The 71,834-nt window shown below is 39.4% G+C and overlaps 4 protein-coding genes, 1 non-coding gene and 2 pseudogenes across 5 annotated transcripts in view; 1 reads left to right on the forward strand and 6 right to left on the reverse strand.

Moving 5' to 3' along the window:
- Positions 1-5,005: 5,005 nt before the first annotated feature.
- LOC133714052 (polyubiquitin 11-like) lies at positions 5,006-14,778 on the reverse strand (annotated as a pseudogene).
- Positions 14,779-27,122: 12,344 nt separating this feature from the next.
- LOC133716764 (polyubiquitin-like) lies at positions 27,123-29,783 on the reverse strand (annotated as a pseudogene).
- Positions 29,784-30,679: 896 nt separating this feature from the next.
- LOC133715600 (histone H3-like centromeric protein cnp1) lies at positions 30,680-34,474 on the reverse strand. Its single transcript, XM_062142142.1, has 8 exons — positions 34,245-34,474; positions 34,123-34,151; positions 33,653-33,695; positions 33,485-33,532; positions 33,233-33,357; positions 32,633-32,707; positions 31,362-31,437; positions 30,680-31,024 (listed from the first exon to the last, which is right to left on the reverse strand). Exons 1-8 carry the CDS (start codon positions 34,306-34,308, stop codon positions 30,969-30,971), a joined length of 516 nt encoding a protein of 171 aa, XP_061998126.1. The 5' UTR covers positions 34,309-34,474; the 3' UTR covers positions 30,680-30,968.
- A 503-nt stretch (positions 34,475-34,977) lies between these two features.
- LOC133714528 (rhodanese-like domain-containing protein 4, chloroplastic) lies at positions 34,978-38,622 on the reverse strand. Its single transcript, XM_062140651.1, has 8 exons — positions 37,836-38,622; positions 37,068-37,170; positions 36,893-36,979; positions 36,405-36,479; positions 36,217-36,291; positions 35,847-35,927; positions 35,450-35,683; positions 34,978-35,325 (listed from the first exon to the last, which is right to left on the reverse strand). Exons 1-8 carry the CDS (start codon positions 38,468-38,470, stop codon positions 35,278-35,280), a joined length of 1,338 nt encoding a protein of 445 aa, XP_061996635.1. The 5' UTR covers positions 38,471-38,622; the 3' UTR covers positions 34,978-35,277.
- Positions 38,623-38,994: 372 nt separating this feature from the next.
- LOC133714529 (uncharacterized) lies at positions 38,995-42,661 on the reverse strand. The gene is made up of 8 exons (XM_062140652.1): positions 42,301-42,661; positions 41,976-42,049; positions 41,334-41,414; positions 41,148-41,232; positions 40,744-40,841; positions 40,473-40,560; positions 39,658-40,006; positions 38,995-39,516 (listed from the first exon to the last, which is right to left on the reverse strand). The coding sequence occupies exons 1-8, from the start codon at positions 42,568-42,570 to the stop codon at positions 39,263-39,265; spliced, it is 1,299 nt and encodes a 432-aa protein (XP_061996636.1). The 5' UTR covers positions 42,571-42,661; the 3' UTR covers positions 38,995-39,262.
- Positions 42,662-63,952: 21,291 nt separating this feature from the next.
- LOC133716765 (uncharacterized) overlaps positions 63,953-71,834 on the reverse strand; it is a 9,191-nt gene continuing 1,309 nt past the window's right edge. Inside the window, exons 3-5 of the mRNA XM_062143424.1 lie at positions 67,616-69,541; positions 65,082-66,646; positions 63,953-64,571 (exon numbers count right to left, since the gene is read on the reverse strand). Coding sequence (XP_061999408.1) covers positions 63,953-64,571; positions 65,082-66,646; positions 67,616-69,541 — 4,110 coding nt within the window. The remainder of the gene's footprint in view (positions 64,572-65,081; positions 66,647-67,615; positions 69,542-71,834) is intronic.
- Positions 68,838-68,944, forward strand: LOC133719102 (small nucleolar RNA R71). The gene has a single exon (XR_009850830.1). It is a non-coding gene; the product is annotated as a small nucleolar RNA R71 (small nucleolar RNA).

Genomic DNA, 71,834 nt, shown 5'->3' on the forward strand with positions numbered 1-71,834 from the left:
ATGATGGGAAATGTCAACTCAGTACCTAACATGACATCATCTACTGGTTATATTTCATCTCCATATGTTGGGCGTATTCAAACACCATCTGGTTTTGTTGCACAAAATGGTGGCAATATAAATGGAATGCAGCAAATATATAGTGGTTCACAGCAACTGCAGAACAACTATCAGAATTACTATGATGGTTACTCAGCACAACAATTTGGAAGTTTTTCTCAAAACAACAATATGCAGACCCAACATTCTGGAGGCTTGACTAGACTTTGCAGTCCAAATGAAGGCGACTACGGGAGTTACTCAGAGAATTACAGCCAAGGCTATCCTCAGTTTTGTAACAACAAAAACTCGAACAACACTTACAGGAACAACAATACCAGTCCAAGATTTACCAATACAAATCAGGGTCCTATCATCCACCAAATTTGTGAAAAACCAGGGCACTGTGCTTCCAAATGCTATTACAGGAATGGTATTGAGTCTTCCACCTCTATTGTTGAGTGCCAAATTTGCAAGAGGCCTGGACATTCTGCTAAAAGATGCTACTGTAGACAGCCACAAGTTAACTCTCAAGAGAATGGAGACACTACCATGTTTACTGGTTGCCATATAAGAACTGAGGTAGGTAATAATGCTGGCACTTCAAATAATTTTGGTAATTCCGCTCCCTATAATCATGCTAAATTTGGAGGTCATAATGCTTTTGGACTTTCAAATCAATTCAATAGTTACCCTGAAGCTTGTCAAATATGCTGCAACTCTGGTCACACTGCTCAGATTTGTTCTCAGAGATCTTCTCCTAGAATAGTTGTTGCTTCTGGATCGTCTATGCATTGTCAAATTTGCTTTAAAATAGGTCATAGTGCAGCAGAATGTTTGCGCAGGCACCACTATGGTATTCAACAACAAACTTGTGCAGCCCCTAAAGCCTTATCTGCTTCCATCTCCACTCAACCAATGCCATTCTCCGATATTGCTCAACCAAGTATTCGTCTTGCCTTGCAAAGTGATAATGCCTCTCAATCAGAAGTTTTCAAGCCTCTGCCAATTACACCTGCATATCCTTTATCAGTTACTACTCACCCTCATTTGCAGCAAGCTCTCCTCAATAAAATTGAAGCTTTTTCGTCACCAGGCACTTGGCTACTTCCTTCTAACCCGGACAGACATCTAATGAATTGTAGGCAAGCTTGTGAGTCTACTAATTTGTGGCAATCACTTCCTCTCATTCCTCCTGGTCGAGACACATTCTCTACTGCAACCTAGTGCTTGGGGATCCCAGCACTAGTTTGAGGGGGTATGTTAAGAGTACAAGTCAAATGCTGATGGTCAAAGTCAATAGTCAACAGAGATAATAACCATGTTAGCATAAATAGGGAGCTTTTATCTTTTACTGAGAGCTAGCCATTTCTTTGTAACAGTACATCGTCTTCTTCATCCATCCATGTACCTAGATTTCTAGGTTTTTGTTACAGAGTACTCCATAGCCATTTTCTTTGCCTCTCCGTTTCTACCATGATTTCTAACAATTGCAACCCTAATTCACAAGGTCTATATTTGTTAAGTGTTAAACTGAGTACGGTGAAAACTGACTTTATCCCCTGTTAAACATCACCTAGCCTCATCCGCGGAAAGCGGAGTCGTGGCGAAGCACAAGGTGCGGGGCAAGCTCTTTCTGGATGTTACTAGCTCATAATCAGCCACACTGCCCATTCTCCAGTGTCATCCCTCCAGTGAAAAAGTCTTTGCTTGTTAGGACATTCTCTTAACTAGTATAAGGCAGAGAGCTTTAGGAAATTTTCAGAGAATTTGTGGTGAAATATATAAAAATGAAAGAGCTAGAGAATGAAAGAACTTTCAACATTTTTTGGGTTTTCAAAGATAACTTGCTTGATTATTCACGTTTCAGGTGCACATACTTCATACCCATTAGCTTGTTAAACGAATGTTCGCCGATTCGAATTCCCGAATACGGCGTTGTATCGGATGCCTTACATAAGCACGTCGGCGTTCTCGCTGCTGCTTATCTCGAATCCTCTTTCTCTTTTCTATTTCTTATGGTTACCTTCCTGCCTGGAATTTTCCTTCCTGGCATTCTGCTAATGGATTGTGGTTATGTTATGTATGGTTTTGAGATTTGGCTTATGTAGTTCTGGTGTTGGAATCTGGTTTGGTGTTCATGCGCTAGTCAATCAAAGCATTTATGTCTGTATTACTTTTGACATGAAGGGTGAATTATTGTGTACAGTGTACGTACTGATCTATATATGCATGCATACAAATTACAAAGCATTGTACCACTTCAATATATTCAAAGTTTCAAGACAAGGTTTTGAAACAGCAATTGGTCCTTATATATATACCTAGCTATATGATCATTGTGAGTACGTATTTATTAGTTATATCTAACAGCAAGAACTGTAAGATCGATATGGAGCATAACGATCATACATTTATTTCTTTTTGGCGGGAGAGATTTGAACGGATAATCTTACGAAACAAAACAATAATAAGTTGAGCACAGGTCCACAAGCAGGGTTTTCTGAATATCGATCAATTAATACCCTCTGTTGCATCATGCAGAGGTTATCCCAGTTCCAAATTTTTTTATATCGATCGACCAATTAAGAATAACTTCGGTCCCCGAAATGAAGCATCATCTGTTCCATTCTGATCTGTTATACATATACAAAGTCATTTCCAGATTTGCAAAGGCTAATAATCAATACTATCGTGTGATGTTCATAGTCAGAAACTAGTTTTAGACACAAAAATGACCAAAATGACCATACATTCATTTTAGCGTAAGATAAACTTTATATACACATACATATCTTCTTAGGGAAATTCTACAACGTGTTAACGTATGTGAAATATTAACATACCATAGCCTTGCCCATCTTCTTAATACACATGCACTTCTTACATTTTCTTTGTCCAACTTTTTAATAAATTTCTTCTTATGTCCATTATTTGATTTTTTTTTTTTTGATAAACCTCCACAAAGAAATGATACAAAGAGGGGGACCATGATAAAGTAATCTCGGGTTTACATTCAAAACCAATTGGTAATAGATGGAGTGATCCAAACTCTTATAAACCAACAAGCAATGTCTCATTTTTCCCATTTGAGATGTATGTATTCTCAACACGCCCCCCGCATGTGTGGCAAATTTTCAAGCCATACACGTGGACAACTTTAGGTGACGTATAGCCTGTGTGGCCGTGAGGCATGCACACGTGGGATAACCCGCTCTGATACCATGAGAAAGTAATCTGAGGTTCACATCCAAAACCAATTGGCAATGGATGAAGTGGCCCAAACTCTTATAAACCCACAAGCAATGCCCCATTTTCCCCATGTGGGATGTGTATATTCTCAAATCTCAACAGACCAAACCAAACCTATTATGAAATTATGACATCTAATGAATGCAAAAAATTAGCAAAAGCCAACTAATCTCTATTAGAGGAATCAATAATAAAAAGTGGGGTCAAGTTCCACAAAACTAAACCATTTGAAGAACAACCAGAATTAGCAAGAGCATATGCAAACTTAATTATCTTCCTAGAAAATATGTGAAAAACAAAATCTTATTTGAGCTATCTGATGTAAACAATTACCCTATGCAACTTGAACATGCCAAGAAACCAAATGAGGAGAAAGAAAGAAGGTAAACACAAGTGTTGAAACAATGGCAGCAAGAATTTACAGAACCGCAATTTTTTGTATTCAACGCTTCATTTTCTTTCCCTCGTGGAATAGATTTATTGTATGCCAATCGCAACAGTCATGCAGAAAAGTCTTTGATTCTAATATAGCACTTTTTTTTCTAATGAGAACTCTATGATGATTTTTGAATTTACAGTTGGATGATTAGTTCAAATTTTAGTTAAAAAAATATTTCAAATCCACACATGATAACAATATCATAAAGACGTACGGTAGTCTTCCTCTTCCAATCCTAATCTCACTATCATAAAGCTACGTATAAATGGTCAAATTAATAATAGTAACACTTCATCCACCTCTAAATATATGCAGAAGGAGCAGAAAAGCCTCTGCGTGGATGTTATAATTATCAGCTAGAGTATGCCTCAAAACTCCAAACGTCCGTTAAAACGGATAATAGATTGATATAAAAGAGAAATATGATAGATTGATATAACTCCGTTAAAACTCGAGACCACCAAACCTCCGTTAAGACAGATAATAGATTGATGTAAGGTCATCATGGGCCAGGTTAGGGCCGATCCTACCCTCAATTTTAGGGCTTAGGGTCGGGCCGGGCCTAGTCAAAGTCAACAAAATGTATGGCCGAGCTGGGCTTAAATATGCTAACCCTTATCCGCCCGAAAGGCCCGAGCAGTTAGGGTCGAAAGGACCTGGTCAGGCCGGCCTTCCGAATAGGGCCAAATAGAAACAAAAGAAAATACATTATTTTGTTTGATTGGGCCAAATAGGGTCAGGCCGAAATGGGTCAAAGAGAAACATATTTAAAAAATAAAAATAAATTATTAGGCCGGTCTTCCGAATATGGCCAAATAGAAACAAAAGAAAATACATTATTTTGTTTGATTGGGCCAAATAGGGTCAGGCCGAAATGGGCCAAAGAGAAACATATTTAAAAAATAAAATAAAATTATTAAGGCTTAAAAGGCCGAATCGGGCTTCATTTGTATGATCCATATCCTACCCTATTTCATAAATGATTGGACCGGGCCAAAGGGCCAAATGATAACCCATAGAACTGATTGATGTAAAAGGGAAAGAGTATAATGGGAAGAAATGAAGAATCGTGTATGGTCGATCAAGAGCACTACCTTAGTACCTTAGACAACCAAATAGGAAAAGAAAAAGAAAATATGTATGCCAAATGCCCAAATCAAGTGATAATATATGGTTCTCGATTTTAAAATCATAATCCTCGACTCGACTCCATACCATATATCGTTGCCACAAGTTGGTCATAACTGAAACAAATCACAAATAGCTAGTAAAAGTAGTCTGAAGTCAACAGTCCAGAAATCCAGTCCTAGTTTATCAACGATGTTGAAGCACAAGGTACAGGGTAGTATCATTCTGGATGTTATAATGAGCAAGAGTTCGTGCTTCCTCAAGTCGCAGGCCACCAAGAAGAAGCCTCTGGTCATGTGGTGGGATGCCCTCCTTATCATGTATTTTTTCAATGACACTGCCAATTGGATCAGAACTCTGAAGTTCCTCAAGAATGGTTATCTTCCCACTGAGATGTATGACAAGGATACACATTCCCCGAAGAGGAAGCAGAAGGCCGGTCGAGATTAGACTCATTCTGGATGCTACAATCAGCCAGAGTGCTCCCACCCTCCAGTTGCCTCCCAGCAAATATAAGCCTCTGTCTACTTGGTGGGACACCCACTCTCTCTTGGATTTTAGCCTTAACATCATGAATGGTATCAGACCTCTCAACATAAAGAATGATTGATCTCCCCCCATTCTGATATCTCACAACAATCTGCATTCCGAAAACAAGATGTAAAGTAGATCTCTTCCTGATATGATAATCTGCAAAAGTCATGCCATCCTCAAGCTGTTGTCCATGAAACATAAGCAATTTTTGGTCTTGAATCCATGCTTTGACATGTGCTATAGTATCAGAGCTCTCCACCCGAATCCGTGCTTTGACATGTTCTATAGTATCAGAGCTCTCCACCTCAAGGCTTATGGTCTTGCCAGTCAAAGTACTAACGAAAATCTCCACGCCAGTTGGCCACTTTGTAAATGAAAAACAAGATGTGAGGTCGCAAGGAGAGATATATATATAGAGCAGAGGAGATACTATTGGAAGCTGATGGACAGAGAACCTCAATTACCAGATTTCCGAGTTTTAGTCAAATTGGCAAAGGTTTGGAGTGAAAGTATACTTGACTAATCTAAATTCTAAAATATAAATGTAACTTCAAGGAAGCAGCTTTAAGACTAAGATGAAATGTAAATTGTTGTACACCACATCCATAGCTACTGTACTATATAATCAAATGTACAGAAGCACATAATCTTGATTCAAAACTGAAAATACAAGGACAGAATACGTTTTCTGGAAAATAGGGATTGCAGTATACGGATCAATCCCTACTGGGCAGAAATCAGAGATAACGAACCAAACTCCAGATTTTTGGTTATGCAGTGAAAATCTCAAATATGAGATTAAAAACACTGTGGGGCTCTTACTCTTGAGAACCCAAAATAAGAACAATTGAATTATGATGAAGGATATGTTCTTTACAACTTCAAATAGCACTAGCGCGCCTACAATGAATAGACAAAACTAATATGCAGTTTGTCTTCAATCTCGAACTCCTTCTTCACTTGATTGTTCTTCGATTTTTCCTTTTCTTGCTTCACAGCAACTCTTTAGATCACAAGTAACTCCATACGCATGAGCAACTGACCTATAACACTTAACCAAGGAACAAGTGTTTAGGATTTTTATCACGACACAATATCAAGCAAGACTCTCAATTATTCTTGCGTTCCTCTCTTCTCTGCCTGTGCAGTTTGCATCCTCTATATATGTGTAGAAGCAATGCCAACCCTAATAGACTCCTAATAGGAAAGGATCTTGGTGATTGAATATTGACCAAATAAAATATCAAGTCCTAGAAAACTTAGGATTACACTACATCACCTTAAAAGCCACGGGAATACCTTTTTCTAAATAAACATTGAAACCAAAAGATAATTTCCCAACATATCAGTTTGTATAGGAATGCCAATATGACAAAAAAAACTTGTACCTACAATCTCCCCCTTTGGCATTCCTATACAAAACAACTTTACCGTATGAAAACTCCCCCTCAACAGGTACTTGAGAACTTTTCCTTGTGAACACACCTGTCAATCCTGAAACACTTATCACACACACATTGTGAAAATACACAAGATAGAATAATGTTACCACTGATTAAACAAAGCATGTAAATCCAATAGATCACACAACACATTTAACATCATATTTCTCCCCCTTTTTGAATAGGAATGACAAAGACAACTTATGTAGCGGAAGCTATGTAAAAAGAGAATCACAAAGAGATGTTGCTTAGTAGACACGAGCCCAAGTCGAATCAATCAGAGGAAGATAGTCCAAGTATTAATACTCCCCCTAAGTGTGATCATGTGATGAGAGATGCAAGAATGAAATGCAAATTACACAATAAGTGGGTTGTATCCAAATGCTAAGAACAGATTTAATTCGCATAGCTTTTCCAACAAGAGCAATACCACTTAACCATAAACAAGAGTGCAACAAAATAAGTTCACACGAGTGAATGGATTTCGACAATCACAAGGTAAGATAGAGGGTGATCGAGTATTCTATACCTCTTGTTGTGAATAGTGAACATATCTCAAGATGGGGTGTGTAATATTTGTGGAAACCTGAAAAGCAAGGCTCACATACAAAACACATTTAAGCACATAAACTTTATTCCCCCTTATAACACCGTGTGGGCATGATTTTGAATTTTTCTTTTGGCCTTTCACACAAAGTAACATTTTTGCTCAAGAAGAATACGACTCTTGTAACGAGTATTATGCTAGCAGCTCCCAAGTCAGATGACTTTAGGGTACTAGATGTAACAAGGACATCCCAAAGAGGACATCTACTCGAGTCAATAGTTTCACAATCCACCGGGGTGACCAAACCATTCCCGTTTCTTCCCAATCCTCATATCGTTCGTCACGACCGAGGCTTGTTTACTTTGGGAATAGCCTGGCCATGCTCCATTAACCGACTACATTTTTTATTTATTATTATTATTTTTTTTTTTTATATCAAGGAGCAACCAACAAGAGTAATTTCGTACATGAGCAATGAGAACAAGCCAACCATCAATTAAGACTTACCACCATTTAGAGTATGTGTGCATGTGAGGTTTCAAGATTGTAGAGAATATATTGTTCAAGCTCACAATTACAGAGTGATGTAAGTACAAGTTCAAAACATGCTAGGCACCTTATTGCACACAGATTTAAAGAAAAGAGTATGGCCCTTGTCAATCTAAGTTCAAAATAATCTGTCAGACACTCGGGGATACAAACCACTATTTTTCAATCCTAAATTTCCACAAACTGAACCTAACAATGCAGAAACATAAAGAAAATGCACCTATACTATCATGAAGACATACACCATGAATGAATGCAAAATGGATCAAGCGAAGTGAGAGTATCAATACTTAGAGCATCCACCAACGGTGCTTCTAACTGATTCAAATTGAGTTATGTATAAAGGCCTAGTAAACGAATTAGCCAATTTGTGATCAGTAGGAACAAAAGCACGCTCAAGCATATTATCAAGATTATCCGTATGAGTAGAAAAACGATTATTTGAACCTTTTTTAATCCAGATTTGCTTCTGCTTCGTTTTTGTTTCCAGATCCACGGGGATTGAAGCCAGCTTTGCAATCCTGGCGATCAGATTCAGACCCTCTTTCAACTCAGCTTGCAACGAGGCAGGTGAGTTAATTCTCAACGTTTTCCTCTGATTTTGAGTAGCCCTGCGAAGCATATTGCACCTAGGACGAATGTGTCCTAATTTTCCACAATAATGACAAGTAGGAACAAAGTTTTCGGAGTTGTGAATATACCTGGGCTGACGCACAAAAGTGTGCATGTCAGAACTTACCGAAAAGCCTTTCTGATGTGATTGAATGGTTTTATGAGGTTCTGGTCTTACATTCAATTCGGTGGCAGACTTGTTGTTACTAGAGCTTTGTGCCTGACTTGAGGAATTCTCACCTCCCACACTTTTTACAAACACCAAGGGTTTGCAGGACTCACCATTATAACCTAATCCTTCTTTATTACCATGAGCTTTGCCAATTCCCATCATCTTAGAGACTTTTTCAGACCCTATAGAGAATTTGCTAAAGCTTTCCTTGACCCTCAATAATTCTTCCTGCAATTTTTCATTTTCAAGGGTTAGGGAATCATTTAAATTAGATTGAGCTTTTATTTCAACCTGCAAAACTTTGATTTTGTTAGTAAGCTCATCATGTTCCTTGTTCCAATCTTGAGACCTGGCATTACCCTGCAAAACTTTGATCTTATCAACAAAGTTAGTACGCTCTTCTTCCCAATCTCTCAAAGAAACTTCAAATTTCTGCTCAATTTTTATCTTTTCCACTCCTAAGGATTCGATTTCTTTTTCAAGTTTATTATTTTTTCGAAGAACAATCCTAGAGGCATTCTACAATTTCTTGCATTTTTCATTTGTTTCTTCATCAAGAGTATCATCTTCAAAGTCAGAATCATCAGATAAATTAATATCAATAAAGGAAGTAAGAGCAAGATTCACCTCTTCACCATCGGATTGAGAGCCTTCATCACTATCACTCCATGTGGATTTTAAAGCCTTGTTCCCATGTGAGTTATACTTCTTGTTGCCACAATTGGCAGCAAGATGTCCAATTCCACCACACTCAAAGCATTTAGGTTTGTTAGGAATTTTTTTTGAAGAGTTTCCAAAAGAGTTTTTGTTTTTCATAAAATTTTTGAACTCTTTTGTCAACAACGATAAATCCACATAATCATCATCTTTCTTTTTAACAGAAGAGAAAGCAATATTTTTTACCTTTTTCTCGGGCTTGATCCTCATCTCAAAGGTTTTGAGATTACCTATCAGTTCGTCAAGAGAATAGGTGTCCAGGTCTTGAGTCTCCTCTATGGCAATTTGCTTGGCTTGAAATTTTGAAGGAAGAGCCCTGAGAAATTTCTTGACTATTCGGTGCTCCTCAAATGGATCATCAAGGCTACGACATTGGTTTGTCATATTGAGAAGTCGAGCGTGAAAATCATCAATTGATTCATCTTCCCCCATGGTCATGTTCTCAAATTCCAATACGAGTCTTTGAAGCTTCTGACCTCTAACCTTCTTGTTTCCCTCATAAGTAACCTGAAGTAGATCCCAAGCTTGTTTGGCTGTGTCACAGTGGCTAATTCTCATCCTCTCCTTCTTGGACAAGGCTGTGAATAGTGAATTCCTTGCCTTAAAGTCACAAGTTCTATCACGAACTTCCTCTTCTGTCCATTCCTTCCTAGGTTTGAGAAACCTTGCAGAGGACCCTTCTACTTTCTTTTATTCTTCTGCCTTGGTTGGGTGTTCCCATCCATTCTCAACTATATTCCACATGTTTTCATCTTGAGAGTAGAGAAAAGCCCTCATTATGATCTTCCATTGTGAGTAATCTTCACCATCAAACAAAGGAGGGCAATTTATCGGACTGGAGGCTCTGTTATATTCATGTTCCATCCTTGACCACGAATCAACTAAAAAGCTTTAAAACCTGCTCTGATGCCAAGTGAAAATACAAGGACAGAATACGTTTTCTGGAAAATGGGGATTGCAGTATACGGATCAATCCCTACTGGGCAGAAATCAGAGATAACGAACCAAACTCCAGATTTTTGCTTATGCAGTGAAAATCTCAAATATGAGATTAAAAACACTGCGAGGCTCTTACTCTTGAGAACCCAAAATAAGAACAATTGAATTATGATGAAGGATATGTTCTTTACAACTTCAAATAGCACTAGCGCGGCTACAATGAATAGACAAAACTAATATGCAGTTTGTCTTCAATCTCGAACTCCTTCTTCACTTGATTGTTCTTCGATTTTTCCTTTTCTTGCTTCACAGCAACTCTTTAGATCACAAGTAACTCCATACGCATGAGCAACTGACCTATAACACTTAACCAAGGAACAAGTGTTTAGGATTTTTATCACGACACAATATCAAGCAAGACTCTCAATTATTCTTGCGTTCCTCTCTTCTCTGCCTGTGCAGTTTGCATCCTCTATATATGTGTAGAAGCAACGCCAACCCTAATAGACTCCTAATAGGAAAGGATCTTGGTGATTGAATATTGACCAAATAAACATTGAAACCAAAAGATAATTTCCCAACATATCAGTTTGTATAGGAATGCCAATATGACAAAAAAAACTTGTACCTGCAAAAACTGCAAAGTTACAATATTGAAACCATTTAAACAAAATAAAAAAGTTAACAAATAAATATACAATGAGAAGCAAATTAGTATTACTGATTACTTTCAGGACCCTTTTCTTCAATTCTTGCATGTTTTTTCTGAGCAGTATTTGAAAGGATTCTTGCACATTTTTTAGAAGAGAGCTTAAAATTTAGATTATATATATATTGAATCACAGCAAGTTAATATTTGTGTCACTAATCTGAATCCTTTATAATGCACTGCAACACAATATTTTTAATCACTCTTTATTTGATGAGACACAATCTCTAAATTCACCAAGTTTCAAGAACCATACACTCATTAGCATCCACAGACTGCACTGAACTTGCCAAAATTTACCCGGAAGACCAAAGCTACTTGATTGGTTCACATTTACAAATGCCTACCATAGAGTCTAGGTGACCCAAAACCAACAAATTAATCACCTCAAGTAAATTCTACAAATGAAAAAAAAAAAGGACCAGAAGGCATTAGAGAACAGCGCGATAGTAGTATTTCTAACAAGAATCTCTAGTTTATTAATCACCTCATATCAGAAACAGAAAAACAAGTAGGATGCGGAAATCTAAATGTAAATGGCTTTCCATTGATCAGAGTTGTTATAACATACAAAAAGAACCAAGTTAGCTTGCTCAATGGATATAAAACTCAATAAAGGTATATAGTTTGGTCTTGCACTTACAATCTAAACCAGTTTATAACAAGGTTAACTTAGTAGTAAGGAGGTTTAGCATGTACTTGAAATATTGATTAAAGCCTGTAATTAACCAAAATTCAATGAAAAGCTAAACCCTACGTCACCAAATAGCTAAGCAAGCCAACTTCGAAGGCACCATTGTGACGATAGTAAGACAATCTTAACGCGAACTAAATTTCTATTTCATCAAACATGCCATATTATTTTCACACATTCTTTGGTAATGTCGACGGCCAGAAATCAAATTAAGAACTTTATACACTTCATTCTAACCCCTATCTGGTGACCTATCTTGCAGTCTTCTTGCCAAGTATGTATAAATAGAGCCAGGTATCAGAAGCTTAACTAGCATATTAAAACCTAAGCAAAAATTCAATTACTCAAGCAGTAACACAAATTACTGTTTACAATGCCCTCATTTCCCAACATTCTTCAAGCCAAGCATAGAGGCATTATTGACTTATTAAGTAATCAAATGATAGCTAGACCAACTTAATGATACATTTCTAGCAGTGAGTAAGGAATCAAATTACATTCAGAGCAAAAAACCTTAAACACAAAGAGAATGGAGATCAGTGTAGCTACAACTATAAATATAACACTCAAAACATAAAATGCAGAGAGATTCAGAAGAAAACCCTTAATGATGGTACCTGATTGACAAGCAGAAGCTTTGAAAGAGGGAAGTGAGTGAGTAAGAGATGGAGGAAAAGTTGAATTTCAAAATGGAAACAGTGAAAGAGATTTCAAGACCTTCAATTATTTTACTTGTCAAAATCCCGGGTAATGTATTGGACCTCTCGGGTTATATCGCTTTTATTTGGGCCTAACCGTTAGCCCAGTAGTTGGAACCTACTAGTTAGATTTTTTTTTTTTTTTTTTAAATCCGACTAGTAGTTAGACTTAGAGCGATGCTATTTAGAAATAAATCAAAACTAGGGGAACAATCAAAATTTGAAATTTCATGTAAGATCAGGAGTTGTTGATATATGAGGGGTAATACTCGTTTTTACTTGCCTTGATCATGCTGGGTTTTAATAAATCTATATAGTTGTAATTGACACAACTTTATTAATGATAACTAGACGTCAAACACACCTTATGGGTGTGGATAACTACATGGACAGTTATAAAATGTGGAGAAAACTTCTCCACATTTTTTTAAATTTTTTTTTTTTATGTTAATTTCTTTTCTTTCGTTTTGTGAATTGGCCTTTTTATCCTTCTTGAATATTTCAATTTAAGGGTTTTTAAATATTTGAGAGATATTTTGGTAAAAAAAAAAAATTGTCAACTCTTCTTTTAATAATACTATAGAATATATATTCTTATTTAATCAAAAGATTTTTTTTTTTTTGAATTTCATGTAATTTTTAAAAACCGAACACTGCAAGTTTACAACCAGCAAACACAACAAAAACGAGAACAACATAGACCAAGTCAAAGACATCAGTTGGTCTATTATCGCAAGCGGTTGGTCAATACTGAATGTATTTGATATATCTTATATAATTAAGCCAATTCTTGAGAGAGTGGTTAAATTTTTGAAATACCATATATGTCCTCACATAAAATAGATATTAATAAAGAAATTATTTCTATATGAGGATAAGATAGTCAATAGACTATGTCATATTTGAAAAAATTGCAATATCTCCCATGAAAAATGGAGAAGCTTCTCCAAAATCAGAAGATAAATTACTGTAACTTTTTTAATCTAAACAAAAAAAAAAAATCAATTGACATGTGCGGAGCACATGTTAAGGGACTAGTAGGTAATAAAGATGATGTCTCCTTTGGAGAATTTGAAGCCTCTAAGATGTGATAATATATATGTATATGAACTGCAAAGCCAAGTGCAAAAATTGCTGATTTAGAAATAATCAAGATTTGTGCTTGCGCGTGCTAGTACGTGTGAATAGAAATAATCAACTAGAACAAACACTAGGCAAGCTGAAATGTAAAACAAGAATATTAAGAAACTCGACATGGCTTCCTTAGATTGGTTTGACCAATAATTAAAGTTCTCATACTTCAAGCATAACTATCATCGATGTCAAGCACTTAATTAAGGCTACCAAGATATATGAGATAACTATGATATCAAACACACAATTAGGATCTTTCTGGAAATACTTGGAAAATTTACTCTCTAGAAATACTTGGTGGTCAAAATTTTTCAAGTATTTCCAAAAAACGGGTAATAGATTGACATAAAAGACAAACTGATAATGGAAGAAGTGAACAACCATACATGGTCGATCAAGCACCACCATAGACAACCAAAAAGGAAAAGAAAAACAACATATGTATGCCAAATATATAACTTCTCGAATTTAAATGCACGATAGTCCACAACTACTCCACACACACACACACACACAGATATATATATATATATATATATTCCCATAAGTTAATCACTTAAATCATAACTGAAACACATCACACATAGCTAGAAAAAGTAGCATGAATGTAATAGTCTAGAAATCCACTCTTAGTTTAATCATTCCTGTCAAGTCCCTCAACAATGATTCTCTTCCCAGTGAGAGTTTTAACAAAGATATGCATTCTCCGATCACGATGAAGCACAAGGTCCAGGGTAGAATTATTCTGGACGCAGCAATCAGCTAGAGTCCGCTCATCTTCTAGTTGCTTCCCAGCAAAGATGAGCCTCTGCATGATTGGGGGAAAACCCTTCTTTTCTTGGATTTTAGCCTTGACATTCTCTATTGTATCACAACTCTCAACCCCAAGAGTGATTATCTTCCCGTCCTGGGTTTTAACAAAAATCTGCAACCCAAGATGGAGACGTATAGTAGATTTCCCCCGGATATGGTAATCTGCCAACCTCTTGCCATCCTCGAGCTGCTCTCCATTAAACGCAAGCAGTTTCTCATCTTGAATCCTGGCTTTTACATCCTGTATAGTATCAGATATCTCCACCTCCAGACTGATGGTCTTACCACTCGAGTTCTCAACAAAAATCTGCATACCTGACAAACGGATGGAGAACAAGATGCAAAAAGATCAAGGGAAGAGATATTAAGAGATAATATTGAGCGAGAGTTGATGATATTATACCAGCCACATGTGAGATATTTATAGCAATTATGGTAATTTGTACGTCCCACTGGCTTCTAGGAACATGAAGAATCCCTTCTACTTGGAATTCATGAGAAATTTATTGACGAATAGTGCTTTTTTTCACAACTGAAATTATAATATCAATATGCATTCAATGGATGGTATTCATTGTACGTTTTCAAGTGGAGAAGCATTTCTTTGCTGTTAAAGAGGCCGACTATCTAAATTCCAAAGGTTAATGAGTAGCTTTGAAACCACAAGAAAGAAAAATTTAGATACAAGTGTATAAGTCTTTAGCGGGTTTAGGAATAGTAAGACAACAAAACATGAGTGAATTATCTATGGTACTCATCGTACTGGATCGCAAAATTCATGGAAGTTGAGAATATGAATGAAACGACGAAACTATACCTTGACCAAGAAAGAATTATGACACGTTTACTTACTTGGAATATAAAATAATCATGAATCGGAGACAAGTGGAATGGGAGAAGAAATGAATCGGTATTGATTCCGGAGGAATGATTCCTAAACCCATCTCCCCCCTTCGTAATCAAATTCCTGAGTATTCAGGAATCGATTCCTGATAAGGAGGTGGGACCTACATCTATTCTGATTCCTTCATGTGTTAGTAAACGCAGGAATTCTTTTACCCGGAATCATTCCGATTGCTTTATGTGTTAGTAAACGCAGGAATGTTTTTACCCCGTAATCATTCCCTTTCCTTCCAAGTAAGTAAACGTGCCCTTAGGGATTCTATGTGATATTCTTGTCCGACGGTTTTTATCAAAATAGCGTGTTGGGCTTGGGCTAGTCATTGGTGGGTGGGTCATAGGTGTGTCCGGTTGAACTTTCTAGATCAAATTATACTAGATTCTTGAAAACAACAATCATGATCACACAGTCGTTTCAGGCACAAGCAAAATTAGAGGTGGATTTTTTTGTGTGCTTGTACATGAATTTAGTCTTTGATGAGGAAAAGTTTAGCGTGTTCCACCCAAAAGTCACATTAGAAAAAAGCTAAAAGAGAAGGAATTTAGAAATAACCCTACCAAGTTAACAAACAAGGTTGTTACCCAATTAGAAAAACGATGCCAGCTGTGAAGCTAAATTTCTAATTTACATGTCTTCCTTTCTAGAGCTTCTGAAAAATCTTAGTATTGTTTTAGGGAAACGATATTTCAGAGAGAATTGTTGTGTGTTCTCATTGATAATAGGGGCTTCTTTATATAAAGGATTACAATGCATAGAATCTGAATTGTACAAGGAAAGGTAATCATACAATGAATGGATATCTCTAAGATATTCACCGAGATTATCTCTAATTAAAATTCTATTACAACTAGATCAAGTAACCTAGAGTTCGGGCCAGACACAATTTGGATTTACTTAAACACTCCCCCTTATGTCGCCCAAACGCGGTGCTTCTCTCGTTGCCTCGTTAAAAACCTTGCCGAGTAACAAAAACCCAGTGGGACAAAAATAACCTTGGTCGAAGGGGAAAAAGAGCACAACACACCCTTCACGTTTCGAGATCAACATGTAGACATCTCCTCCTGATGTCTGCGTCTCCCCCTGATGACTACGATCATGGGAGTTCAGATAATTTCTACAAGCCAATGCTTGCAACATGTTTCTCGAACGTGGATTTGGGCAATGACTTAGTGAACAAGTCTGCCACATTGTCCTCAGATCGAACCTGGTTCACTTTGATCTTGAGGAGCTTCTGTTGTTGTTGATTGTAGAAGAACTTAAGCGATATGTGCTTGGTGTTGTCGCCTTTGATGTAGCCTTTCTCCATTTGCTCAATGCAAGTAGCATTATCCTCATAAATGCTAGTAGGCTCATCTGTGGTGGATTCCAAACCACAATTACTTCAAACATGCGTAACTATGGATCTAAGCCATATACATTTACGAAGGTTCATGAAGAGCAATAATCTTTGCATGGTTCGAAGAAGTTGTTTGGCTCCAGTTTAGGTTCAAACAGAAGTAGCGACTAAGGTCTGTTTAGTAGACCTCCAAGATATCGCGGTCTTACACAGGGTGAATACATAACCAGTTTGGGAACGACCTTTGTGCGGGTCAAAGAGATACCCAGCATCAGCAAAACCTTCCAAAACACTTATGTCGTTCTGGGATGGGGAGAGAGAACGCAGACTACTGTTGGTGGCGTTCTTGACATATGATGGGTCTGAATCCATCGTCTCTCTGTAGGGATAGAACAAGCCCATATCAATCGTACCACTTAGGTATTGAAAGATATCTTTAACACCAGTCCAATGGCGTCGTGTTGGCGCAAAGCTATATCTAGCTAACAAGTTCACAGCAAATGAGATGTCCAGTCTTGTGCATTATGCTAAGTACAATAATGCGCCTATTGCACTTAGATAGGGCACTTCTGCCTCTAACACATCTTCGTCGTCTTCTTTTGGACGGAATGGATCTTTCTTTGGATCAAGACTACGGATGACCATTGGGGTGCTTAAAGGCTTAACTTTGTCAGTATTGAAACACCTAAGCATCTTTTGGGTATAAGCTGATTGATGAATCAGGATATATACCATCTTCACTGTGCTCAAGTTCCAAACCAAGGCAAAACCGTGTTTTCCCAAGATCTTTCATCTCAAACTCGGATTTCAAGTGTTCAGTGGTTTCCCTCAACTCTTTAAGGGTGCCAATTATGTTCATGTCATCGACATAAACCGCTACTATTGCAAATCCGGAACTTGTTCTTTTTATGAACACACATGGGCATAGTTCATTGTTAACATATCCCTTCCCAATCAAGTAGTCACTTAGACGGTTATACCACATCCGTCCGAATTGTTTTAATCTAGGATTAATTTCAGTTTACCCCCCTGAGGTTTGGGGGTGTCATCATTTCACCCCCCCCCCTCCCCCCCCAAACTCTCAATTTCACTTTTTTACCCCCTGAACTTTCCAATTTTTGTCTTCCGTGCCCAATTTCTCTGATTCCGTCCAAATTGGACGTTAACTCTGACTATTTGACCCACTTTGAGGCTAAAATGGTCATTTCAAGGCAAAAAAAAAAAAAAAAAACCTTTCTCCTTCACTTTCGGTTTCTCTTTCATCTCCAAATCTATCTCTCTCTCGACACCTCCCTCACGCTCCTCGCCGCCGCCAACTCCTCCGACCCCTCCCCTTCCTTCGAGTCCACCTCCGCCTTCCTCTCCTGCTTCTCCATCTCCAAGTCCTCCGTCAACTCCCAACTCGCCCAGTGCCGACTCACCGATCCCACTCACCTCAAACCCTTACTCGACCAAATCTCCGCCTCCATCTCCGACCTCGAGAATCTCGTCGCGCGAGAACTCCTACTTCTTCCCCTTGTACAAAGTCCGATCGTCCCTGAAAACGATCTCCGATCTGAGGTGAGTAAAAGTAAAAGAGACCCAAAGTAGGAAGTCTTGGGAGAATCGTATGAATTAGAAGAGTCTAGAGTTGGTTAGTTAAGTTCAGGTCTCTCTCTCTCTCTATTTATCTATGCAGAAAGCCAACAAGTAAAACTAAGAAGCGAGTTTGAGTCGCAGGGAAGCATCACCGATCTTGAATAATGGGGGAGGAGAGAGACAACCCACAGAAGCTGAAGAAGACAGCGGCGGCGGCTTACGACTACAACGACCCGAGATGGGCCGACTACTGGGCCAACATCCTCATCCCTCCTCACATGGCCTCTAGCCGTGACGTCATCAGCCATTTCAAGCAGAAGTTCTATAAGCGCTATATTGTGAGCATCCCGCTCTCTCTCTGTTCTGTTCTTCAATTTCAAATCTTTACTAGGATTGATTGATGATCAGTGTTTTTTGCTTGCCAATTTGGACTCTGGAGCCTGGAATCTCATCTGGGTTTTATCTGTTATTGGGTTTCTGGGGTTTTGTTCTTTGGTGGGTTGTGAATTTGGTTTATTGGGTTTTGATATTGGTTATTTCTGCGCTGAGATTTTCTGTGGATTATAGAAAGGTTGGAACTGGGTTTCCTTGTGTTGTTCGTCAAGAAATTTGATTTTTTGTATTTGTTATCTTCTAATGATTATGATTTTGTTACTACTGCGTTTTCTGTTTTCTATGAATCGAGTGATTGAACCTTTAGGAAATTGTGTGCCTTTAGTTTATGGGATTGTATGCCCTCTTCATAATTGTTCAGTTCTTTTAAGCGTTCACTTATTAGGATTCTGGTGAATGACGTACTGGGAATGTTGCAATTAGCAAATTTGTTGTTTCTGATTCCATTTCTTGAGTATGATGAAAATGACAATCCGTGAGTCTTTGTTTCTGATTCCATTTCTTTTCATTCGCAAATTTACAATTGGAGATTATGATGGGAATGCTGCAAGTTCAGTCTCTGAGCAGTTTTCCCAACTAAAATGAATGTTGAGGCTGGTTCTGGTGGCAATGCTTTATCTTCTGAGCTCATGGATCATGGTCGTTGCCGGCACGGTGGTGGTAAGCGGAGCATGGAGCGCGACGGTGACGGTGGGAGGAGAAATGGTTTTAGGGACAGAGAGGTCGAAACTGTTTTTTTTTTTTTCCTTTTTCTAAATTTTGAATTGACCATTTTAGCCCTCAAAGTGGGCCCCATTATCGGACTTAACGTCCAATTTGGACAGAAAATGAGACATTGGGCACGGAAGACAAAAATTGGAAAGTTCAGGGGGTAAAAAAGTGAAATTGAGAGTTTGGGAAGTGAAATAATGACACCCCCAAACCTCAGGGGGGTAAACTGAAATTAATCCTTTAATCTATATAGTGAGCGTTTCAATCTTATTGAAATCATGCTCCGTGGTTTAGAGCCACTTGATTTGGGTAATTGAAGTCCATCTGGGACCTTCATGTATATCTCTGTATCTAAATCCCCATATAGATACGCAGTAACCACATCCATAAGCTGCATGTTCAGTTTTTCAGAAACTACCAAACTGACAATGTAGCGGAACGTAATAACGTCCATTACGGAAAAGTAGGTCTCCTCGTAGTCGATTCCAGGGCGTTGTGAGAAGCCTTGCGCCACAAGGCGAGCTTTGTACCATACAATTTCGTTTCTCTCATTACGCTTTCAAATGAATACCCATCTATGACCAACTGGTTTGGTGTTGGGTGGTATTGGCACAACAGGCCCGAATACCTTTCTCTTCGCTAGAGAATCAAGTTATGTCTGGATCGCATCTTTCCATTTTGGCCAATCAGCTCTACGTTGGCATTATCAAGGGAGCGTGGTTCGATGTCATCGGTCTCAATAATCTCACGCACTACTGAATACGCGAATACATCATCAATGATGATGGAGTTTCTTTCCCATGTCCCATGTACACTAGTGTAATTTACAGAGATCTCTACATTATTAGGGATAGGTTCTGACATTGAGGCGTCCCCCAATGATGTCTCTTGGACATAACCATAATCCGGAACATTCTCATGGGACGGATTTTGAGTATCGATGATCAAAGGATTTGTTTGTGCCTCATTCGCTCTCTTTCTAGGGCGAGTATCCTTCGAACCAATCAGTCTACCACGCTTCCTCGTGGGACCTGCGGCCATAGACGCCACATCACTACCAATCTGGGCAGTGGCGCTATCTCCTGGTGTCACAGGAGTGGCGTTACGTCCAGTATTTGGGACGTCAATCCTTACAGGCACGTTTCCAGCAGGTATATGTGATCTCGTTATTTTAGCAACATCAGAAAACGCATCAGGCAGAGTGTCTGCTACGTTTTGGAGCTCGATAATTCATCGCACTTCAAGTTCGGACTGTGCGGTACGGGGATCGAGATAAGACATAGTGGGGACAGACCACGACAATTCCTGTCGTTCCTGTTGAACATCTGTGTTCTTATCTCCCCCTAACGATGGGAATACTGTCTCATCAAAGTGACAATATGCAAATCTAGCGGTAAAGAGATCGCCTGTCAAGGGTTCAAGGTAGCGGATGATAGTTGGAGATTCATATCCAACATAGATGCCCATTCGTCTCTGTGGACCCGTCTTAGTACACTGTGGCGGCGTAATAGGCAAACCCAAAAATGCGTAAATGCGAGATATCAGGCTCGTACCCAGTCACTAGCTGTAACGCAAAACAAGGTTGGGTGACAGTGGGTCGTAGACGAATTAGCGTTGCTGCGTGCAATATTGCATATCCCCAAGCGGAAACAGGGAGATTGGTGCGCATAACCAATGTTCGTGCTATCATTTGTAGTCGTTTGATAGCGGCTTCCGCGAGACCATTTTGGGTATGAAAATGGGGAACTAGATGCTCTACATCAATCCCCAGTGACATGCAATAGTCATCGAACGTTTTCGATGTAAACTCCCCAGCATTATTAAGTCGAATTGACTTAATCAGGTGGTCTGGGTAGTGAGCCCGAAGACGGATAATCTGGGCTAGGAGTTTAGTATAAGAAGCATTTCGAGTGGACAACAGCGCGACATGTGACCAGCGTGTCGACGCATCAACCAATACCATAAAGTATTTAAAAGGTCCGCATGATGGTTGAATTGGTCCATAGATATCCCCTTGGATTCTCTGTAAGAATGGAATGAGTATTTTGGGATCCTTTGCGTAGGACAGTCTCAGTCCTAATTTTTCTAAGGAATAGGCTTTGCAAAAAGAGTGAGGGGCCTTAGAAGCAACCAATGAGGATTTTGGTTGGGTCTGAGTGTCTGAATCGCTATTAGAAGCAAAATTTGTGACTACATCACCCATCATGGCGTTAGGACCATGGAAAGTGGCACCCATAGCGCCATTGCCATGAGTGACGCCCTTCTTGGCATTGTCAAGGGGGGGACATGGGTGACCCTAGGCCGTTAGTGGACGGCAGCGGCGCCAGAGGCTGCTGCAGCGGCGGTCACACAAAGTCCGGGAATCAACCTTTGATTCTTGCTTTGTTTCGCTCGAAAGGATGTCCGTGTGAAGTTTTTAGTATACGGATCATCATGTCACGACCAGGATGTCCTAGTCGGTCATGCCAAAGCCAAAATGTGTCGGAATCCAAGAGATCTTCTCTTATGACGTTATTGGATTCAATAGGTCAAATGTTAGTGACATAAAGTCCACTAGATTGACACATAAGCTTATCTAAGATGCGCTTTCGTCCGCAATCATTAGAGGTAATGCAAAGGAACTCTTTTCCGTTCTCATTATGCGTTTCCGCATGGAATCCGTTGGCTCAGATATCTTTAAAGCTCAATAAGGTTCGATTTGCCTTAGGAGCGTAAAGAGCTTCTGCGATATTAATCAAGGTGCCATTTGGCAAAAGGAATTGAGCCATTCCATGTCCTTGAACTAATCCTGATGGCCCAGCCATCGTAGTCACAGAGGAATATGTAGGCAACATCTCCAAGAATAATTGTCTATGGCGGAGAATGGTGTGCGTAGTCGCACTATCCGCAAGACATTGCAGTTCTCCAGAATCCATTCTTAAAAGAAAAAGCTCGTAATTAAAAAGGAGTCATAAAGAAAAGAACTCAACTTTTATTAATAAGCCAACGTAATTACATCATTGTCTCTTTCACTAGAGATAATCTAATCCAAAAACTAGCTAATGCAAAACAATGGTAATCGTCTAACTTCTTTCGGTAGCTCCAAAGCAAATGTGACCAGGTGAGTAGAGAGATGTCGGTGGAGCAAGGCTCGCTTAAGTACCACTTATCTCAAAAACCTTCCTAGACATCACACTTACTTTGGGTGAGCCTACTTTGAAGAAAAACTAAACCATTGGCATTTACTACAAAAATAATATGGCAATTGCCTACATCTCTTGGAAAATAAAAAGACTTAATCAAAATCGCCAGTCTCTGGATCTTGGCCCTTGAAGTCTTCTACCCTTAGATCGAGATCACCATCTTGATCTTCTTGTTCCATGTAATGTGCTTCCCTTGCTTCACGAAACATCTTGTATGCGTTGGCAACATTCTGGGATGCTTTACACGCCCTTGCCCAATGTCTGGGTAGTCCACACCTAAGACAAGTATCTTTATGGTCAGGTTCCCTTGATCGAGGCGCTTTAGAAGCGCTTTGGGGACGGCTTCTGTCCTTGGTGGTGACCGAGGCGCTTTAGAAGCGCTTTGGGGACGGCTTCTGTCCTTGGTGGTGTCACCACCATAGCCGGAGGCTTGGCCTTTCTCTCTTTTCACACGTTTACCTCCACGGTTCCGTGCAAGCCTATCTTGGCAGTTTCCTTCCTCTTTAAGGTGAGAATATGGACCAGAACGTCCAGAATTATCTCTTTCCTTAGGGTTTCGCTCCTTGCGCCCTCCCTTAGGGGCACGACTATAATTAGACTCCGGAATTCGTTTGGCTTCCACGGGTCTAGAGTTATAGTTCTTCACAAGTATGTTGTTGTGCTTTTCAGCTACGTTCATGGCACCAATAAGCTCATGAAATCTTGTGATGCGTCCGACATTGACATCAATCCGATAGTTCTTGGCTATTATCAATGTAGAGACGAGGAAGGTAGAGAGAGTCTTCTCGATGAACATCGTATCAGTGATTTTCTGCCCATAGAATTCCATCAAAGACTTGATACGAAGTGCTTCCGAATTGTAGTCAAGTACAGTCTTGAAATCACAGAAGCGGAGGCTAGGTCATCTTACTTCTAAGTCAGGAAGCAGGGAGTCACGAACGTTGCCAAAACGCTGCTCGAGTTCTACCCACAGTTTTCTTGGGTCTTCCTCATTGAGGTACTCATTCTGGAGCACGTCATTCATGTGCCTTTTCATGAGAATTATGGCTTTTGCTTCATTCACCTCTCTCGTAGCTCTATTCACTTCAAAAGCGGCAGCTTGTTGAGGAGTAAGCACGTTCTGACTTGGCTCTTGGATTGTACTTAGGATTCCATCAACCTTAAGATGCTGATGTGGTCATATTATCCTATATTTCTATGTCTCATAATCTTGGTTTTTATGTTTAATTCTCCTTATTTATGATTCATTTACATCTTTTAGTGTTTTTGTAGGTTTGTTCTATAGAAAGAAGAAAAGAAGCTAAAATGAGCTAACTAGGATTGAAAGACGCCCAGGTCCCAAAATCTGCCTGTGCAGAACTTCCAAATTTCCCGAATTACTGGGAGTTATCCAGATCAAATCAGATAATGAGCCTTATATCATTGGAAAGCTACGGATGTCTACTTTCTGTAGAATTTTACGGATCTTGATTTCGATACCTCTGGAGCAAGTTATGATTATTTGATTGAAGATAGGTCAGAACAGAAAATCTGCTCGGGAGTTCACTAACATTCATGGAGAACTCAAGTTTTGCGGTGCAAGATCGTCAATCCTAATGTTTTAAGGAAGTTATTCAGATGAGGATTCAATGATGAACTTATTCCTACTTCTACAAGAGATATTTCAAGGTTTTCCCATTCCAAATGAAGAAAGGAATCTATTTTCAAGTCTTACATGGAAACATGAAGCCAAAGATGAGCAGAAATCTTCCCTATATAAGGGAGCACGAATTTACATGAGGAGGGGAGTCTCGGGAGCACATTGAAGATGCCTAAGGAGCGGAGACGACTCACCCATCTTCCCCTTCTTTTCCCTTTCCATTCTTTTCATGTTTTTCCTATGTTTTGTTTAGTTTTATTTTTCTAAACCTCTTTTCTAGGGCTAGGATGAGGCCCTAGCATGATTGTTTACATGTTTTGATATTCAATTGATGGATTATTAGTTTCTTTTCAGATGAATTCTTAATCTCTGCTTGAATTGTTGCTTATGTTAAAGTTCTATTGATTCGCGACCTTTAGGGCTTTGCATCTAGTTATCAGAAGATGAATTTGAGGCATAGCTGCAATATAATTCAAATTAGCTTCATCTTTTTATTTTTTACTTTTTTTGATTGCATTAAGGTACCACTCAACAAGATCTAAATGGGCAAACAGATAAGGCAACTAAACCAAAACTTTTTATCCTCACAATATGATCAATCGAGAACAACATCTGAATATATGTATGTTCAGACATCTTAATTAGATATGTATCAAATAAAGGCATCAAAGAGAACCTCTCTCTAGAAACCCTACGCGCTGCACGCATCGAAAGTTTCATTGTGATCTCCAATCTTTGTCCGGCAGCACTGGTGAGGACGGGCATCTATGCGGCGTCAGTCAACGCTAGACTGACTTATTCTAGGCGTTGTACCAGGGAGGTTTAAGGTTCAAGTTCTTTGGTCAATGATGGTGGTCGCGATAGCAGCAGACGGCGAAGTCTGCGTTTTGTTTTCGCTGATTGGTCTGGAGATGGTTGAATGGTCGGACTGGGTTCTGAGTTGGGCAGTGGGGCGGCTCTCCTGTGTTTCATTAGCAGGTCAGATGTAGGGGTTTTGAAGGCGAGGAGGATCTGTTAAGATCGATCATGGTGGAGGTGGCGCTTGGTTTGGATCGATGGAACGACGGTTTTGCAAAAACGCTTTGCTCCGACGACGGCGGTTGTCTGGCAGGGATGGTGCGAAGGTGATGCAAGCGCAGGAGTTATTGGTCTGTTTGTGGGTTGCTGATCCATCTTTGATTGGGCTGGAGTTTGGGCCTTAAATCTATTTTTTCTAGCACCTATTTTTCTGGTGGTTCTAGTGGGTTTCGCCCTAACCTAGTTTTTAATTTTTTTGCCTGCAAATGGTCTTGGGTCTTTGTCGGCTTAATTCTTAGTTTCTCTAGTTGTACACCAATTGAGGTATCTAGACGACTAGATTTACTATTTAAGGGAGTTATGTTGTGAGGGTTTAGGTCCTTTTGATTTTAGGCTCGAATAAGTGAGCTCATTTGTTTGCAATGAGGGTTACCTGTCATACTTGGCGGCTTGTGCCATTTATGATTTTGGTGTGAGACGGCATATATATGATGTACGTGCCTTCTGGCCATAGATAAATTAAGGACAAAATACTGTTTACTCCCTTAGGGAGTCGACGTTTCAGTCCCTGACATTTCAATTTCACCTAAAAAATCCCTAAACTCTCCAATTTCACCAAATTGGTCATTACCGTCAATTTTCCGTCAAAATCTCCGTTAAATTGCTGACGTGGCTTTTCTTACACGCTGAAATGTCTATTATACCCTCATTTTTTTCTTCTTTTATATTTATTTTTTTTCCTCTTTTTTTTTATTTTTTTTATTTTTACCTCTTCTTCTCTCTCTCTCTCTCTCTCTCCTCTTAACCATTGTCAACGACCACCCACCACCATCATCACAACCCTCATTCCTCTCGCCGGTGCTTCTGCCCCACCACCTCCTCCACAACCCCTCCACAATTTTCAGCGCCGGCGAGAGGAATGAGGGTTGTGATGATGGTGGTGGGTGGTCGTTGACAATGGTTAAGAGGAGAGAGAGAGAGAGAGAGAAGAAGAGGTAAAAAAAAAGAAAAAAAGAGGAAAATAAATAAATATAAAAGAAAAAAAAAAGTGAGGGTATAATAGACATTTCAGCGTGTAAGAAAAGCCACGTCAGCAATTTAATGGAGATTTTGACAGAAAATTGACGGCAATGACCAATTTGGTGAAATTGGAGAGTTTAGGGACTTTTTAGGTGAAATTGAAATGTCAGAGACTGAAACGTCGACTCCCTATAAGTATATGGAGTAGACAGTATTTTGTCCATAAATTAATAAAATTATCTATTTTTTTTATAAAAAAAAAAACATATAATCAAATTATAGATTGATCATGATGATCGGTAACTAAAGAACACTGAACACATGTATAGATCAAAATCGGAATACATTTGTAACTTGTAATTAAGTATTCTATCCCTATAAGTATAGGGAGTAAACAGTATTTCACTATTTTGTCCATAAATTAATAAAATTATCTATTTAAAAAAAAAAAAAACATATAATCAAATGATAAATTGATCATGATGATCGGTAACTAAAGAACACTGAACACATGTATAGATCAAAATCGGAATAGCCACCCATCATTATTATAAAGGGCGATTTATTTGTAACTTGTAATTAAGTATTCTATCCCCGGATGTGTCCCCCATAACCGGTCACAACAGGTACGGTTTGATGCAATAACTTTGTTGTGGCTGAAAACACCATGACTCAAAGTTTTATCCAAGAACATAAAATGTAGATTTAGTTATAACTAAATCATCTACTACAGAGACTTATATAGTCAAGAATTATTACTAAAACTGTCTATAACAATGGTATTGTGACTTCTATTACAAATCTGGTAAAACTAAATGTCCATCAGTCTATGACTAACGGGGGAGCGTCAATACTAAAAAGCATGAAAGTCTACGTGATCCCAATAACCAGAGTCATTGGTGACTCTGTCCAGTAGGTCCACCAAATTCATGCACAAGGAAGTGAGGAACACAGTAGTTCCATTCTGGATGTTATTATCAGCAAGAGTACTTCCATCCTCCAATTGCTTATTATGAAAGATAAGCTTCTGTTCATATTCTGGGATACCCTCTTTGGCATAGATTTTATTCTTGAAACTCCAAATTGTATCACAACTCTTAACCTCATAACATGATTTCTTCCCACCGAGTTGTTTAATGAAAACATGTATCGATCCTCGAACACGAAGCTCAAGGGTAGACTCATTCTGGATGCTACAATCAGCCAGAGTTCTCCTCCCGTCCTCAAGTTGCTTCCCAGCAAAAATGAGCCTCTGGTTTATTGGTAGAATGCCCTCAGTTTCTTGGATTTTTTCCTTCACGTTGTGAATTGTATCAGAACTCTCAACCTCAAGAGCGATTGTCCTCCCATTCTGGATTTCGACAAAGATCTGCATTCCGAAGACCAGACGTAAAGTACAGTTCTCCCAGATATTACAGTCTGCCAAAGTCATGTCATCGTCAAGCTGTTTATCAAACAACATGAGCAGTTTCTGGTCTTGAACCCTTGCCTTTACATCCCCTATCGTATCAATCTTCTCCACCTCTAGGGTTATGGTCTTGCCGGACGGGGTCTTCACGAAAATCTCCATACCTAGTGAGAGCTAGCTAAAGATAAAGGCAAACCGGCCAGCCTCTTATTATACAAGAACGATGTTTTCAGAGATCGAAGTTGCTTGATCTTCTGAATTTTTATCGACTTAGTGCATATGAAACATAAGTTGTCCTTATATAAGAAAGTAACACTAATTAGAACCTAACCAGGAATACTAAACTCTTCCAGAAAACAAGACGAAAAGGAAAAGAAATCTGTAGACTTTTAAGAAAAGGACTCAAGTGCAGAAGGTCAGAACCCTAACATATATCCGCATTCTGCCATCTACGAAGCAAAAGGTCAAGGGTAGACTGATTTTCTATGCAGCAATCCTCCAAAAGAATGCCATCCTCCAATTACTTAGTTTGAAAAGTACCCTCCTTATCTTGGATCTTATCCTTCACATTCTCTATTCTATCGGAACTTTCAACCTCAAGATCAATGATTCTCTTTCCCGGTCTAGCTAAAGTTTAACAAAAATCTGCATTCCAAAAGAAATGAATATAGGTAAATATCAATCAGGAGCGGAGCTAAAAGTAAGCTCTCCCAGCTCAACCTGGGTGATATTAAGTTATTAACCAGCTAAATAGCCTAAACAACACATCCATATCTTGAACCAAGGATCTTGGAGAAACGTAAGTAAGAAACTGATTAAGCATAAATCTTCGACCACCACACCACCTTCAAGATTTTTAACATTAGAAAAGATATTGTAGAATGCAACATTGGAATTTTAGCTCGCCCATATAGTTTCTGCTAGCTCCGCCCTTGTGATCAATATTTAAAACAACAAAAGTAGGACGCCTTCAAAATCCACAGAGACGAAGCTAGAGGAACAAGGTACTTCCTCTGATGATGTTATAATCATACAGAGTACGCGAGTTGTCCAGTTGCTTCCCAGCAAAGAAGAGCCTCTGGTGTTGTTTCGGGATGCCCGCTTTATGTTGGATTTTGGCCTTGACATTTTCAACTGTATCAAAAAGCTCCGCGTCGAGAGTGATGATCCTCTCAGTAGCTGTCAGATCAGCTTGAACAAAAATCTGCATCCTCCGAGGAGGATGGGGAAGGAGCACAAGGTCTAGGGTTGATTCATTCTGGATGCTACAATCAGCTAGGGTACTCCAATCCTCCAGTTGCTTCCCAGCAAAGATCAGCCTCTGCACTTCTATTTGGATTCCCAACTCATCTAGGATTCTATCCTTGACCATGTGAACTTTATCAGAGCTCTCAACCGTAAGACGGATTCTCTTCCCGGTCTGAGTTCTAACGAAAATCTGCATTCCCAAGAGGAGATACAAAGTTGAATCCTTTCGGATATCATAATTTGCCAAAGTCTCGCTATCCTTAAGCTGTTTTCCCTCGAAGATCAGCATTTTTTGGTCTTGAATCCTTGCCTTTACATCGTCTATAGTATCAGAGCTTTCCACCTCAAGGGTAATGGTCTTCCCTGTGATCGTCTTCACAATCTGTAGAATATAGTTAACTAGTTAAGTTGGGAGGGGGTCAGAAATAGAAATAGGGTTCAGGGTTTTCTATTCCTAGTTGGATTATGTCCCTAATCCTACTGGGGGTTATACTTACTTCTCCTATTGTATCACGCCTAAAAATACCTCCAAGATTGGAGAAGAATAAAATAATTAAAGCTTATTGAGATTACAGGATTTCCGTTTTCATAATACTAGGCCGACCTTGAGGGAGACTGGCAGCTCAAGATTGGCTCGGGGCGGGCTCCATCAGTGGGTACCTATAAAATTAATGTGGATGGCAGTTTTGATCATGTCTCAAGAAAAGGTAGCGCTGGTTTTGTGGTGCGTGATTGCAATGGCACAATGATAGCAGGAGGAGGGAAACCGCTGAGTGGTTTGCTTTCAGCTGAACATGCAGAAGCATTGGCATGTAAACTAGCTTTTGACTTTGCACTGGATCAGGTTTTGGTACCGGCCATAGTGGAGACTGACTCTCAGCTTGTGCAGCAGCAAGCAGGTCTGGGGGGAGTAATTTCTCACAGTAACTCATAACTTGTTTAGGGTTGTTCAATATAAAAGGCAGCTGAGAATCAACCAAGCAATTGTGGCTTGCACTGGATCAGGTTTTGGTACCGGCCATAGTGGAGACTGACTCTCAGCTTGTGCAGCAGCAAGCAGGTCTGGGGGGAGTAATTTCTCACAGCTTGGTTGGCTTTATGATATATTATACAATTAAATTATTTACGTTAACCCTGAAAATTATTACAGATCAAAATTCGGAATTGATACTTTCGTCTAACAATTACAAGGTTACACAATGGAAAAGCCATAAACCCTAATAGTCCCAATTCTTGTTTACAAAGTTGAGTACAAGACAACAACCAAAGAAAAAACCCTAAGCAATAACAAACCGTAGAGACCAAGTTAATTTGCGGAGTCACTTAGAGAGGGCTCTCCTGCATCCCTAGGTTTTCTCGACCTACACACCAATGCCGGTTCCAGGTACAAGTACCCTTTTGTTGAAGGTCGTTCGAGCTTCTCCCGGGTCTATGGCTTGGGTTACCAACTAACATATAGTTTGATTTGAACATATCAGAGCGCAGTTGAAAATCTTTCTTAGCAATGCCTGATAGCATTTCTATTTTCAAGTTTTAGCTTTATGTTATTTGTGGTAAATATAACTGCGACTGACAGAAGACATGTTCAGCAGGAGAAGAAAAGTAAGAAGCAACAATGTAAACAGAAACAAGAATGAGATTGCCACTATAAATAGACAATGAGATCAAATGAAAAAGAAAAGTAATCAATGGAATATAAAGAAGAGACTCTGCACTAATATACCCTCTTCCTCTTAATCATTTCTCCAGTTCCTTCTGCCCACAGCACTGACAGATATCAGAACCCGGCCCAATGGTAAAGACTGATTTTCCCTCCTACCCAGAAATACATTATAAATCCAGACTTCCATAGAGAACTAAATATTCGAGCATCCCATTGCCCAATGTCAGTTGGGATTCATATACATGAATAATGAGATCAAAATCTAACTGAAAGTATCCATAACATACTATTGTTTAAATCTGATATAGATATCCAAATCAGCATATAGATTAATCTAGCCATTCATTACAATTTATAGCCCTACCATAAAGTACAACATACTGCTACTGTCAGAACAAGTCATTTGATTCTAATGGTGATGATCAGAGTGATTACAGCATTGGTTATGATCCTCTCACCACCGCCTCCCTATCCCTCCAAGACGACGAGCCAGCTCAAAATCCTTCCTCACTGCAAAAACAATGAAACATGTTTGTTATGATATATTACAATACCATGGTCAACTAACTGCAACTTCAAAGTAAATAACTGGTCAGCATGCGAAAATATTTCAGATAAACAACATTTTCGTATTCCTCATCTTCTAACAGATTAACATTTCTTCATTGAACAAAGAAAATTGCAGGTCAATTGAAAGCAGGCATGGATCTTACAGCTTTGAGAGAACATAAGTCTCCCAGTTCAGGTCATATATCGCTACAAGCATTGGCCAAAACTCAAATATAACATAGCAGCAGGGAACTAAAAAATTAGTAAGCAGAGATATTAAATGTCCAGTCTGACTTACTAAGAGTAACACGCTTTGCATGAATTGCACAGAGCATTGAATCTTCAAACAAATGAACTAGATAATCCTCTGCTGCCTACAAGACAAAATAAATAAATAATAGATATGACAAATAATTTATGGTAAGTACTCGATGTGTTAAAGCCAATGGCAACTTCCTAAACCACCCTTAGCTTAGTAGTAGCTAAGTACTCGAATCAACAAAGCAGTTTCAGGCTTTTGTGGTTCCAGCGATTTGTAAGTTTCTGCTTGAGCCCTTTCTGACAAAAAAATGCACTTGCAACATTCTGGTGAAAAAGGCTCTAAGCCTTATTTCACAGAAACTCAGAACTTGTTCAATATAAAAGGCAGCTGAGAATCAACCAAGCAATTGTGGCTTGTATTGTTCCAGTGAGTTGCGAGTTTCTGCTCAAAATTGCTTGAGCGATTTCTAACAGAAAAAAAAAATGCACTTGTAAAGTTATATTTTGGTGAAAAAGGCTCGAGCCTTATTTCACAGTAACTCATAACTTGTTCAATATAAAAGGCAGCTGAGAATCAACCAAGCAAGGTGGCTTGTGTTGTCCCAGCGAGTTGTAAGTTTCTGTTCAAAATTGCTTGAGCAATTTCTAACAGAAAAAAGAAAAATGCACTTGTAAAGTTGTAATATTCTGGTGAAAAAGGCTCGAGCCTTATTTCACAGTAACTCACAATGTGTTTAATCTAAAAGTGGGCTGCTGAATAAATTTCATAAAGTGCACCATTTGCTCATTTCTAATTCTCTCTTGCTTTACATCTTCTCCTTCTATTTAAACTGTTATAGAGTGAGTTGTTTTGAGTGTAGATTGGAGGTGAAATCTTGACAGAATGCAATTAAGCGTTATAGGAAACCCAATCAGATAGTGAAAGGAGTGTTCCTGCAACCAAACCAAAGCAATACGCTGGATAGGCTTTACTTATTTAGCTGAGGGGCTGTAACAAGAAATTGTAGAATCTTGGGTTTGCACAAGAGTTTTATCGTCTGATAAAGCATAAAATAACCTAAAAAATGGAATATTCAGCTCAGAAAGTGTGTGATTTATTTTATACACTGTTCCCAGATACGGCATAGCATCATTCATCCGCACACTTAGACTAGGAAGATTTACTGAAAGTAGAAAGTAGACATCTAAATAAGGGAGTTGAAGAGTACAGCGGAAGAAAAGTAGCATGGCATGGTTGTTCTGTTACATGCAAGTGGACATTCAACCAAGGGTCAATTGCCATTAAATTGAAGAAAAATAGTTATTCACCTCATGAATACACTGTAAAGCTTCAGCAGTCCAACGCGTAACATCATTAGACAAGGTACCGGTGATCTCTCTGACCTACAATGAATGACAAAATTGTTGGCATGGAGCAATCAAACTCACTAGTATAATTAGTGCAGAGAACTTGATAGATAACAGTCTAACCAAATTCTAGCATCACAAGCAAAGCCTAGTTAGTGGCTAGTAAGTTGTAAGCACTAGTTATTAAACTCACTACATACATAGTTCAGTGTAACGAATGCTGGAATCATAAACAAGGGTATTTTACGGTATATTGCAAAGATGTAAAGGTCCACTAATATGCAGGCTATATTGACAACCAAAAGAACATCATAAGAAGAATGCCACCAAAACTGGTTACCATAATGGCAAAACAGATAAGCATTCTGATTTTAAAAAGAAAAATTGCCAAGTAAACAGCTGGTGCAGCATTTAATTTTTATCACTGACACTACCTAACATTTCTTTTCCATCTGTAACATCTTGCTGGATGTGGCTCACTGGCTCATGCATCGTGCAAAAGCACTTACATGTGTGGGTGCAAGTGCTTATATGCATCAATAAGTGAGTTAGTGAACTTACAGCTCTGATGAAAGGTGCACTTGGGATAACCAGCTTCACCGACTTCTGAAAGTGACGAATCTCTCGAAGAGCTACAGTTCCTGGCCTGTTACGTCTCTTCTTCCTCTGTGTTTGTGCTTCTGGACCTATCCATATAGCAACAATAATCATTCAAAATCACCTTATTTCCCATACCACCATTACCACCACCAGTATCAGATTGAAACAAATGAAAGCAAATAACATACAAGTAAACAATGAAAGTCTATTCACCTGTTGTGGCATTCCTCCTAGGTGTCCCCTGCCTCTGTGATCCTGGACCTACAGTTGTAAACACAACAATCATTCAAACTCAACTTAGTCCCATTACCATCCACCACCACTGCCATCAGCAGCAAACAAATACACAATCCGAAAAAAAAGTAGTGAAACCACACTTACTTGTCGGACTTTTCCTCGGCCTTCCAGGCCTTCCAGAAGGTCCCTTCAATTTATCAAAAAATAAAAATAAATAAAAAAGCCAAAGAAATTAGGAACATTAAAATCAACATATTGCATTTTCCTCATTGAAGATAGCTTGATGAGTATTGTTGATCTAAACTACTTCCAAATGCATAAACTTTTAGGAAATGGAGTAACACTCCCCTAGGTCAACTCTAATTCCATGTTCCCAAGGCTAGAAATTAGGTCACCTCCTGGTTCTAATTTTCAATCAGAAACGAAATTACAAAAATATACCAAAATCAACACTATATTCCTCAAAATTTTGACTAGCAGTCAACTCTACTTCATGAACATCCCTCAAAATTTTCCCCCAATTCCAAGTAAAGAAACAAGCATGCTAAAGCAAAATCAGAAATGACTAACGACAAATTTGAAGTATGAGAGAGATAGAGAGGAAAAGAGAGTACCGGTGACGGCGCCGGCGCCGGCGAGCCTCCTGCAGATTCAGAGAGAGAGTTATTAGGGTTTCACACAGAGAAAATATAAAAATCCTCAACAGAAACAGATTCAAGCACACAGAGAGAGAGACCTGGTTGCCGGCGAGCGGTTTTAATCCGGTCTTTCCTGGCAGCTGTGTGCTTGACCCTCGCCATTGATGAGCCTCAAGCAACAGAAACCAAGAGAGAGAGTGATGTTTTCACTTTTTCAGAAAGAGAGGGAAAAGAGATGGATAGAGAGCGCTTCAGATTTTTGGTTTTGATTTTAATTTCAGATTTTCGGGTTTTATATTTGTGCTTTCATTTCCGATCGGACACAGAAAAAAACAAACAGGTTAATTCTTTTTAAATTGGAATTTAAGATAGTGCCCCGAAAAAGAAATAGAATTTCAAATTCCCGCTTAGGCTTTTCGTCCGGAACCGAACGGCGGCGTTTGGGGATTGCTTGGTAACGGTAAAAAAGTGTAGGCTGACGTGTGGGCTGTTTGGCACCGTTGGAAGCCTTCTGAGAATTCTGAGCTGGGTGAGTTTTAAAATTGTTACCGTTATGTGGTAACTTGAGCCGAGATAGAAAGTAATAATGTCTTGAGATAAAAGAGATGTGGTAATTTGAGCTGACTGTTGGGGGTAAATTCAATGCACATCAATAATAGATTATTATTTCGGGACGTTCTTTTCATGGTTATTGTAATTTGAGAATTTAGGCACCATGTCCCATCATGGTAGTCTCATTAACGGTCAAGGTATGAGGAAATAAAAAACATTGTTTTCTAGTTGTTTTAACTAGAATTTAGGTTAGTGGTGGGGCAAAAACACAGAGTTCCATTCCCAGAACCCCAAGGATGTACTGTTTATAGTAAAGCCAAACATAACTAATACATGAATCACATCTACAAAAGATCCACTGGTTACAAATAGGGTATATAAGCAGGGAAAGAAAAGAAATGGAAAATTATTTGCTATCCAACTCATGACAGTGTTTTTATCAGAGAAATATAGCCTAGAAAGTTTCAGGTAACACAGTAACAGGAGCATAGGTTGCACAACTTATAGCGTAGCTTGGAAAAATCTGGACAAACGGCATGCTGTTGTAGAACGACAGTGAGATATAATACAATCGGGCCTTCAGGGTTGGGATGGGCGCGGAGATGTTGGAGGCTTGAAATCTGGATACTGCAATGAGAAAACGAAACAAAACAATGCAAGGCTTGTTCAATTTGTCCACAAAAGAAGCAAACATGAAAATGATGAAGCCAAATATGAGGAATTTAAGTAGCAAGTGAAGTGAGGAATTTACATAGGGGAATGGAGAAAGGGATTTTGAAATCCCAGGAAATGATTCTTTTTTAACTTCTGCTTTGGGAACGGAATTTATCTCAGGGGCAGGTTCTGCAGCTGCTTCTACTTTAGGTTCCGGTGCAGCTTCTGCTTTCACTCCAGTATCAGCAGCACTGGGGGCTGGACTTGCCTCTTCAGGTGCAGGAAGAGCCTTGCTAATCACAGGTACAGGTAGAAGAGCTATTCCGATTTCCTGAAGTTCAAGGCAAACACAAGGAAAAAGACAGTAATATGAGGCAAAATAATAGAATTTGGTGTATGCTAATTGTCAAACAAGAAAAAAAAATTACTTGGATATCATGTGGTTAAGTCAAGAACCAGTTCAAAATGTTGAAACCACATTTGTAATTTTATACCTTTATGTCACCCAAAAGCTCCTTTGGGGCAACCTTGGTGGTTAAGAAACTATCCACTTCTTGTAGAGTTTTATTCCGGTCCTGTCAGAGAAAAGTTACATGTTAATCCTTAGTTTTCAAAATAGAGTATTTAAAAAACAATGGATCCTCTATGATAAAGGAGTTCTGATGAGGTTCACCTCTACAAGAATAACTTAATTTTAAAGACTGAAGCCTGGTATTATAACTAACTAGAGGTATAGCAAGCGATAGAGCAATGGCAGGCAATTAGATAAGGATAGATAGGAGTTACTTCAGAGGAAAGAACTCATCAGCCAAAGAAAACTTTCCATTCAAGTAACTTCTTGAAAGTAAAGGAATGAAGACTTACCTCGGCAAAAAGAAGTTTCTTGCTGGCAAACTGTACTAGTGCAGCTGAGCCCAAAAGTTGCAGGATTGTTTCTAGCTAGAAAGATACAGAGCAAACGTCAGTTTGAAAACTCTTCCTACAACAATCCATGTCACAGAAAAAGGAAAAACAAGAGAATAATCAATATGCTATAGACTGATCAGCCTGACCTCAGTAAAAGCCAATAAACCCAGCCCGGTTGCTGCAGCAATGCCAAGGGAAACAGACAAGACACCTGAGCCCTCCTGCACATAATTGACCACATAGCTATATAAAGATCCTGCTAAAAGCATGAAGCGACGCCAAATATTCTTGCAAACAGTATCAAAACTAAGAAACCATTCACTGAAAAACCAATAATTATGTTCGTCTCAACTCATCTTACTTGACAATGACTCGCTTAGCCCATTTTGATTGAAAGATAAGCTAGGCGAGTATGCACCTTCTAATTCAATTAGATGATCGACTAGCAAGCAATATGATATAGTTCAATTGAAATTATAGTAACCAACCAATGCAAGTGATGTCAATTACTTCAATGCATAACTAGTAGCATATGCTAAATTTCCAAGCTAACGGACTTGGTAATAAATTTTCAATTGTGCATTATATTTGAAAATAAAGTAATCAACCCATGTAAGAAAGTCAAGAGAATTACTCCGACAGCACCACTAATAGTATCCGTTAAACTGCCAAAATCAACGCTCAGTGCTTTTGGTGGTGGTACCCAAGGAAGGCCACTACTCTGCAAAATGATAATCCATGTCAAGTAATACAATTAGATAAGACTTATATAAATATAAAGAGTAACAGCGAAAGGAAATGGGAAATACCACCCATCCTCGGGGTCCTTCTGCACCATCTTTTATGGCATAAGCAGCTTTGAACCCATTTACAGTGACCAACTCAGCAACCAGTTCGGAGTTCCCATCAAACCTGGCTTCCATCAGAAATTTATCAACATAAGCTTCATATATTGGCTTTTGAAATACCAAAAATTCTGTCAGATACTCAGAAAGTAACAGATTTATCGCAAGATCGCAAACCAAGTGCAAAAAGGGAGTCAAACTGAGAACACTATAATCAGAATCCAGTTTATGATGGAACTAAAAATGGAATGTCAACAAAAAGTTTCTTTCCATAGTGTATTTGCTTATATTTATCCAATTCAGCTTGCTTGTCAGAACTCAGAAGGGTTATAGCTAGAACCAAAGGTTGACATTGTTGTGACAGCGGATGACAACTTTTTTAAAATTGTATGAAAACCAAGATCTTAAGTTATGAACCGACTTGTATCGTATGAATGTTCTACTCTATGTTACTAGTTTCTTCTCCAAAAAAGGTGGTTATGCGAATTGCTTTATTCTTTTGCCCTATAAAGAAGATGGGCATAATTCGATTGCAAAATAATGTACTGACTTAGTTATCTCAATACCAGGCATTTCATTCAGTAGCTTTTGAGACTGCTTTGAAAGCCAAACAAAAACAATTTTCTTATTGAAACTCTCTTTTAACTAATCATTATTCACAGCAGTTATTGAGAGACATGATATATAAAGAATGAGAAAAGGTAAACTGTAAAATTGGGTGAAGACACATACTTATCCAGGATGAACAATGTAGTATTCTCTGGTTCCTTGAACTTCAAAGAGAGCTTCTTTAAGAAGCCCGGCTTATCTTCCCCTTTATAAACAATTGGCACTGCCTTCTTCCCCAGACCTCGGATATCCGGACTACCTACTTGCCTTATCTCCCCTGGTGCTCTTATATCAACAAGAAATGCATTTGCATCTTCACCCAATTTTGCATAAGCACTCTTAGCAGATTCAACACCAAATGGCTTAGGATTCTTTAGCACCTGTGACAAAACCAAAGGAACAGCCAAGATGGCAAACCCACCAGCTATAACTGCAGGGTTGTCATTAACAAAGCTAATAACATTGTCAAGAGCTCCACTTGAATCAAAGTCTCCATTTGCTGCACTCACTGACTGCCCCAATGCCTCTTCATATGTCAAAGCCTTGGCAATCCCAGCATTGAAAACAGAAGACAAAAGCAATAGTCCACCATGGAAGCTCTTAGACAAACCCTCTTGTGAAGCTTTAGCACTAAAGCTAGTGGAGCTTGAGAACTTGGGTAGTGAAATGGAGGGCAGTGATGGGAATTTTCTGGGTTCTTTTTTTCTATCACCAAGAACTGATATAGGGGTCAAGCTTGCTGCATTGAGGGCCTCCATAGCATAATTCTACTTGAAAAAACACAGAAAGGCTTTCTGGGGGGTCTCAGAATAGTGATGGAAAAGCCTTAAACACCATGAGAGATGGAGGGTTTACGCAGAATTTTTTTGTTTCTAAGGCTCTACAAGCCTTAGCTTCTTTAGTGGGTGCAACTTGGCTGGTGTCTTTTTGGTCTTTGGGTGGGAGGGTGGTGCTGATGTGTCATGCAAGATGAGAAACTTGGCCATTCGGTGCAGGACACGTAGTGTTAAGGATTGAGAAGTTTGTTGATAAATTATGTTGATTGAAAGCACAAGACTTTGCCTCGTACATTGTGTGGTTGAGAAAAGAAGTCCGCAGAAGTGAAAGTCTCCAGTACATGCTACGCAGCAGTACAGTGGTACTCGCTAGAGATTTCGCGATAATACGAATCCTTAAACCAAGGTAGATTCACCTTAATCATATTTCACCACTCTGTAAAATTATATTCCAACATCTAAACTGGCGCCAAAGGAAATCTCGTTTTAGTTAAAAAAAAATCATCTTTTCATAGAACATAAAGGCATCACCCACATTACTCATTACTCATTACACTAAACTAAGGTCTGTTTTAGATTAGAAATCCAAATGGCTGTCAGTACTTGAAGAGGCATAGAAAGGCCTAGTCCTACTATTAAGAATCTTCTAAGAATTCTTCAAGCTATTGTCACAGACACTCACATCTAACTAGACTTTGTTATCCTACGGCAGAGAATAGGTGAACCAAAGATTATCAAAATATGTTACAAGCAGAAGATCGAATGAGGACTGTTTTACAGAAGATCGTAAAAGTAATCCAGACCTTGCCCAATTTCCCATATCGAGATGCCACAACCCCATTTACGAGCTTCCTCTAGTCGCATGGAAATTGACAGTAACGATGGGTAGAACACAGCGTGATTGTTATGATCATTATCAGTGTACAAGAACAAATGTTCTGCGCTGTTCTTTTCCCATCGAAATGCAGGCTTGTGCTTCTCCAACAAGGAGAGGTAATCTCTTCCGGTGATAGCACCACCACCAGGACCTGCATTGCATTGTCGATAGAAGTTAAGAGTACTGTCTTCATAAACCGAAATCCACTAAGAAATGATAAATCAAATAAGATATTTTCCGAAACCATCAACAAGAGGAATTGAATGTGCAAAGGGAAAGAGAAATAGAATACCTCCTGAGAGGATGTAATCATTTCCATAGAAATTGATGCCAAGAAGTATCTTGCTGGCCAGAGCACTGTTTTTATTGGTACCAAGGAGCAGCTGGAGGGTGGAATCGATCCACTTCAGAGGTGCATTGGGACCTGGATTATGAGGCCCTGAGAAGTCATACGTCATAAGTGAGAATCCATCCACAGCATCACTCAAGCTCTGAAGATCTTTAGGTCCAAAATCATGCACTTGGAGCTTCTCTGAATGTGGTGGGCCTATAACATACACCAACTGCAAGCGGTGCTTATTGTTCCTCTCTGAAGTCACAGCATGCAGTGCATCTCCAAGATCTTTTATAAACTGTAATGCCTAAACTAGCAAAAAAATAAAGATTCCTTTAGATCTTACATATTTGAAACAGCAATAAGAGTTATATGTTTCACATTCTAGCAAACAGTACTGCTGAATAGCAAGACAGATTCTTGTTATCCAGTAATAAACCTTGTAAACAGAGATTTCAAAGGAAGCTAACACCTTTTTGTATGTCTAGTTGTCTACCTGCTTTGTGTCCAGATATGTATAAATTTAGATAGCAAAGCAGATTCTGATTTACAACAATACAACCAGATTGCATTCGATCAAAGTTCTGTTACTTGCAAAACTTGAAATGATTAAAGAAGATGTACGATTGAAATTGTGAAAGGCTTCACTATGGGTGAAAATAATTCAACAAAATGACAGAGTTTTTAAAACATGCCATACATGTCACTCTACTTAATTGATTAACCAAAGGAATTGTAACTACTAAAAGGTGAAGAGAAAAAGTGGCCTTTACCAAATTCCGCATCTTTGGATCATGCAAAACTCGGTAAGCTGCCCACCTTGACCAAGATTCCAGCACAATTCCATCATAGCCCATTTCCCTAGACAGAAAGAAGGCCCCAAATTACATCAATATGAAGGAAACTATACGTTGGTACAGAATACAGACTGCAACATAATTAGATGCCTGTAATGTCCAACACGCTTGGAAGCCAATTATGCCAAGTCAGGGCACGATATCTTGAAAAAATAAAGATGAGAAAATAGTCAGATGGGAGGCTTACTTGCACTCGCTTACTATAAGATCAATAGCCTTATTCCTCTGCTTTTTCTTTGTAAGCAACTCTGCTGGAAAAGCTTCCAGAACAATTCTAGGCAATACCTATACCAGTATAGAGGATTATCAATCAGCAAAATAGGGACAATATGTCATGGAATACAAATTTAAATTTCTTTCTAATCAAAAATCTATGAATGGGCCTGTCCAAGTTTATTACATGCCTGACTGAATTAATTTCTCAATCATTGAAGCTACATCTCAATCATTGAAGCTACAGCTCCACATAAAGCAAATAAGGAGAAAACGACTGATTTCTATTCTATTCTAGTAGTCTTACAGGATATGAAAGCTGATAATATGTCATTGAATGTCTGGGGGGTTGGGGGTTGAATAAGTTATTTTCCATACCCAAGCGTCTCCTGCTATTCTAAGTTCTGAGATCCACCCAATATCAGCATTATGTCTGCCTTCCAGAATTAAGCTGGTCCCTTGACTGGTCATGAAACGGAAGAAATATATTACTCATTATTATAGGTTAGGGAAAAGACCAACTACTCATCTCACTTCATCAAACGAAGAACACTGGAAGCATACCTCTTCAGATCATACCAGACTGGAGATATATGTGTAAATTTGGAGTTAAACCTTTTTGCCAAGTCATAGCCCTTAGAATTCCTGCACAAATTCATATGGAAAAGGAGTTCATACGCTTCAAGCACAGTTTTGCAAATATATCTATCACAAGCAACACAGCTGTACTAACCATATTCCTAGGTTGTCACAGAAAATCAAACTTTCATAACCAAAATACTATGCAAAACAATAAAAGAGTACAATATGGTATCTATACTAGACCAAAAATGACTCTTTGTACACAAGAAATACTAGTGGACCGGTTCAAACTCTACTACATTCTTAACCAGATTAACATCGTGTCTGGAACCAAACGAATCAGTCAATTCAAAATTTTGAATTCCACATCCTTTTACCATCAGGTTTGAAATGTTAAATCTATTTTCACTCATGTTCCCAATTCACAAAACAACTAACATTCAACTCTGCTATTCGATATTTCTGTTCCAAACATGTTAAGTCATTTACAAAATAACGTCTTTTAACCCCGAAAAAGAACATTCCTTCTGTATTTGGTTTGAAACAGTACATTGGAGATAAAAATTTGATTTCCAAGCTTTCAAATAGAAAAGATCAACAGAATCACATAGCTATTAGACATACCATGGAGTAATGTAAGCTAATACAGGATAAGTATAGTGCCTGCCAGTCGTATTTTCCGAAACAACTGCATTTTCCTGAATTTTCAATACGATTCAAGAACAACAACCTAAAATCAATCTCACAATGATACACCAAAACACAGTAATAAATCATTAAATTTTCTATTTGGCTGCTGAGAAATCAGAAAAAGCTACGAACAAAGCCACAAAATTGTTACTAAAACACTAAAATTTCATATCATTCCATGCATTTCCTGATTAACAAAACCTAATTGATACTATAAAACAGCTCGAAATTAAGCTAAAGTAATCAGTGAGGTACTTGCAGTGAGGATCTCTTGGTAGGTCACGTCGGGCTTAACGAGGCCTCGCCGGAACACGTAGGACTCCGTCCGGTCTGTGATCGGAGCATAATTGAGGCGGTACACGAGTACCGAGATTGCTGAAGATACGACGAAGAAGAGGACGAAGGTGATTACGAGCTTCCGATTTGAGGACGATGAGGCTGAGTGGGAGAGTTGGTGCGACAGTTCGACTCGGACTTTGCGGCGATCGGAACTCGGCGCGACGACTCTGCGGTCTTTTTTCTTCGCCATTGGCGTCGTCACTGGACGAACTGAGAAGTATACCGGAATTAAGAGGAGGAGAAGATTTTGGGTCGGGTAGATTTGTCCGACCGGCTAGTAGAACTTAGACACGTGTCTTACTTAAAGGGTTTTTTTTTTTTTTTTTTTTGTAGTATTTAAACATTAATAGGTAGCCTTTGGCAAGTCGACCGGAGAAATTCTTAGGTGCGGGCATGCGGTTGCCTGCGTCACGTGGCACGGTCTGTTGTTAGGACCTGCCCAGTAATCCCACCACTAATCACCAATCTGCAGGCAGCCCAACAGGCCCATAACCAATCATAGTAGCTCCAAGAATGCTGATGTAAGAAGTGGTCCTGAACCACCTGTCGATCAATCCTTTTGTAGCGGTTGGAACCTAGTTCTCCAGCCCTTTATGTATTGTAGCTGAATCCCAGAATGAGGCAATGAAGAATTATGAATGAACTTTAGCTTTCTTTCTTTCCCTTTAATCTCATTTCTGTGTGTGCACCTATCATCTGGTATCAAGCCATGCCTCCTTCTCGGACCGTGCAGACTGCCGCCCCCTCCTCCGCCCCTCCTACCTCCGCTTTGGTTCCGCCACTTCCACCCACCCCACCCAGCTCCACCGTACCATCTGCGTCCTACCAAGCCGGAGCTGATTCACATCTTCACAGAGAGGAATTCCACCACTCTCTTGAGCTGCTCCGAGACGAGTTCCATCATTCCATCGACAGTTTTCAACTGAACCACTCTTCCTTCCAAAATCACATAACAGCTCAGATGGCAGCCCTACAGAGCACCATAGTGCATGCCCTTACCCATCGACACCAACCGATCCATTCCTCTACCACAAACTCAACACACTCACAGGTACCATCTTTTTCACTCCCTCCACCACCCCAGACACCCTCAACCTTGCCTCAAATCACTTTCGGCTCCTTACCGTCCCCGCCACCACCAGACTCCTCCCCACACACCCCACCGCCCTTTTCCTCGGTACCGCCTCAGTTTTCCACCATCACCTCTTTTCCCCAACTCCATATACTCTCCAGCACCTCTGCCCCTCAACCACATCTCTCACTACCCGAATTCTCAGCTCCACTTTCCACTACCACCACATATCTCCGAGGCCCTCCACCACAGCACCATGACTTTTACTTCTCCAGACCACCTAAAATGACCCTCCCCCTTTTCACAGGAGATGATGTCGTCGGCTGGCTTACAATGGTCGAAAGGTACCTCCGTACTCACCGGATTCACCCTTCTGAACACATCTCCACTGTAGCCTCTTTCTTCGGTCATGACGCTTGTATGTGGATGCACACCTTCGAGCAACATTTTCCGGCGGCCACGTGGGATCAGTTCACCTCCGCATTTCTGGAACACCATGGTGCCGGCAACACCGTGGACCTCAAAATTGCCCTCTCCCAATTACAGCAGTCCTCCTCGGTGGACGAATTCATCGTGGCCTTCACGAAACTCGCCGGAAGAGTTAGAGGATGGTCGGATTCCGAGTTGCTTCCTCTCTTCCTCAGTGGATTGAAACCAGAAATCCGGCATGACGTGATAGCCTTGGAGCCCCACACTCTGGTCTCGGCTCAGCGCCTGGCACGCCGCTTTGAGATCAAATTGGCGGACATCCGCTCAGCCCGACCACCCCGTACCTCCTCTTGGCATTACTCTGCCAAGCTCCCCCACTATACCCACAACCCCTCTGCACCCACTACCAGCCAAACCATTGTGCCCCACAATCCAAATCCCAACAATTTCACTACCAACCACCAACCCATCCCCCACCAGCGAACAAAGACTGAGGGCCCTTACCGTAAGTGGTCTATGACCGAGCAAAGAGAACGCAGGGCACAAGGCCTCTGTTACAGTTGCGACGAGCAATGGTCCAAGACTCATGTTTGCAAGAAGCCAATCTTGGCTATTCTGGAGGTGCCTGGGCCAACTGAGGAACCGTGTATTGAGGAGCTACACGAGGATGATCCAAGTTCCGACACCGAGCAGCCTCTTCCCCTGCATGCCATAACCACCACCACCACCGTAGGTGAAATGATGTGTTTTTCAGGTTCTATAAATGGGCACCCCGTCGCGATCTTCGTCGATTGTGGGTCGGCAACAAACTTCTTAAACCCGGCAGTGGCTCGCTGGTTGGGCCTCGTCCTCTTTGACGGCTCACAGCTGCATTTCACCACGGCGTCGGGCCACTCGGTCTCCCCTTCAGGCCTTGCTAAGGATGTCACAGTCACCATACAAAGCTTTAGCTTTACGGATTCCTTCCTTCTCATGCCGGTATCGGGTTGCGACCTCCTTTTGGGTGCCCAATGGTTGGACACACTAGGGTTCATTGGATGGCACTTCCTGGAAAAGGTCATGATGTTTCAAGTCAAAGGTGTTTACCATGTATTGCAAGGGATCACCAAGCGTGAGCCCCGACTGGATCACAGTGCATTGATGGCCATGGTCCCAGCAGACCAGCTAGAAGGCCCATGTCACCCAACAGGGCCCAAAGTCCTTCACACACAGGCCCATGAACCTGCCATTCAAGCGTTACTGACCGAGTATGCGAATCTCTTCACTACACCCACGGTCCTTCCACCCAAGAGAGCTATTGATCACCGCATACCACTCAACCCAAACACAAGCCCAATTAATGTCCGCCCATATCGGTATGCTCACTCCCAAAAGGCCAAACTTGAGGCCCAAGTGAAGGAAATGCTCTCCAACGGTATCATTCGCCCAAGTCGGAGTCCCTTCTCCTCCCCGGTTTTGTTGGTACGAAAAAAGGAAGGCACATGGAGATTTTGTGTTGATTATCGCTCTCTCAACACCGTTACCATCAAAGATAGATTTCCCATTCCGGTAGTGGATGAGCTCCTTGATGAGTTACATGGCGCCACGTATTTCTCCAAGTTAGAGTTGCGCTCCGGCTACCACCAAATCCGAATGCATGAGGATGACATACCTAAAACCGCCTTCCAGACGCATGACGGCCATTATGAATTTGTGGTAATGCCTTTCGGTCTCTCTAATGCTCCTTCGACCTTTCAAGCACTAATGAATCACATTTTTAAACCACTTTTACGCAAATTTGTATTAGTGTTTTTCGATGATATTCTTATATATAGCCCGGATTTACAATCACATATTACTCATCTTGAGGAGGTGTTTCAAGTGTTACAAGCTAATCAATTGAAGGTCAAACTTGCAAAGTGTTCATTTGCCCAGCCCGCTGTTACTAATTTTGGGCCATGTCATTTCAAGTGCTGGGGTTTCGGTAGACCCAGACAAAATACCATGTATCAAGGAGTGGCCCAAACCAACCACAATTAAAGCTCTACGAGGATTCTTGGGCCTCACGGGCTACTATAGAAGGTTTGTGGCCAACTATGGTTTGATTGCCCATCCACTTACTTCCATGCTCAAGAAAGATCAATTTATTTGGACACCCCCTGCTGAAGAAGCTTTCACCCACCTCAGGCTTGCTGTAACCACTGCACCGGTTTTAGCCTTACCGGATTTTTCCCAACCTTTCACCTTGGAAACTGATGCCAGCGGTCTTGGTATTGGTGCGGTGCTCTCCCAACAAAAACACCCAATTGCTTACCTAAGCAAAGTCCTTTCACCAAGAAATCAGCAGCTTTCTGTCTATGACAAAGAGATGTTTGCAATTCTCTTTTCTGTGGCCAAGTGGCGACCGTATTTGCTCGGCAGCCGGTTCATAATCCTCACCGATCATCAAACACTCAAACATTTGCTGGACCAACGCATCTCTACTCCATCTCAGCATAAGTGGCTTGCAAAGTTATTGGGTTACGATTACCAGATTGAGTACAGGGCGGGCCATCTCAATACAGTCCCGGACATCCTCTCCCGTCAACATGAACTGTGTGCAATCCAAGCGGTGTCTTCCCCGGTTTTTGATAGTGTGGCACAGATTCACCAAGCTTGCTCCCGTGACCCTGAAGCCCAGGCCATTGTTTTGGCCCTCCAAAATGGCACTTCTACAAAGAAAGGCTTTACTCTGTCCCACAACAACCTCTTGTACAAGAACAGAATATTTGTCCCTCATACCTCAGAATGGAGAGCCAAAGTCCACGAGTTTCACTCTTCATTGCAAGCGGGACATTCTGGATATCTTCGTACCTATGTGAGACTCTCCAGAAGTTTTGCTTGGCCGGGAATGTGTCGCGATGTCAAGCGATTCATTGCTTCTTTGTGATCAGTGCCAGCGTCAAAATTCATAAACCATCCACCCTCCGGGCTTGCTTCAGCCTCTACCCATACCCGAGGAAGTTTGGTTTGATGTTTCCATGGATTTTATAGATGGACTTCCCACTTCTCAAGGCTTGAACTCCATACTAGTGGTTGTTGACCGCCTCTCCAAATACAGCCATTTCATAGCCTTGGCCCATCCCTACATCGCCATTCAAGTGGCCGAGATATTCATGAAAGAGATATTCTGATTGCACGGTATGCCCCGGTCCATCGTCTCGGACCGCGACCCCATTTTCCTCAGCCATTTCTGGGAGGATTTTTACAAGCTTCAGGGAACCCAATTGTGCCGCAGCTCCGCCTACCACCCTCAGTCTGATGGCCAAACTGAAGTGGTCAATCGTTCTCTGGAACATTATCTCAGATGTTTTGTCGCAGACAAGCTGTCGTCTTGGCCTACCTTGCTCCATTGGGCGGAATATTGGTACAACACCACTTATCATTCCACCATCAGAATGACACCCTTTCAGGCGTTATACGGCACCCCTCCTCCGGCAGTGAATCGCTACCTTCCTGGCTCTACTTCGGTTCACGCCGTCGATTTGGCCCTCCGCAACCGCGACGAGCTCCTCCAAACTCTGAAACACCACATGGCTATGGCCCAGAATAGAATGAAACAACAGGCCGATAAACGCCGAACTGAGAGGGAATTTGAAATAGGTGACTGGGTGTTTCTTAAACTCCACCCATATAGACAGCGCTCCCTCATCAAGCGTTCTTCTCACAAGCTGTCACCCAGATTCTATGGGCCATTCAAGATTACTGAGAGCATTGGGAAGGTGGCTTACCGTTTGGATCTCCCTGCTTCTTCTCGCATCCACCCGATCTTCCATGTTTCCCTTCTCAAACGCCGTATCGGCGACTCAACCCCTCTATCTCAGACGCTTCCCCAATTCGACCCCAGCGGTGCAATGATTTGGATGCCTGAGCGTGTTCTGGATATGGGTGTAGTGCAGAGGAAGAACAGGTCAGTCACGACTTGGCTTATCAAATGGGTTGGAATGCCTCAAGAGGATGCCACGTGGGAAGAGGCACATGCTATCATGGCACGTTTTCCTTCCTTCGGCAACCGTGGTCGGCTTGCATCCCAATAGGGCGGGACTTGTTAGGACCAGCCCAGTAATCTCACCACTAATCACCAATCTGCAGGCAGCCCAACAGGCCCATAACCAATCATAGTAGCTCCAAGAATGCTGATGTAAGAAGTGGTCCTGAACCACCTGTCGATCAATCCTTTTGTAGCGATTGGAACCTAGTTCTCCAGCCCTTTATGTATTGTAGCTGAATCCCAGAATGAGGCAATGAAGAATTATGAATGAACTTTAGCTTTCTTTCTTTCCCTTTAATCTCATTTCTGTGTGTGCACCTATCATCTGTCCACCAATCAGATTTTATTGGCTCGTCACTCGGCATGGCAGCCGTACTCAATGTTTGCTCATCTGTCAGTTCGACATTGAAATTGGTTATGGCATATTTGGAAATTACTTCTGAAAGTTTTTTTTGGATCATATAAACAACTCAAATACTACAACTAGTTTTTCGTGAGTCAAACTCACAACCTCCCACATATAAAGGGGAGACTATGCCACTAGACCAAATGGTACTAGGCTACTTCTGAAAGTTTTAAAAGTATGATGTTTAATTTTACAAAAACAACAAAATGAAGCATTTGTCACCCTAAAAAGAATTGGCAAAAAATAATAATAATAACACAACTACTTTTTGGCGAGCAATAGGTTTTCCGAACTAATTCCCTTAATCAAAATCTATGGTATTCTTGGAGGGTTCCCCTTCCACTTTGGCCAAATGTAACACAACTCTTCTTGGCGAGCAATAGGTTTTCCGAACTAATTCCCTTAATCATTGGCTAGGAGATGTCAAATATGGAGACCCTAGATGTTTCTAAGAACAATCTAAATAGTAGCATTCCTGCTTCCATAAGTAAAATGAAGAATTTGACTTCTCTTGATCTCTCAAGGAATTATCTATCCGAAAATATCCTCAAGGGTTGGAAGGATTTAGAAAAGCTGAATACCATAGATTTTTCCTATAACAATCTATTTGGGAAAATTTCAAGTTCCATGTGCTCAGAACTACCATCACTTTTCTGGTTGAGATTAAGCAATAACAATCTTTCAGGGGAGATTGAGCTGTTCTTGCAAAATTGTACAAAACTATTTACTCTCTTGATCTCAGAGGGAACAAATTTTTAGGAACTCTACCGAAATGGATTGGAGAAAACCTACATGTATCCTCATATCTACTTCTAGGCTCCAATATGTTTACTAGACATATTCCTCAACAAATATGTGGCCTCCCCTATCTTCATATTTTAGACCTTTCTCAAAATAAATTATCAGGCTCCATTCCCAAATGTCTTGGCAATTTGGAAGAATTGAAACACAATGGTTATGTGCTTGATTTTAGAGGCAACAAGAGGCAGCAACTTGATCTTGAACACATGGACTTAAGGGTGAAAGGAGTATGGTATGAATATACTAGTGATCATCTCTTACCGCTCGTAAACAACATAGACCTGTCAAGCAACAATTTATTGGGAGAAATACCAGAAGAGATAGCAAATCTCTCAGCCTTGAGGAGCTTGAATTTATCTTGGAACCAATTGATAGGAAACATACCAGAGGCTTTTGGAAGCTTACAGTTGCTAGCAACTCTTGACCTATCAATGAGCCATCTCTCTGGTCCAATACCTTTAAGCATGACTTCTATGACTTCACTTAGCAAATTGAACTTGTCATAACAACTTGTCTGGGCCGATTCCATCAACTCAGCAATTCCACACCTTCAATGACCCGACTATATATGAAGAACAAGTTTAGGATTTGTGATCGGGTTTTGGGTTGTTTTCGGCAGTTTAGTGATAAAGAGGTCTTGGAGACATGCCTACTTTCATTTTCTTGACAAAATGAAAACAAAGGATCACTCTGGTACTTACAGTGAATGTGGCTCGCCTTCAAAGAAAGATTGAAGTTGAAGGACATTGAGGTATTATTGTGTAAGTGGAAAACTTATAATTTTCTGTTTGTCTTTCCTTTATTGTTATGTGGTTTTCATATAGAATCAAGATTGAAAGACTCCATGAAGATAGTAATTGATTGAAGATGAACTTCACTTTGTTGTATATAGTTGAAGTGAGTGTAAGGCTTGAATGAACTTGCTTAATGGAACTGTATCTAGTTTGTTTTCTTTGTATATATCATTTATAATGTAAATCATGGATCCAAATTCATGAGAGAGATCTTGAACAGTGACTTTTAAGTACTTGCTATTTTTTCTCAAATTAAAGATGATATGATGCTTATCTTTTATGTTTCCTTACAAAGTTTAAACTTTCTCGTTCATATTGTTGTTAGAATGCAAATTGGGGGTGAAGAATGAGATGAGAGATGTATCATTATTGTGATTAATAGTTTTATTTGAATTTTTATCGATAAGTAAATTTAGGGAGATTGTGAATGATGAATGTGTTAATGCTCAGAATACCGCCACTTGTTGTCGGTTTCCAATAACGCTGACGAGGTCCAAAGCTTCCGATATCTTGGTAGAGTTGTGAAATGCCGCTACCTATCAAATGAAATACAATGGCGTCAAGATAGGAGACCGCGGTTGGCTTTCTTCGCTCTTCCGATGCTAAAGTCAGACAATGTATTTATGTTAACCGAGTAGCGGTAGGTGGATACTAAATGTGTAATGAATGAAGAGAGAGAAGTGAACCTTTTATAGGTGAAGTGAGGGTTGGTCTCAGTCTTGCTTTCGATGTGGGACTGATATGCTTCAGTCTGATGGTTTCAATCATTCCTGAGAGGACAACTTTGAGCAGCGCGTGGCTGCGCATGAAAGCGTGTTTTGTCCTGAGGCCGGTTTGTCGTTGGAGGTTGGCTTGCAGTGTTTCCAGGGGTCACACTTGCCCAGCCATTCTGATAATGGGAGTGGACTCTCGTAGGTACCGATTATGGCCAACAGTAGCATGTATGTACAGAATGTAATGCAAAGCTGAGCTCAATTTTAGAAACCAAAACAAGCCGACTTTAAGTTTGAAAAAAGATAACCGGCTTTGAGTTGAACTTGAACTAAAAACAAACAAAAAAAAGTAGCTTAATCACCTTTATGTTGGCTTTAGCTGGGTTTTTAGCCTACTTTGTAGTGTGTTACACTTTGGTCTCATTAGTATGATGTGTGAAACTGTGATATGTTGTTCTTGCCCAACTTTTAATTAATAAAAATAATTAATTATATATATAAAAAATAGAGCTTCTATTCATACCTCCAAAATTGACATTTGGATCTCTTACTTTTTTGAAGTAATGATTGACTTTGTCAACTCACATAACATGACAAATAAACACACAACATGGAAAAATGATAATAATAAATATAAATTCTCTTCTTACCTCCCCACCGTCTTTGACAAACCGAGTTATGTATTCATGTTTCATTTTACCCGGCAACAAAAATAAGAAGAAGATGAAGAAAAAGCTATTCTTTTTCCGTCATTTAGATTTCACATATGACAACTTCAAATTTTATCATAATTATATTCATTTTTTCGTGATTCAAGAATCAATTTTGAAAACCTACCTAAAATCATATGCAGACAATTTAGTAAAAGTGATGTTCAAAATTGTATCTATTGTATGGGAGCTTGGTTGTGGCCATTAGTCTTTATCCAGATCTTTAGTCTTTTCATTACCATGTAATTGTGCATGCTCATGTTCTTAAGTTTTCATTTGCATTTTTTTTCATCATTTTTGGTTGTCATGTTAGAATCCTAATCAAGATGAATGGCATGTTTTGAACCTCATGCAACACCTTTGTACAGACTTTCGAAAGAAACAGTATAACAATGGGAACTTTCTCGTTGAAATGAATTCTGACTACCCCTTCCTGAGGTTAAACCTCAGTTTTTTAATATGAGATGCGATCATCTACCTATTACTCAAAGCAGAGACGTTCAAATTGGTATAAATCCATTGCCATAATCATTAGCTAGCAATAGCCCTCCGTAATTGTGTTAGACTCTCAATAAAAGTTCTTTATGTTTGGTGATTGAAGCATAGGAGTGGAACTCACCCGGTGGTCGCTTGAAAGAACTCTAAGTTTGATGATTATATGGGCTAATGGCATTTAGGGAAAATTAGGGAGGTGTGTTAGAACCAATCAGTATATACGAACAGTAACCGTATATATATATAATCTAAATATAGAACACAAATTGAATATATAATAACAAGTAATCAATTGAAATCAAATAACTTTAATTCGAAATTGAATCACTAACTTGATCAGATAGAGGCCTGCGATGCAGTGACCTAAGACAGAAATTCGTCCCTACTTGTGCTGTAGTTTCGGACGTCTATCTAGAGGATACAACTATCTGGTACAACCTGACGAATTCTACTTTATGTTTCTCAGAATAACTTTTGGGGGGAGGAAGAAGAAGATCGATCGATTGATAATGACGACCGAAGGTCGTCCTTATAAAAAGCCAAGATGAACAGTTGCGTCGGTTGCATCGGCAATTGTTTGATTCCATCTATTGCAACTGTTAGATTTTATCCGAAAATTGAACCGTTAAGCAAAAATAAAATCAGATTTAGTCAAACCGAGCCCAAGAGCTCGAAGGCCCAAGGCCCATCTTTGACTTGTATATATTTGCATAATCCAATGGGAAACCCACTAGAAAAGCCCACAAAGCCCACTTCTATACATGTCATCCATTTACTTCTTTACATGGGAAGCTCCCTATAAAGGCCATTAGCCTTTAAAACTTCTTCCATGTGGGACTAAAGTCCCACAAGTTCCAACAAGGTGTACTTAGCAAATTGAGTATTTGAAAAAGTAAGTTAGAGGTCTAATATATAAGGAGGTCCAAATGCCAATTTTGGAGGTATGAATAGAAACACCCTAAAAAGAATTGCAAAACAAAAATAATAATAATAACACAACTAATTTTTGGCGAGCAATAGGTTTTCCGAACTAATTCCCTTAATCATTGGGAATGGAGCATGATAATTTATTTTGAGAAAGGTCTAAAATCTGAAGATAGGGGAGGCCACATATTTGTTGAGGAATATGTCTAGTAAACATATTGGAGCCTAGAAGTAGATATGAGGATACATGTAGGTTTTCTCCAATCCATTTCGGTAGAGTTCCTAAAAATTTGTTCCCTCTGAGATCAAGAGAGTAAATAGTTTTGTACAATTTTGCAAGAACAGCTCAATCTCCCCTGAAAGATTGTTATTGCTTAATCTCAACCAGAAAAGTGATGGTAGTTCTGAGCACATGGAACTTGAAATTTTCCCAAATAGATTGTTATAGGAAAAATCTATGGTATTCAGCTTTTCTAAATCCTTCCAATCCTTGAGGATATTTTCGGATAGATAATTCCTTGAGAGATCAAGAGAAGTCAAATTCTTCATTTTACTTATGGAAGCAGGAATGCTACTATTTAGATTGTTCTTAGAAACATCTAGGGTCTCCATATTTGACATCTCCTAGCCAATGATTAAGGGAATTAGTTCGGAAAACCTATTGCTCGCCAAGAAGAGTTGTGTTACATTTGGCCAAAGTGGAAGGGGAACCCTCCAAGAAGTTGTTATTCAAATTCACAAGTGCTCCTAAACCAAAATTTATTAAGTTGGGAAGCTGTCCTCTAAGTTGGTTATTAGAAAGGTCCAAAAGTGAAAGGCAATAATGTGGAGAAATCCTCGAAAACCAATCAGGTATTGTATCTGAAATTCCAACATTTGATAGCATCAAATCATAAAGGGATCTCTGAGATCTGAGCCATGCTGGGAATGTGGGATTCAGTTTGCAATCTTTGATCATGAGAGAAAGTAAATTGAAGGGAGAAGTCCAATCCGGGTTCATTATGTGGAGAACCAAAGAGTTACTTGTAGAAGACAATGAAAACTCTATTAAACTAGAGAGATTATGAATATGAATTTCAGACATAATGCCTTCCCATGAACCCCCCCCCCCCCCCAGAGATCTAACAAATATAATTGTGTTAGATGTCCGATACTTTCTGGAATTGTACCATTCATCATGTTGAAGGAAAGGTCCAGGACCAGCAAATGTGAAAGATTTACTATTGTGCCCAGAAGAGGACCAGAGAGAGGTTTCTTTGAACCTAAGAGTTTCCAAATATTTGAGGGATCCCAAAGAATCAGGCAGTGGCCCATTGAAATTGTTTAAAGTGAAATCCAACACGTACTTTTAAGCTACCATTACTGCATCTGGAAAAAGACTCGACAAGTTCCTTTATTTCCCCACTTAGAGAATCATATGACAGGTGTAAAGTTTGCAGGCTGCAATGGTTATGTTTCCATGCACTTTCCGGAATGGAGCCAGTAAATTCAGATTCAGAGAAATCTACTGTCACAAGGGTACTTATATTGAATAAGCATTCGGGTAATGAAGAATGGAACTCATTGGATGAGAGGTCAATGAGCAAAAGTGACGTAAAATTCACATGGTGAAGAGTTTGAGGGAGGTCATGAAGTTCATAGCCAAACAAGTGTAGCTCTAGGAGCGAAGGAATCATATTAACAACATCTAGCCAATGAGGTGTTGCTTTGCTAAGGTTCACCATTTCTAAATTGAGGTATTGCAAGGAAGAGAGCCCAAAAAGCCCATTCAAATCTGAAACCCACATATCTGAATATGCTGAGAGATCAAGATTGAGCAAGTTTGATAGGTTCCCAAGATGAGGAAGGACCATTCCCTCAAAACCTAAGGTGGATAGGTCAAGGTACCTCAACTTCTTGAGTGAACCTAAGAAATTTGGGATAGGAGTTCCCTTGAAACCACTAGCACTGAGGTCCAAGTAACTAGTAGAAAAGAATACTTCAATTCAGGGTTAATTCAATGATTCTATTCATCCCACAATGGGGGTATATATACAAGTACAAAGGAGTAGTCTAACTCTAATAGGAAACAATCTTTCCATAATTACAAGATATCCTAATTAAATAAGACTCCTAATTACATACAAATTTACAACGATTCTAAACTCCCCCTCAAGTTGGTGCATAGATGTCTATCATGCCCAACTTGCCAATCGAGCTGTCGAATAACTTCCTGGACACTCCTTTAGTAAGAACATCAGCTAATTGCTCCTCTGAGTTTACAAATGGAAAGCGAATAACCTTTTTGTCAAGATTTTCTTTGATAAAATGACGATCAACCTCCACATGCTTTGTTCTATCATGCTGAACTAGATTATGTGTAATCTCAATGGCAACTATATTATCATAATGCAAATCCATAGGCCTTTTAAGCTTGTAACCTAGGTCTTTCAGGACATTACGAATCCACAATATTTCATAGACTCTATGTGTCATACCTCAAAATTCAGCTTCTACACTTGATCTGGCAACAACTTTCTGCTTTTTGCTACACCAAGTGAGAAGGTTCCCTCCAACAAAAGTGAAGTACCCAGATGTAGAACGTTTGTCAGTTTTATCACCAGCCCAATCTGCATCTGTGTATCCAACAACTTCCAATTCATTTTTTTTTTTCTGAAATAGTAACCATTTACCTGGCGCCATCTTCAAGTACCTCAGAATACGAAAGACTGCATCCATGTGCTCTTCACTAGGACAATGCATAAACTAACTAACAACACTCACAGCATAAGCAATATCAGGTCTAGTATGTGAAAGATAAATCAACCTTCCTACAAGACGTTGATACCTCCCTTTATCAGTTGGAAATTGATCTGGATAGATAGCAAGTCCATGATTCATCTCAATTGGTGTCTCGATTGGTCTGCAGTCCAGCATCCTTATTTCAGCAAGTAAATCAAGAACATACTTCCGATCCTTTGTGAAAGTGAAATCCCCTTCTTAGACCTCACAACTTCAATACCCAGAAAATACTTCAGTTGTCCCAGATCCTTGATTTCAAACTCCTTTGACAGATACTTTTGTAATTCATTCATCTCTTTCGGATCATCCCCCGTAACAATCATGTCATCAACATACACAATAAGAGTTATAATCTTACCATTCTTGCGCTTAATAAATAAGGTATGGTCAGAATTGCTCTGTCTGTACCCAAAGGCTCTCATGGACTTTGAAAATCTTCCAAACCAAGCTCTTGGAGACTGCTTCAGGCCATATAAAGACTTCTTCAATTTACACACCTTGCCAACGTCACTTGGGTAATTCTTAACACCTGGGGGCACATCCATGTACACTTCTTCCTCTAAATTTCCATTAAGAAATGCATTCTTCACATCAAACTGGTGCAAGGGCCAATCTTTGTTTGCTGCAAGTGAGATTAGAATCTGATAGGAGCATTTTAATGCGATGTTTTAATAGTTATTTCCCCATATTTTGCTTAGTTATTTCCTTTACTTAATCATTTTTAATTTAGTTTCTATTTTCAAGGTACATCGAATAAATGGAGAAGAAATGAGCTTAAAGGCAGAAGGGATGCAGAAATAAAGCTGAAATGAAGAAATTGAGTTTTCCTGGTCCGACTAGGAATCCCAGTCAACGCAGGAATCCTGATGAGGCTAGGAAACCTGAAGGCATTAGGAAACCACATGGTTTGAAGATGACGTGGGAGATATTATGAGAGATTAAATCTGATTTTTGCCATGGGAAATGATGGAGATAATGTGAAAATAAGGAGGAAATCAAAGAGTTTTCATTCACATAAATTCTTCTTATTTCGTGGAGATAAAAAGGGAGTTTTATTTCAATATTTATCCTAATTATCTTATTTCCTATTGATTATAATTCTAATTAATTTCTGATTTTTCTTGATTTTAGGAGTTCATTGTGAGCACAAATCTTGCAAGAAATTAGTGCAATTCAAAGGAGAGGAATAATTAAGGGATGTATCTGGTCACTATTCAAGCAATATACCATGAGTCATTAAGGGGAAAAGAGATCAGAAAATTTAAGACTGTCAAGAGAAGATCAAGGAAATTTGGAGGAGAAATCACCTCTAGATGATTGGCCATGATTGCATCACAAGAGAGGAGAATTCCACTATAAATAGCAGCAATCCTTGAAGCCAAAAACACACCAACACACCACCACAACAACACCACTTCTCCCATTCTTTTCTACATACCAAAAATTCTATCCATTCTCTAGTCTTCAGAAGCTCTGCGTCTCAACCAAAGAGGAGGAGAAGTCATGCAATACATCAAGATCCTAGCCACCATCCATCCTTGTGTCATCCCTAGAAGATTGCTTACTTTCAAGGATCTTCAAGTTCTTCGTCTCAAGGCTTGTCATTCATCTTTCACGGTGTATTTCATACTTTCTTTTATTTTCCTTTGTTTGATTCGTAGAGTTATGAATTCTAGTTAACATGACGTTAATGGCAAAGTTTAAAGCCCATTTATATGTTTTGAAATAAAGTTGTGATTTCTTTATGTTGATTTATATGTTGCTTATGTGAGATTGCTTGATTGATTTTGGATTATAGAAAACTTTTGCATGTTTATGTTCTTTGGTGGCAAACTTAGGATATATGCATGTAATTGGAGCTAGATTTAAGTAGTAAAGGCTTTGGACAAAAGTCGAAATCAATTAAGGAGGATTGCAAATAGATGAACTTTTTCATACTAGGTTGTGCACTTTGGTTGACATCCTTTCTTTGTTCTTCATGCGTTGAATGTGTTCTTGATTAGCTAGCTTTCTAGACTATGATTGCATGTTCAATAGGTTTAATTTAGGTGCTTTCACTTAGATTAAATATTGAAGGAAAGTAAAAAATGGGAAATCGTTTGCTTATTAACGTTTCACATGGTCAACTTATTTCTCATGACATAGAAAATCAACTATAGGAATTGTAATTGGATTTCATTCATATGGATATGGTTTTGATCTTTGTTCCTTACGTTCCACCCTTGTATATATGTTTTTACATTTTCTTTATTTTATTTATTTAATTTTTGATTTAATAATTCTAAAACCCCCTCTTTACGTTAACTTGTATATATTTCTATTCTTTGTTTTATTTTTGTAAATAATAATTTTTACTTTTATTAATTCTTTACTTGTTTTTGTAATTACAGGTGTACCCTCAATCCCCGGCTAGAACGATCCCTACTTATTCTATACTAACAACTACATTTTGCAGGGTTAAATTGCACGCTACTTTAAGCGTATCAGAATCCAGACAGTATTGATCTTTGCCACAGGTGCAAAAGTCTCCTCATAATCAATCCCATAGCGTTGTATATATCCCTTAGCAACCAACCTCGCCTTGTATCTATCAATAGTCCATCGACATTAAGCTAGCTTCACAGTAAACACCCAACGACATCCTACAGTCTTCTTTTCAACTGACATAGGCACTAGCTCCCATGTTGCATTCTTCTGAAGAGCTTCCCATTCTTCATTCATCGCCTTTGTCCATTTTGGATCCGTCAATGCATCTTACACGTTACTAGGAATAGATACAGTAGATAATTGATCAACAACAAGTGCATGTGACCCGAAAATCCTATGGTTAAACATAAAGTTAGCTATAGGGTATTTAGCTTTGGCTTTGATATCTGGCTCATATTGTTTCTTAGGAATTCCCTTGGTAACCCTTTGTGATTTCCTAGGTTCGACACTTTCTAACCCAGAAGACTCATTAAAGTTTAGGGGTACTTGAGGTGGATCATTATGAACGGGATCTTCAGTTGGTGATGTAGAAAGGGGAATATCTTGTGTGTGAGCTTCAAATATGTCTTGATTTTGATTCAAACTATCCAAAAAAGTCGTCTCAGGAAACGATTGATTGCTAGGGACCAAACAATCGATAGTTTGGCTACTGAAAATTTCAGCCTGTTGAAACGATCGATTGCTAAGTTTAAGCGATCGATCATTTGCTTCTGCCTCAGGAAACGATCGATCATTTGAACCTAACGATCAATCATTTTGTCCACTGGGAGCTTCTGTCTCTCGAAATGATTGATCGTCAGGTTCAAACGATCGATCGTTTTTGGCTGTTTCAGAATTTCTGCCTTCAAATCGTTCCTCCAAATTTTCCAAGTCTTCAAAGACATCAAAATCAACAATAGAACGAGGATTCCCTTCACAACCTCTTTCCCCCTGAAGGGAAGACTGAGAAGCTCCCCCTGAGTAATATGGCTCAGATTCCCGGAAAGAGACATCAAGAGATATATGTACTGTGTTGGTGAGCGGGTCATAACATCTATAGCCCTTCTGAAACTCTGCATATATAACCTACAAAAATACACTTCTTTGCACGGGGATCAAGTTTGCTCAGTTGTGGCTTTGGTATATAGACATAAGTTGTGCACCCAAACACTCAAGGCTTTAAATTAGGCATAGAGGGGATAGTCAAAAGTGTATGAAGCTTCTGATGAGGATTCTAAAACTCAATTACCCGTGAAGGAGTACGGTTGATGAGATATGCTGTTGATTTCATTGCTTCTCCCCAATAGGACCGAGGTACATTCATGCCAAACAAGGAAGTACAAACAACTTCCATCAACTGTCTGTTCTTTTGTTCTACTAAACCATTATGTTGAGGAGTATAAGAATTGGAGGTTTGATGACAAATTCTATGTGACCGGCAAAACTCAATCATAGCTAGAGCCATTTACAAACTCTCCACCATTGTCAGACTAAAACACTCTGATGGATTGTTGATACTGAGTTGCCACCATTTTGTGAAATTAGGTAAACATCCCAAATACATCACTCTTATTCTTCAGTAATGACACCCATGTCATGTGAGTGCAGTCATCAATAAATGTTACATAATATCGAACTCCAGAAAGAGAAGGAATTTTTTGCAGGATCCCAGACATCGGAGTGAATTTTCATAAAAGGAACAGGACTTTTATTAAGACTTGGTGATTATGAAATACGGTGGCTCTTGGCCAGTTCACAAATACCACAATGGAAATCCAAATTACTGACAACCGAAAACAAATGAGATTGCAGCTTCTTAAGATAACTAAAAGATAGATGACCTAAACGCGATGCCATAACCATACAGTTTTCTTTGCATTCTCTACCCCGTTGATCTGATTTACTTGCCTCAAAAGATGTTTTTGGTTCTCTCCAGTCTCTATCAGATCCAGGTAGTACAATCTCCCCCTTCTAACACCATTACCAAGAATCCGCCGAGTCAGAATGTCCTGAAACACACAGAAAGACGGTGGTACGCCTGAATTAAGCGCACAAAATTACCCTGCAAAAGACAATTGTTAGTATAGGATAAGCAGGGATCGTTCAGTCCGGGGATTGAGGGTACTTTCACAAATTACGTTAATTGAAATAAGACTATCGAAAACTAAAAAGAAAAGAGAAAATAAAATTGACGTAAAAATAAATGAAAGGGGGGGGGGGGGTTAGGATTTTAAAAATGCAGATAATAATAAAAGAAAGAAAACGTTGCAATTTTTAGGAATTCTAAATCAGATGTATGGACGTTGAGAACTTCGTAATCCACCTCTAGTTATGATCAGAGAAAGACAATTTAACCTAATCTTCAATTACAAAGGCATGTGAATGAAACCAATCAAGAACTTTAGGATCGCCGCTAAAGCCTTATTTTTCCCAAAATTACATAGAACCGTGAACGCACTGCATCGATCCTAAGCTTGCTTATATGCAATCAAGGTGTAGAACGCTACCCTATCAAATTAACTCATTAAGCACACATAAACACATTAAGCTCTTTGGAAAGATTGATTTTAGAGTACAAAACTAGTGAGGAACGCCATCCTAGCATGTATTCTATTTGTTTGATTTCACCTAACATGTAGGCTTTACTACTTTAGTGTCTTAAGACCGTGAACGCACTGCACCTTAAAACTAGCTCCAAATTACATGCTCATATTTTAGATGATCAATCTAAGACATAAACATATAAAAGATTTTATAAAATAAAATCAAACAAAGCATTCACAAAACCTTGTAATCGAAAAAAAGATTCAAAAGCTAAAAGTCCATCACATAACTAGGATTTCATACTAGTTCTCAACAAGAAAATTACTCACTCATAGTTTGGAAATCCAAAACCATATACATATTGAATTCGAAAAGTACAAAAGGAATAAACCGTAGAGAGTAGTAGATATCACGATCTCACTTTGATTATTCTTCAAGAAAGCTTGAGGCGTCTTCAAAGCAGGAGTACGACAAGATGATGGAAGATGATTTGATGGAAGATGGAGGCTACGGCTTCTCCTTGGAGTAGGGATTTCGTGAGCTATGATGAGGGGAGAGTATGGAGGCGTGGTTTCTGAATTAGGGCAATGGATGGTGTGCATATGTGATGGAAGAGGTGTGTGAGAGAATGAGAAGAGAGGAAGTGATAACTAAGGAAAATGGAGAGGAAATGGTGAGACAAGGAGATGAAATGGATCAAGGAATGTGTTCTTTTCTTCTTTGTTGTAGCCTCTATTTATAGGCTACCAAGCAAAACTATTTGGCTTTAAACAAATGATGATGGGTTAGGTTTGAGCATTTAAACATTGATGGAATTTGTTAGGTTTGAATATTTAAACACTAATGGAATTTGTTAGGTTTGAGTCACTTTCTACTCATTTTTCCTTCAATTAATTCTCCACCAAGACTTCATATTTTTCCCGTGACTTCTTCATATGAAATGATCCACCATGAGTGTAGATCATTGTGTCAAATTTTCAGAATTTATTTCCATGCCATTGGGCCGAAATCGCTGCTGGACTCCTTACAGGTCCAGTTTTCCAGTTTTGCTTCTGCATAAAATTGGGCTGACTGTTTGAAGGCCTTCCACTTCTATTTGGCTCTTGAACTCTTCATAAGAAATGTTTCTTAGGATGTCTAGAATGGATCTGGAAGGTTTCAGCTCATTTGAAGTTCATTTGGTCAGGTGGTCGCTCCTTCTTCCTTGCTTGGCTTGGTTTCTCCTAGCCGGAGTAGGAAAATGTGTAAAGTTGACATTTTTAGTGCATTTCCATTTTTCTCCATCATTTATAGGTAATTATGGACCTAATGCTCATTTCATCATCATCTACTCCAATGTACCTAAAAAAATAGAAATTAAGTTAAAAATCGATTCGTTAAGGAATTAACTAAGCAAAATGTGAGGAATTAACTATTAAAATACCACATTAAAATGCTCCTATCAAATTACCCCACACTTAGCTTTTGCTAGTCCCTTAGCAAAACAAAAATACAAAACAGAACAAAGACTTGACAAAAAGCAAGTAAATGACTCTACTGCTCCTAACTGTTGTCTCAGAGATATCAAACTCATGGCTTTCACGTTAAACACTTAATCAAAATCACATAGATAATTCCAAGGTTAATAAACATGTGACACTCATATGACTGAGTAAGATATGGAGAACTTAAGTTATACAGTGAATGATAGCATGTTTCGACAAGTCCAATCCAAACTCACAAGGCATACTCTCGATTTTTCTCTCAGAAATGGCTTTGCTTAAAAGCTTCACACTCAAGTATATGCAAGAGAACAAATTGTAAGGCAACAAACAGCTTGCATATTTCATCAATAAAAGCATTTTGTGAAGAATTTTTTTAAAGACCTCAAGAAATGACTAAGTGCACAAATGGACCTAAACCATAAGCTCGACTTTGTAACTGACTCCACTAACCAAAGGCTGCCCATCTCAAGGATCAAGTAAGGACTTGAAGCGGGTTGTAATGGGGCTAAGCTAGGGTTTTTGAAATGAAGATTAAGGATACAAAAATCCTAAGGACCTAGCAGAGCATATATGGACCACCTTATGTCACCATTTTTATGGGCAAATTATCATTGTTTTGGGCCCAACTTTCACTTTAACCAACATGGAAATGGACAAAGGCCTAATTTTCAACTTTGAGCCTTCTACAAATTTGAAAGTCCAAAACCACACTTCAACAACTTCCCAAGAGTTTTCTTTTCAATTTTTCTTCTTGATTTTTTTTTTTTTTTCTCCACCCCACACTTGTCTTTCATCGTCACCCCTACACATTATGTCATGCTCTACTAAGTCCCTAGCACAAGGGTAGAGATATCCTGTACTAAGCTCATGGTAGGGTATTGAGGGTGATGAAACAAAGGTTTTCAACGTAGGCTCAAAGGGGTTCATTCTACGGGGTCCCACGACGGGCACTATTGGGGACACATGCTTGTTTGGCTATGGTGGTTACCCTAATGCCTTCTATCCTATCCAAGATCAGGGCATATTATGGCATACAAGTTTTGACAGTCACAAAAGTCGAGTTCTAGTATTCTCTAGTCCATTAAGATCTATGGCACATGATCATTGGATTTTCAAAGAAAGATGAGGTTTTGCAAATACAGCCATGAAATTCTGAATTTATCAATAAGCACTCGAAAAGAAAGTATTTTAGCTCAATAGCTCACTTAGGGTTAATTCAATTAGACTTAATCCTAGCATGCTTTATGAACCAAGTTACAATCCTATCTCAAATCTTCATACAAGTATCACAATGTCGATTAACCACAGAATTCAATTAAGTCCTATTTCGATTGTGAAAACCTTCAGCCATGAATTCAGAGACATGTTCATCCTAGACGTTAAGAGCATCCTAAAAATCAAACAAACAAAAAAAAAGACTCTAAAACCAACATTTTTTTATTTTTTTAATAAAAATAGCTGAATTTTTTTTTTTTTTCAAATATGACTCAAAAACAAATTGACAAATTTGTATTTCCCTAATGCCCCCACACTTAAATTAGACATTGTCCTCAATGTATGGCAATATAACTCACAATGCACAAGAAAAGCATAGAGAAGGAAAATCCAAAAGGCAAGTAGAAAGAATAAGAAAGATTATAGAAAAGCTCCCCCTTGAAGACCTCCCAATGCTCACGACCTATGGAGAAGACCGAAGTTAGACACCAACTTCAAGGCACAAGGCCTTGACTTCCAAAACGTAAGCTCCGTGCAATATGGACTCCAAAAGAAGTGATGATGGGAGGAGAGAAGGAAGGAAATTTCCTTGCCTTTCTTAATGTTTGCACCTGCATATTCACAAAACACATTAAAACACACTAACAAAAATAAAAAAAATAAAAAAGTTGGGTTGCCTCCCAATGAGCGCTTGTTTTAACGTCTTTTCAGCCTGACGTGTACCGTCAATTAAGCCTCAGAAGGTGGTGCATCTTGGAGGGGTACTTCCTCCACCTTTTTCCCCACCAATGCTTCATAATAGGGTTTGAGCCGATGTCCATTCACCTTGAACTCATTCTTTGTTACTTCACTCTTTATTTGAACTGCACCATGGGGAAAAACATGAGTAACAACAAAAGGTCCAACCCATCTAGATCGTAACTTACCTGGGAAGAGTTTGAGGCGAGAGTGGAACAACAAAACTTTCTGACCAACCACAAAGGATTTCCCACGAATCATCTTATCGTGAAAAGCCTTCGTTTTTTCTTTGTAAATGCGTGCACTCTCATAAGCATCATTCCGTATCTCCTCCAACTCATTGATTTGCAACTTCCTATGCAAACCAGCTTCATCCAAGTCCATGTTGAAGGCTTTAACCGCCCACCATGCCCTATGCTCTAATTCCACGGGTAGATGGCATGCTTTCCCATACACCAACCTAAAGGGTGACATCCCTATACGCGTCTTATATGCTGTCCTATATGCCCATAATGCATCATCAATTCGTTGGCTCCAATCCTTCCTAGATGTTCCAACAGTTTTCTCCAAAATCTGCTTGATTTGTCTGTTGGACACTTCAGCTTGCCCACTTGTCTGAGGGTGATAAGGTGTGGAAACCTTGTGAGTAACATTATACTTCTTGAGCAAAGCTTCAATTGACTTATTGCAGAAGTGAGATCCTCCATCACTTATGATCGCTCTCGGCATTCCAAACCTAGCAAAAATGTTAGACCTAAGAAATTCTGCAACAACTCGAGAATCATTAGTCCGGGTGGCTTTCGCTTCCACCCATTTGGAGACATAATCCACAGCAAGCAAGATATAAATGAAACCATTAGAGCATGGGAAGGGCCCCATAAAATCAATGCCCCAAACATCACAAATTTCAACAATGAGTATTCCAGTTAAAGGCATTTGATTTCTAGGTCCTAGATTTCCGGTTCTTTGGCATCTATCACAATTCATACAAAAAGCATAAGCATCCTTAAACAATGAAGGCCAATAAAAACCAGATTCTAACACTTTAGCAGCAGTCTTTTTCGAACCAAAATGTCCTCCACAATGTTCAGAATGGCAAAACACTAATATATCATTAAACTCAAATTCATTCACACAACGTCTTATCAAACCATCAGAACAATGTTTCCACAAGTAAGGATCATCCCACACATATTGCTTAGCAGTACTTTTGAGTTTTTCTTGATGAGCACGAGTTAAAGTGTTTGGGATTTGCCTAGTTACTAGATAATTCACAATATCAGCATACCAAGGCATACTTACCTCAATTCCGAAGAGTTGTTCGTCAGGAAATTTCTCTTCTAAGGGCAGGACATCCTCCTCATGCACAAGTCTACTCAAGTGGTCAGCTACCACGTTTTCACTCCCTTTCTTGTCCTTGATTTCGATATCAAACTCTTGAAGCAAGAGAATCCATCTAATCAACCTAGGTTTCGCCTCCTTCTTTGACAACAAATACTTCAAAGCAGCATGGTCAGTGTAAACAATAATTTTAGTTTGAAGTAAGTATGAACGAAACTTATCTAGTGCAAAGACCACGGCAAGGAGTTCTTTCTCAGTTGTTGAGTAGTTGAGTTGGGCGTCGTTCAATGTCCTTGAGGCATAGTATATGGCATGAGGCTTCTTTTCCTTCCTTTGTCCAAGAACAGCTCCAACCGCATAGTCTGATACATCACACATGATTTCAAAGGGAAGAGTCCAATCTGGAGGCATCATGATAGGAGCAGATGTCAAGGCTGCTTTCAATGTGTCAAAGGCCTCTTGACACTTTTTTGTCCACTTGAACACCACATCCTTTTGCAAAAGTGTGCACAAGGGCCTTGAGATCTTTGAGAAATCTTTGATAAAATGCCTGTAGAACCCTGCATGTCCTAGAAAAGAACAAACCTCTCTCACAGAAGTGGGAGAGGGTAAGCAGCGCACAAGATCTACTTTTGCTTTATCAACCTCTATTCCCCTAGCAGACACAATGTGACCCAACACTATACCTTGTGTCACCATGAAGTGACACTTTTCCCAATTCAAAACAAGGTTGGTCTCAATGCATTGTTTCAAAATCAAATCCAAGTTATGCAAGCAATCATCAAAGCTCATTCCAAAAACACTAAAATCATCCATGAAAACTTCAATGATTTTTTCAATATAATCAGAGAAAATAGCAAGCATGCAACGTTGGAAGGTACCAGGGGCATTACAAAGACCAAAGGGCATTCTACGATATGCAAACGTGCCAAAAGGACAAGTAAAAGTTGTTTTCTCTTGATCTTCATGAGCAATTGCAATTTGATTATAACCAGAATATCCATCAAGAAAACAATAGAATGAATGACCAGCTAACCTCTCAAGCATTTGGTCGATGAATGGCAAAGGGAAGTGATCTTTCCTTGTGGTGGTGTTGAGCTTCCTATAATCAATGCAGACTCTGTGGCCAGTTACGGTTCTTTGGGGCACAAGCTCATTTTGTTCATTTTTCACAACTGTGATTCCACTCTTCTTAGGCACCACTTGGACCGGTGACACCCATTTGGAGTCTGAGATGGGATATATGATGCCACAGTCGAGGAGTTTGATGACCTCCTTCTTCACCACGTCCTTCATTGGGGGATTTAGACGACGTTGAGCCTCTCCACTTGGCTTAGCTCCCTCCTCAAGAAGTATCCTATGAACACAAGCAGCTGGACTAATTCCCTTGATGTCAGCCAATGTCCAACCAATAGCAGTCTTATGCTCTTTCAAAACATCCACAAGTGTTTTCTCTTGCTCCTTTGACAACGTAGAGGACACAATCACAGGCAAGGTCTCGTCATCTCCCAAATAAATGTATTTCAGGTGATCTGGAAGTGACTTAAGCTCAAGTACAGGGGCTTGAATCACAGAAGGCAAGGGTTTATTAGCAGATAACTGAATGGACTCAAAGTTAGAATACCTTAAGTGTGGCATAGCTTCAAGAGAGGCCACAGTTTCCAAGACTTTGTCCCCAAATGATGTTTCAAGATCCTTTGGTGCAACTTTCTTTAGTTCACCACCTTTTCCATCCCAATTGCTGCTCCATCCTACTCCTTGTTCAACAGTGGTTTGCAACACATCTTCATTCAATGCATCAAGGAATTTCTGCGCAAGTGAATCTAACACATCAATAGAAAAACATGAATAAGAAGCATCCAAAGGGTACCTCATGGCTTCAAAGATGTTGAAGCCTATAACATCACCATCAAATTCCATTGTTAATGATCCGGCGTAGACATCAATCTTGGTCCTAGCAGTTCTCATAAATGGACGTCCAAGCAATAATGGAGTGCAATTTAAAGAAGGTTCATCCATGTCAAGCACATAAAAGTCAGCAGGGAATATAAGATGATTTACTTGAACAAGAACATCCTCTACTAAACCTTTAGGGTATGCTTTAGACCTATCCGCTAATTGAATGATAACATTATCATTTTTTAGCTCTCCTAGATCTAAAGATGCATAAACAGAATAAGGCATGACATTTATTGATGCGCCTAAATCTAGCATAGCATTCTCAAACCTGTTGTTACCAATTACGCATGGAATGGTGAAGCTTCCGGGGTCCTTGCACTTTGGAGGGAGCTTTCTTTGGATCACAGCTGAGACGTTCTCACTTACCTTCACTACCTCTTTCTCACGCAGCCTCCTTCTTGTAGTACATAGCTCTTTCAAGAACTTAGCATACTTTGGAACTTGCTTGATGGCCTCAAGAAGAGGTATATTCACTTGGACCTTCTTGAATGTCTCCAAGATAGCTTTCTCACTTTCATCCTTTTTAGCGTGAGCAAATCTATTTGGGAAAGGCATAGGAGTAGAGTAGTTAGCAACAACTGAATTTGACAAGTTAGAATCATTACCTTTTTGTTTCAGTTGTTGCTCAGAGTTAGGTGATGCCTTCAACTCCTTCTTGGACGTTGCAGGGTCCTTTTCTTCTTCTTCAACATCCATATGGACATCCTTTTGGGCTTTTGGGGCATCCCGAAGGGTCTTGCCACTTCTGGTGGTGATAGCTTTGGCAGTTTCGAATCCTCCCCTTGGATTTGGAACTGTTTGACTTGGGAGCTTTCCTTGCTCATGGAATTTGTTCATGGCACCTATCATTTGACCCATCTGCTTCTTTAACTCCTCAACATCCTTGCTCATGGTGTTCATCTGGATCGAAGTATTTTGTTGAGTCTGCAATAAGGATTGAGTAGAAGTAGTCAAAGTTTTAATAATCTCATCATAATTAGCAGCATTATTAGAACTTTGAGAATTATTAAAAGGAGTAGAGTTAGGAAAAGCCTGAGGCTTCTGATAAAAGCCTGGTGGTCCACGGTTGAAGTTCTGAGCTTGAGGAGGTCCTTGCACATTGTCATTATTCCTCCACCTAAAGTTAGGATGATCCCTAAGTCCAGCATTATAGGTGTTGGAGAATGGATCGTATTTTTGTCTTCCTTGGCCTCCTTGAAAACCTATGGCGTTGGCTTGCTCCCATTCTTCACCTCCCATGAGTTGTGGGCATTGATCAGTCGCATGTCCTTGCATGGAGCATACTCCACATGCCATAGCCATTCCTTGTCCCTTTGTTGTCAAGACCTGAGACACAAGTGAAGTAAGCTTATTAATTTTATCTTCAAGATGACTATTAGTACTTACCTCATTGACTTTTGTACGTGCGGAGCTCAAGCCATCATATTGTTGAGCCGTGAGGGCTCTATTCTCAAGCAACTCCTTAGCAGCAGCAGGTGACTTGTCGATGAATGATCCTCCACTAGCTGCATCAAGCATTTGTCTCTCAAGAGGCGTGAGACCTTCATAAAAGTATTGGAGCAAGTTCTCGTCCTTCATCCCATGTTGAGGACATTGCACCAAAAGTGCCTTATATCTTTCATAATATGCATGGAATGATTCATCATGTTCTTGCTGAATACCTGTGATCTTCTTCCTAAGCACTGTCACACGAGAGGCAGGGAAATACTTATCCAAGAATGCCCTAGTCAACGCCTCCCAACTGTCGATGTGTCCAGAAGGCAGCTCATATAACCAATCTTTTGCTTGATCCATAAGTGAGAAAGGGAATGCCTTGAGCTTCAGAATTTGCAAATCTGCTTCCTTGGGGCACATGCTCACACAAACAAACTGAAACTCGTTCAAATGTTTGATAGGATATTCACTAGAGAGACCATGGAACATTGGAAGCCTATGGAGAAGACCTGACTTCAATTCAAACTCTGCTTCCTTTCCCTCTGCAGCTGCAGGATAGGTGATGCATGTTGGGATGGTGTTTCCTGCACTGGTGGATGAGAGTTGTCGTATACTTGCCATTGGTTCTCGCTCTTCTTCTTCAAAACGTTGAGGTGAAGTTGGTGGCAGAATTTCTATTTTAATGTCTTCAAGGTCCTTGGTGATGTCTTGGGTTTGTACTTGTGACGTTTGCCCGTGTTCGTTCTTCCTTAATTTCAAGCTCTTCTCTAGCTCGTTATCAAGAGGTATCAAGGCTCCTTGAGGATTGTTTCGTGTATGCATACAAAGTTCCTTCAATGGGAAGAGCTAAGATGAAGTTAGTAAGAAGTAATGGAATGAAACACAAGTGTAACAAGACGATGAATTTCAAGGAAAGCACTAGCTTAAGTTGGATTACACGTTGGTTTAGATGAAGAGAAAAAAAATTTGAGATTAAGTTTGAATCAAGGTTTGGACATGCGGCCCAAGATGTTTCAAATGTTAATAATTGTCGCCCTCAACCCAAAGCATTCGATAACTCTTTGGGACACGGCCAGGTAGAAGAGGAACGATTTTGGCGGAGCTCAGCTCACTTGTTTAGCAGGGGACGAGACCCTTTGCTAGCACTTCTCGTATCCAATCAGCCTAGACACCGTGTCTTACAAAGATGAATCTAGCTGAACAATGGGGGTTAAGACAAGAATTAACAAAAGAACTCTTCACCTATTCCGTTATGATTCACACTTAAAATCAAACTAGAACTCAAAGTTAATATTTTACACGTTTTAAAAGAACTAAAAAAATAATAATAATAATAAAATCAAATAAAAATTAAACAAAAATTAACGCAACTTGCTAGGGATTTTTCAATCCCCGGCAACGGCGCCAAAAATTGGTACGCCTGAATTAAGCGCACAAAATTACCCTGCAAAAGACAATTGTTAGTATAGGATAAGCAGGGATCGTTCAGTCCGGGGATTGAGGGTACTTTCACAAATTACGTTAATTGAAATAAGACTATCGAAAACTAAAAAGAAAAGAGAAAATAAAATTGACGTAAAAATAAATGAAAGGGGGGGGGGGTTAGGATTTTAAAAATGCAGATAATAATAAAAGAAAGAAAACGTTGCAATTTTTAGGAATTCTAAATCAGATGTATGGACGTTGAGAACTTCGTAATCCACCTCTAGTTATGATCAGAGAAAGACAATTTAACCTAATCTTCAATTACAAAGGCATGTGAATGAAACCAATCAAGAACTTTAGGATCGCCGCTAAAGCCTTATTTTTCCCAAAATTACTTAGAACCGTGAACGCACTGCATCCTAAGCTTGCTTATATGCAATCAAGGTGTAGAACGCTACCCTATCAAATTAACTCATTAAGCACACATAAACACATTAAGCTCTTTGGAAAGATTGATTTTAGAGTACAAAACTAGTGAGGAACGCCATCCTAGCATGTATTCTATTTGTTTGATTTCACCTAACATGTAGGCTTTACTACTTTAGTGTCTTAAGACCGTGAACGCACTGCACCTTAAAACTAGCTCCAAATTACATGCTCATATTTTAGATGATCAATCTAAGACATAAACATATAAAAGATTTTATAAAATAAAATCAAACAAAGCATTCACAAAACCTTGTAATCGAAAAAAAGATTCAAAAGCTAAAAGTCCATCACATAACTAGGATTTCATACTAGTTCTCAACAAGAAAATTACTCACTCATAGTTTGGAAATCCAAAACCATATACATATTGAATTCGAAAAGTACAAAAGGAATAAACCGTAGAGAGTAGTAGATATCACGATCTCACTTTGATTATTCTTCAAGAAAGCTTGAGGCGTCTTCAAAGCAGGAGTACGACAAGATGATGGAAGATGATTTGATGGAAGATGGAGGCTACGGCTTCTCCTTGGAGTAGGGATTTCGTGAGCTATGATGAGGGGAGAGTATGGAGGCGTGGTTTCTGAATTAGGGCAATGGATGGTGTGCATATGTGATGGAAGAGGTGTGTGAGAGAATGAGAAGAGAGGAAGTGATAACTAAGGAAAATGGAGAGGAAATGGTGAGACAAGGAGATGAAATGGATCAAGGAATGTGTTCTTTTCTTCTTTGTTGTAGCCTCTATTTATAGGCTACCAAGCAAAACTATTTGGCTTTAAACAAATGATGATGGGTTAGGTTTGAGCATTTAAACATTGATGGAATTTGTTAGGTTTGAATATTTAAACACTAATGGAATTTGTTAGGTTTGAGTCACTTTCTACTCATTTTTCCTTCAATTAATTCTCCACCAAGACTTCATATTTTTCCCGTGACTTCTTCATATGAAATGATCCACCATGAGTGTAGATCATTGTGTCAAATTTTCAGAATTTATTTCCATGCCATTGGGCCGAAATCGCTGCTGGACTCCTTACAGGTCCAGTTTTCCAGTTTTGCTTCTGCATAAAATTGGGCTGACTGTTTGAAGGCCTTCCACTTCTATTTGGCTCTTGAACTCTTCATAAGAAATGTTTCTTAGGATGTCTAGAATGGATCTGGAAGGTTTCAGCTCATTTGAAGTTCATTTGGTCAGGTGGTCGCTCCTTCTTCCTTGCTTGGCTTGGTT

Source organism: Rosa rugosa, chromosome 6 (assembly GCF_958449725.1).
Source record: "Rosa rugosa chromosome 6, drRosRugo1.1, whole genome shotgun sequence".
Taxonomy (NCBI): Eukaryota; Viridiplantae; Streptophyta; class Magnoliopsida; order Rosales; family Rosaceae; genus Rosa; species Rosa rugosa.

What these genes read in the sequence shown, in the direction of transcription:
- LOC133715600 (XM_062142142.1), bottom strand. Translation starts at nt 34,308, where the DNA reads ATGGCGAGGGTCAAGCACACAGCTGCCAGGAAAGACCGGATTAAAACC. An exon ending in CGGCGCCGGCGCCGTCACCG is followed by an intron (nt 33,696 to 34,122) that starts GTACTCTCTTTT and finishes GATAAATTGAAG; the next exon opens with GGACCTTCTGGAAGGCCTGG. An exon ending in CTTTACAGTGTATTCATGAG is followed by an intron (nt 31,438 to 32,632) that starts GTGAATAACTAT and finishes TTTGTCTTGTAG; the next exon opens with GCAGCAGAGGATTATCTAGT.
- LOC133714528 (XM_062140651.1), bottom strand. Translation starts at nt 38,470, where the DNA reads ATGGAGGCCCTCAATGCAGCAAGCTTGACCCCTATATCAGTTCTTGGT. An exon ending in AAGGACCCCGAGGATGGGTG is followed by an intron (nt 36,980 to 37,067) that starts GTATTTCCCATT and finishes ATCATTTTGCAG; the next exon opens with AGTAGTGGCCTTCCTTGGGT. An exon ending in CTATTAGTGGTGCTGTCGGA is followed by an intron (nt 36,480 to 36,892) that starts GTAATTCTCTTG and finishes AATTATGTGCAG; the next exon opens with GAGGGCTCAGGTGTCTTGTC.
- LOC133714529 (XM_062140652.1), bottom strand. Translation starts at nt 42,570, where the DNA reads ATGGCGAAGAAAAAAGACCGCAGAGTCGTCGCGCCGAGTTCCGATCGC. An exon ending in GAATAGCAGGAGACGCTTGG is followed by an intron (nt 40,842 to 41,147) that starts GTATGGAAAATA and finishes ATACTGGTATAG; the next exon opens with GTATTGCCTAGAATTGTTCT. An exon ending in ATCCAAAGATGCGGAATTTG is followed by an intron (nt 40,007 to 40,472) that starts GTAAAGGCCACT and finishes TTGCTAGTTTAG; the next exon opens with GCATTACAGTTTATAAAAGA.